Raw genomic sequence first — 72,089 nt, 5'->3', positions numbered from 1 at the left:
ATGAGACATTCAATATTCGCCATACATTTTCTATGGGAAAAAAAAATCCGCCATTTTGATTTTTTTTTTCTAATTATCGAGTAGACCTTCAGATCCTGATCATCTTCTTCCCAGAAACCACACTTCCATCTTTTATACCCTCCGAGCTGGACACCGGCGAAATTTGTATGGCGGCCATCTTTTCTTCGCCATTTTGAAATTTTTTTCAGCTTTTTGGCAATTGGATGATGTCATGAATGACATTTGCTCGAGCACCCCCCACCTATCCTCAATACCTTAAGCGGGCCCTCCACCCGTCTCCGATATCCTCAATCATCAGCTCTCTCCATAATTTTGGCTTACTAAGTTTTTGTTTTCTATACGACACCATCAGTGAAAAAAAAATTTTTCATACAAAATTTTACAGGAGTTTCTTAGTTGAAAATCTCGAAAATCTCCCCAAAAGTGGCAACACCGGTTGCATATCTTCATACTGCCAGCCGAGATACACAATCGATTCATACATTCTGACTTTCCAAAATGTTGCCAACTGCCTCAAAAACGTGATCAAAATTTCGAAAAGTAAAGAAAAATACAAAATGGCCGCCAACTCGTTTCACAGAAAGATTTTACACGGTTTCATAATTTTCCTATTAACTACAGGATATACCGCTTCCGATGACGTTTCAATCTTTCCTCTCGCTCGCACCCACGCGAAAGGGGATACCGTGAAAAAGACAGTGTCGAAAATCACATTTACTTTGATAAATTCCAGTGTTGCCAGTCTCCGGCGACAAAAATACCCAAATGTCATTTGTACGAGCAAAACACATAATCGCTCATACTCGTATTTTGCGAAAAGTCCGTATTTCGATTTTTTACAATTTCCCGAAAATCTTGAAATTTCCCTAAAAATGGGGTAATTTTTTCCCACCGATCTATACCCCGAGCCTACACGTACAATCGCTTCATAGAAGCCGAATCACTCCGATGTTGCCAACTTTGAGATATTTAACTTTTAAAATTGCGTTTTTTCGTACCTCTAACATAATGGCCGCCACGACAGCCGCCATCTTGAATTTTTAAAAATCACTCCCATTTTGTCAAAATAGAGGATAATCGTCGGCGAAACCAAAAAAAAAATATTATCCTCGATTACCCCGTCTCGGATCTGTGGCGCCGCGGTTCGGGGTCGAAAAATCAAAATTTTCAAAACGCTGCGGCTCGGCCGCCATCTTGTTTTTCCAATTTTTTCTACATTTTCTATTAACCGTTTACTACTTTCTTTAAAGATTGCAAAACTCAACGAAATCGGTTGGAAAACAACGGAGCTGCAAAAATCACCTCGGCCGCCATCTTGTTTTTCTGAAATGTCATAATTTTTCCCCAGAGGGTTCCCCAAACCGAACACAATTCCCCTACATCATTATATCATTTTCCGTCTCTTTCTAGGAGAACAATTATGTCAATGAGTCAGTCAGTGAGTCAGTGGTAATCGAGCTATATATAGTATAACTAGTGTTTTTCTCGGTGCGCGAGCTGCTAAAGCAGCTCGCGTGACGTGGTTAGGTTGATAAGTATTAAAACGAATTTATTTATTAAGATACAAAATTCACCCCAAAAACACCATAAAAGGACACCCATATCGAATTTTTTCTTAAAAAATGCATGTCCGCCATCTTGGATTTCAAAATAAATGTCGTTATCATAATCAGCACCCTGGAAAACCCTGAAAACGACATCCATATCATTTTTTGTAAAAACGGGGTAGTTGAGGTTAATAAAGTAGGGTGCGTGGGTGCGCGGACCACTAAAGTGGTCCGCGAGCATGCAGAGTTTGTTCCACCGAGTAGACCTTCGGACCCTGATCATCTTTTGCCAAGAAACCACTCTTCCATCTTTTATAGCCTCCGAGATAGACACCGACGAAATTTGTACGGCGGCCATCTTGTTTTTCCAAAATTTTCCACTTTTTCTATTAATCATTTACTACATTCTTTAAAGATTGCGAGTTTCAATGAAATCGGTTGGAAAACAAAAGAGTTGCAAAAATCATATAGGCCGCCATTTTGTTTTTCTGAAATGTCATAATTTTTCCCTACTCATATCGCGCACCAAAACATATCTCCCATACATCAATGTATCGTTTTCTGTCTCTTTCTAGGAGAATGAGACATTCAATATTCGCCATACAAAATGTATGTAAAAATAAATTCCGCCATTTTGAATTTTTTTTCTATTCATCGAGTAGACCTTCGGACCCTGATCATCTCTTGCCAAGAAACCACACTTCCATCTTTTATACCCTCCGAGCTGGACACCGGCGAAATTTGTATGGCGGCCATCTTTTTTTCGCCATTTTGAATTTTTTTTCAGCTTTTTGGCAATTGGATGACGTCATGAATGACATTTGCTCGAGCACCCCCCACCTATCTTCAATACCTTAAGCGGGCCCTCCACCCGTCTCCGAAACCCTCAATCTTCAGCTCTCTCCAAAATTTTGGCTTACTAACTTTTTGTTTTCTATACGACACCATCAGTGAAAAAAAAATTTTTCATACAAAATTTTACAGGAGTTTCTTAGTTGAAAATCTCGAAAATCTCCCCAAAAGTGGCAACACCGGTTGCATATCTCCATGCTGCCAGCCGAGATACACAATCGATTCATACATGTCAACTTTCCAAAATGTTGCCAACTGCCCCAAAAACGTGATCGAAATTTCGAAAAATTAAAAAAAATACAAAATGGCCGCCAACTCGTTTCACAGAAAGATTTTACACGGTTTCATAATTTTCCTATTAACTACAGGATATAACGCTCCCGATGACGTTTCAATATTTCCTCTCGCTTGCACCCACGCGAAAAGGGATACCGTGAAAAAGACCGTGTCGAAAATCACTTTTACTTTGATAAATTCCAGTGTTGCCAGTCTCCGGTGACAAAAATACCCAAATGTCATTTGTACGAGCAAAACACGTAATCGCTCATACTCGGATTTTGCGAAAAGTCCGTATTTCGATTTTTTACAGTTTCCCGAAAATCTTGAAATTTCCCGAAAAATGGGGTAATTTTTTTCCTCCAATCTATACCTCGAGCCTATACGTACAATCGCTACATAGAAGCCGAATCGCTCCGATGTTGCCAACTTTGAGATATTTAACTTTTAAAATTGCGTTTTTTCGTACCTCTAACATAATGGCCGCCACGACAGCCGCCATCTTGAATTTTTAAAAATCACTCCCGTTTTGTCAAAATAGAGGATAATCGTGGGCGAAACCAAAAAAAAATATTATCCTCGATTACCCCGTCTCGGATCTGTGGCGCCGCGGTTCGGGGTCGAAAAATCAAAATTTTCAAAACGCTGCGGCTCGGCCGCCATCTTGTTTTTCCAATTTTTTCTACATTTTCTATTAACCGTTTACTACTTTCTTTAAAGATTGCAAAATTCAACGAAATCGGTTGGAATACAACGGAGCTGCAAAAATCACCTCGGCCGCCATCTTGTTTTTCCAAAATGTCATAATTTTTCCCCAGAGGGTTCCCGAAACCGAACACAATTCCCCTACATCATTATATCATTTTCCGTCTCTTTCTAGGAGAACAATTATGTCAATGAGTCAGTCAGTGAGTCAGTGGTAATCGAGCTATATATAGTATAACTAGTGTTTTGCTCGGTGCGCGAGCTGCTAAAGCAGCTCGCGTGACGTGGTTATGTTATTTTTTTTTTGTATTAAACCGAATTTATTTATTGAGATAGACAATCCACCCCGAAAAACCCATGAAACGACACCCATGTCAATTTATTCTTAAAAAGTGCATGTCCACCATCTTGGATCTAAAAATGAATGTGATTATCAAAATCAGCACCCTAGAAAACCCTGAAAACGACCTTCACATTACTATTTTTAAAAACAGAGTAGTTGAGGATAATAATTTAATAGGGTGCGTGGGTGCGCAGACCACTAAAGTGGTCCGTGAGCATGCAGAGATTGTTTCACAATTAGACCTTCAGATCCTGATCATCTTTTGCCAAGAAACCACTCTTCCATCTTTTATAGCCTCCGAGATAGACAACGACGAAATTTGTACGGCGGCCATCTTGTTTATCCAAAATTTTCCACTTTTTTTATTAATCGCTTACTACTTTCTCCAAAGGTTGCGAGTTTCAACGAAATCGGTTGGAATACAAAAGAGTTGCAAAAATCACGTCGGTCGCCATCTTGTTTTTCTGAAATGTCATAATTTTTCCCTACTCGCCTCCCCCACCCGAACACATCTCCCCTACATTATCGTATCGTTTTCCGTCTCTTTCTAGGAGAATGAGACATTCAATATTCGCCATACAAAATGTATGGGAAAATAAATTCCGCCATTTTGAATTTTTTTTCTATTCATCGATTAGACCTTTGGATCCTGATCCTCTTTTGCCACGAAACCGCACCTCCATCTTTTATACCCTCCGAGCTGGACGCCGGCGAAATTTGTATGGCGGCCATCTTTTCTTCGCCATTTTGAATTTTTTTTCAGCTTTTTGGCAATTGGATGATGTCATGAATGACATTTGGTCGAGTACCCCCCACCTATCTTCAATACCTTGAGCGGACCCTTCACCCGTCTCCGACATCCTCGATCATCAGCTATTTCCAAATTTTTCCTCGATTTTTTTTTTGTTTTCTATACGAAACCATCAGTGAAAAAAAAAAATTTCATACAAAATTTTACAGGAGGAGTTTTTGGGGAAAATCTCGAAAATCCCCCCAAATGTGGCAACACTCTGTACATATTTCGATACTGCTGGTTGAGTCACACAATCGATTGATACATGTCGACTTTCCAAAATGTTGCCAACTGCCTCAAAAACGTGATCAAAATTTCGGAAAATTTGAAGAAAATACAAAATGGCCACCAACTCTTTTTGCAGAAGCAAATTAGATAATTTTACAACTTTCCTATTAACTACAGGATATACCGCTCCCGATGACGTTTCAATCTCTCCTCTCGCTCGCACCCACGCGAAATGATCGTCCCTGAAAAAAGACAATGTCGAAAATCACTTTTTTTTTGATAAATTCCAGTGTTGCCAGTCTCCGGCGACAAAAATACCCAAATTTCATTTGTACGAGCAAAACACATGATTGCTCATACTCGGATTTTGCGAAAAGTCCGTATTTTGATTTTTTACATTTTCGCAAAAATCTTGAAATTTTCCGCAAAATGGGGTAATTTTTCCCCACCAATCTATACCTCAAGTTCATACGTACAATCGCTTCATAGAAGCCGAACCGCTCCGATGTTGCCAACTTTGACATATTCGAATTTTAAAATTGCGTTTTTTCGTACCTCGAACAAAACGACCGCCATGACAGCCGCCATCTTGAATTTTTAAAAACCACTCCCGTTTTGTCAAAATACAGGATAATCGTGGGCGAAACACGAAAAAATAATTATCCTCGACTTCTCCGTCTTGGATCAGTGGCGCCGCGGTTAGGGATCGAAAAATGAAAATTTTGAAAACGCTCCAGCTCGGCCGCCATTTTGTTTTTTCAATTTTTTCTACCTTTTCTATTAACCGTTTACTACTTTCCTAAATAGTTGCGAGTTTAAACAAAATCGGTTGGAAAACAAAAGAGCTGCAAAAATCACGTCAGCCGCCATCTTGTTTTTCCGAAATGTCATAATTTTTCGCCAGTCATCTCCCTCACTCAAACACATCTCCCCTACATCACTATATCATTTTCCTTCTCTTTCTAGGAGAACAATTATGTCAATGAGTCAGTGAGTCAGTCAGTGGTAATCGAGCTATATATAGTATAACTAGTGTTTTGCTCGGTGCGCGAGCTGCTAAAGCAGCTCGCGTGACGTGGTTGGGTTGACAAGTATTAAAACGATAGTATTTATTGAGATACAAAATTAACCGCGGAAACACAATAAAACGACACCCATATCGATTTTTTTCTTAAAAAATGCATGTCCGCCATCTTGGATTTCAAAATAAATGTCGTTATCAAAATCAGCACCCTGGGAAACTCTGAAAACGACATCCATATCATTTTTTATAAAAACGGGGTAGTTGAGGTTAATAAAGTAGGGTGCGTGGGTGCGCGGACCACTAAAGTGGTCCGCGAGCATGCAGAGTTTGTTCCATTGAGTAGACCTCCGGACCCTGATCATCTTTTGCGAAGAAACCACTCTTCCATCTTTTATAGCCTCCGAGATGGACACCGACGAAGTTTGTGTGGCGGCCATCTTGTTTTTCCAAATTTTCCACTATTTCCATTAATCGTATACTACTTTCTTCAAAGATTGTGAGTTTCAACGAAATCGGTTGGAAAACAAAAGAGTTACAAAAATCACTTAGGCCGCCATCTTGTTTTTCTGAAATGTCATAATTTTTCCCTACTCGCCTCCCCCACCCGAACACATCTCCCCTACATTATCGTATCGTTTTCCGTCTTTTTTTTAGGAGAATGAGACATTCAATATTCGCCATACAAAATGTATGGGAAAATAAATTCCGCCATTTTGAATTTTTTTTCTATTCATCGATTAGACCTTTGGATCCTGATCCTCTTTTGCCAAGAAACCGCACCTCCATCTTTTATACCCTCCGAGCTGGACGCCGGCGAAATTTGTATGGCGGCCATCTTTTCTTCGCCATTTTGAATTTTTTTTCAGCTTTTTGGCAATTGGATGATGTCATGAATGACATTTGGTCGAGCACCCCCCACCTATCTTCAATACCTTGAGCGGACCCTTCACCCGTCTCCGACATCCTCGATCATCAGCTATTTCCAAATTTTTCCTCGATTTTTTTTTTGTTTCCTATACGAAACCATCAGTGAAAAAAAAAAATTTCATACAAAATTTTACAGGAGGAGTTTTTGGGGAAAATCTCGAAAATCTCCCCAAATGTGGCAACACTGTGTACATATTTCGATACTGCTGGTTGAGTCACACAATCGATTGATACATGTTGACTTTCCAAAATGTTGCCAACTGCCTCAAAAACGTGGTCAAAATTTCGAAAAATAAAAAAAAATACAAAATGGCCGCCAACTCGTTTCACAGAAAGATTTTACACGGTTTCATAATTTTCCTATTAACTACAGGATATACCGCTCCCGATGACGTTTCAATCTCTCCTCTCGCTCGCACCCACGCGAAAGGGGATACCGTGAAAAAGACCGTGTCGAAAATCACTTTTACTTTGATAAATTCCAGTGTTGCCAGTCTCCGGCGACAAAAATACCCAAATGTCATTTGTACGAGCAAAACACATAATCGCTCATACTCGGATTTTGCGAAAAGTCCGTATTTCGATTTTTTACATTTTCCCCAAAATCTTGAAATTTCCCGAAAAATGGGGTAATTTTTCCCCACCAATCTATACCTCAAGTTCATACGTACAATCGCTTCATAGAAGCTGAACCGCTCCGATGTTGCCAACTTTGAGATATTTAACTTTTAAAATTGCGTTTTTTCATACCTCTAACATAACGGCCACCATGACAGCCGCCATCTTGAATTTTTAAAAATCACTCCCGTTCTGTCAAAATACAGGATAATCGTGGGCGAAACACGAAAAAATAATTATCCTCGACTGCCCCGTCTCGGATCTGTGGCGCCGCGGTTCCGGGTCGAAAAATGAAAATTTTGAAAACGCTCCATCTCGGCCGCCATCTTGTTTTTCCAATTTTTTCCACATTTTCTGTTAATCGTTTACTACTTTCTTCAAAGTTTGCAAAATTCAACAAAATCGTTTGGAAAACAACGGAGCTGCAAAAATCACGTCGGCCGCCATCTTGTTTTTCTAAAATGTCATAATTTTTCCCCAGAGGGTTCCCGAATCCGAACACATCTCCCCTACATCATTATATCATTTTCTGTCTCCTTCTAGGAGAACAATTATGTCAATGAGTCAGTGAGTCAGTGAGTGGTAATCGAGCTATATATAGTATAACTAGTGTTTTGCTCGGTGCGCGAGCTGCTAAAGCAGCTCGCGTGACGTGGTTAGGTTTATGAGTTGTATTAAACCGATTTTTTTATATACGATACACAAATTACCCCGAAAACCCCATAAAAGACACCTATATCAATTTTTTTCTTAAAAAGTGCACGCCCGCCATTTTGGATTTCAAAATAAATGTCGTTATCAAAATCAGCACCCTGGAAAACTCTGAAAACGACATCCATATCAATTTTTGTAAAAACGGGGTAGTTGAGGTTAATTAAGTAGGGTGCGTGGGTGCGCGGACCACTAAAGTGGTCCGCGAGCATGCAGAGTTTGTTCCACCGAGTAGACCTTCGGACCCTGATCATCTTTTGCCAAGAAACCACTCTTCCATCTTTTATAGCCTCCGAGATAGACACCGACGAAATTTGTACGGCGGCCATTTTGTTTTTCCAAAATTTTCCACTTTTTCTATTAATCGCTTACTACATTCTTCAAAGATTGCGAGTTTCAACGAAATCGGTTGGAAAACAAAAGAGTTGCAAAAATCACGTCGGCCGCCATCTTGTTTTTCTGAAATGTCATAATTTTTCCCTACTCGCCACCCCCACCCAAACACATCTCCCCTACATTATTGCATCGTTTTCTGTCTCTTTCTAGGAGAATGAGACATTCAATATTCGCCATACAAAATGTATGGGAAAATAAATTCCGCCATTTTGAATTTTTTTTCTATTCATCGAGTAGACCTTTGGATCCTGATCACCTTTTGCCAAGAAACCACACTTTCATCTTTTATACCCTCCGAGCTGGACACCGGCGAAATTTGTATGGCGGCCATCTTTTCTTCGCCATTTTGAAATTTTTTTCAGCTTTTTGGCAATTGGATGACGTCATGAATGACATTTGCTCGAGCACCCCACACCTATCTTCAATACCTTAAGCGGGCCTTCCACCCGTCTCCGAAACCCTCAATCATCAGCCCTCTCCATAATTTTGGCTTACTAACTTTTTGTTTTCTATACGACACCATCAGTGAAAAAAAAATTTTTCATACAAAATTTTACAGGAGTTTCTTAGTTGAAAATCTCGAAAATCTCCCCAAATGTGGCAACACCGGTTGCATATCTCCATACTGCAAGCCGAGATACACAATCGATTCATTCATACTGACTTTCCAAAATGTTGCCAACTGCCTCAAAAACGTGGTCAAAATTTCAAAAAAAAAAAAAAAAATGCAAAATGGCCGCCAACTCGTTTCACAGAAAGATTTTACACGGTTTCATAATTTTCCTATTAACTACAGGATATACCGCGCCCGATGACGTTTCAATCTTTCCTCTCGCTCGCACCCACACGAAAGGGGATACCGTGAAAAAGATCATGTCGAAAATCACTTTTTCTTTGATAAATTCCAGTGTTGCCAGTTTCCGGTGACAAAAATACCCAAATGTCATTTGTACGAGCAAAACACGTAATCGCTCATACTCGGATTTTGCTAAAAGTGCGTATTTCGATTTTTTACAATTTCCCGAAAATCTTGAAATTTCCCCAAAAAATGGGGTAATTTTTTTCCTCCAATCTATACCTCGAATCAATACGTACAACCGCTTCATAGAAGCCGAATCGCTCCGATGTTGCCAACTTTGAGATATTTAACTTTTAAAATTGCGTTTTTTCGTACCTCGAACAAAACGGCCGCCATGACAGCCGCCATCTTGAAATTTTTAAAACCACTCCCGTTCTGTCAAAATACAGGATAATCGTGGGCGAAACCAGAAAAAATAATAATCCTCGATTACCCCGTTCCGGATCTGTGGCGCCGCGGTTCGGGGTCGAAAAATGAAAATTTTGAAAACGCTACGGCTCGGCCGCCATCTTGTTTTTCCAATTTTTTCCACATTTTCTGTTAATCATTTACTACTTTCTACAAAGTTTGCAAAATTCAACAAAATCGATTGGAAAACAACGGAGCTGCAAAAATCACCTCGGCCGCCATCTTGTTTTTCCGAAATGTCATAATTTTTCCCCAGAGGGTTCCCGAAACCGAACACAACTCCCCTACATCACTATATCATTTTCCTTCTCTTTCTAGGAGAACAATTATGTCAATGAGTGAGTGAGTCAGTGAGTGGTAATCGAGCTATATATAGTATAATAACTAGTATTTTGCTCGGTGCGCGAGCTGCTAAAGCAGCTCACGTGACGTGGTAAGGTTAACTTTATTATATAAAACCAAATTGATTTATTAAGATACATAATTCACCCCGAAAAACCCCATAAAAACAGGCATTTCTATTTTTTGTAGAAAATGTAAGTCCGCCATCTTGGATTTGAAAATAAATGTCATTATCAAAATCAGCACCCTGGAAACCCTGAAAACGATATCCATATTATTTTTTAAAAATTAGGATAATAATTTAGTAGGGTGCGTGGGTGCGCGGACCACTAAAGTGGTCCGCGAGCATGCAGAGTTTGTTCCACCGAGTAGACCTCCGAAGGTCCGAACCCTGATCATCTTTTGCCACGAAACCACTCTTCCATCTTTTATAGCCTCCGAGATAGACACCGACGAAATTTGTACGGCGGCCATCTTGTTTTTCCAAAATTTTCCACTTTTTCTATTAATCGTTTAGTACATTCTTTAAAGATTGCGAGTTTCAACGAAATCGGTTGGAAAACAAAAGAGTTGCAAAAATCACGTCGGTCGCCATCTTGTTTTTCTGAAATTTCATAATTTTCCCCTACTCATATCGCGCATCCGAACATATCTCCCATACATCAATGTATCGTTTTCCGTCTCTTTCTAGGAGAATGAGACCTTCATAATCGCCATACAAAATGTATGGAAAAATAAATTCCGCCATTTTGAATTTTTTTTCTATTCATCGAGTAGACCTTTCGATCCTGATCATCTTTTGCCAAGAAACCACTCTTCCATCTTTTATAGCCTCCGAGATAGACACCGACGAAATATGTACGGCGGCCATCTTGTTTTTCCAAAATTTTCCACTTTTTCTATTAATCGTTTTTTACATTCTTCAAAGATTGCGAGTTTCAACGAAATCGGTTGGAAAACAAAAGAGTTACAAAAATCATATAGGCCGCCATCTTGTTTTTCAAAAATGTCATAATTTTTCCCGACTCCTATCCCGCACCCGAACATTTCGCCCAAACATCAATGTATCGTTTTCTGTCTCTTTCTAGGAGAATGAGACATTCAATATTCGCCATACAAAATGTATGGGAAAATAAATTCCGCCATTTTGAATTTTTTTTCTATTCTTCGGATCCTGATCACCTTTTGCCAAGAAACCACACTTTCATCTTTTATACCCTCCGAGCTGGACACCGGCGAAATTTGTATGGCGGCCATCTTTTCCTCGCCATTTTGAATTTTTTTTCAGCTTTTTGGCAATTGGATGACGTCATGAATGACATTTGGTCGAGCACCCCCCACCTATCTTCAATACCTTAAGCGGACCCTTCACCCGTCTCCGACATCCTCGATCATCAGCTATTTCCAAATTTTTCCTCGATTTTTTTTTTGTTTTCTATACGAAACCATCAGTGGAAAAAAAAAATTTCATACAAAATTTTACAGGAGGAGTTTTTGGGGAGAATCTCGAAAATCTCCCCAAATGTGGCAACACTGTTTACATATTTCGATACTGCTGGTTGAGTCACACAATCGATTGATACATGTCGACTTTCCAAAATGTTGCCAACTGCCTCAAAAACGTGATCAAAATTTCGGAAAATTTGAAGAAAATACAAAATGGCCACCAACTTTTTTTGCAGAAGCAAATTAGATAATTTTACAACTTTCCCATTAACTACAGGATATACCGCTCCCGATGACGTTTTAATCTCTCATCTCGCTCGCACCCACGCGAAACGATCGCCCCTGGAAAAAAGACCATGTCGAAAATAACTTTTTCTTTGATAAATTCCAGTGTTGCCAGTCTCCGGCGACAAAAATACCCAAATGTCATTGTTACGAGCAAAACACATAATCGCTCATACTCGGATTTTGCACAAAGTCCTTATTTCGTTTTTTTACAATTTCCCGAAAATCTTGAAATTTCCCCAAAAAGTGGGGTAATTTTTTTCCTCAAATCTATACCTCGAGCCTATACGTACAATCGCTTCATAGAAGCCGAATCGCTCCGATGTTGCCAACTTTGGGATATTTAACTTTTAAAATTGCGTTTTTTCGTACCTCCAACATAACGGCCGCCATGACAGCCGCCATCTTGAATTTTTAAAAACCACTCCCATTCTGTCAAAATACAGGATAATCCTGGGCGAAACCAGAAAAAATAATTATCCTCGATTACCCCGTCTTGGATCTGTGGCGCCGCGGTTCGGGGTCGAAAAATCAAAATTTTGAAAACGCTACGGTTCGGCCGCCATCTTGTTTTTCCAATTTTTTTCACATTTTCTATTAACCGTTTACTACTTTCTTTAAAGATTGTAAAATTCAATGAAATCGGTTGGAAAACAACGGAGCTGCAAAAATCACGTCGGCCGCCATCTTGTTTTTCTGAAATGTCATAATTTTTCCCCAGAGGGTTCCCGAAACCGAACACAACTCCCCCACATCACTATATCATTTTCCTTCTCTTTCTAGGAGAACAATTATGTCAATGAGTGAGTCAGTGAGTGGTAATGGAGCTATATATAGTATAATAACTAGTGTTTTGCTCGGTGCGCGAGCTGCTAAAGCAGCTCGCGTGACGTGGTTGGGTTAACTTTATTATACTAAACCAAATTTATTTATTAAGATACGCAATTCACTCCGCAATACCTAAAAAACGACACCCATATCAGATTTTTTCCTTAAAAGTGCATGTCCGCCATCTTGGATTTCAAAATAAATGTCGTTATCATAATCAGCACCCTGGAAAACCCTGAAAACGACATCCATATCATTTTTTGTAAAAACGGGGTAGTTGAGGTTAATAAAGTAGGGTGCGTGGGTGCGCAGACCACTAAAGTGGTCCGCGAGCATGCAGAGTTTGTTCCACCGAGTAGACCTTCGGACCCTGATCATCTTTTGCGAAGAAACCACTCTTCCATCTTTTATATCCTCCGAGATGGACATCGACGAAATTTGTATGGCAGCCATCTTGTTTTTCAAAAATTTTCCACTTTTTCTATTAATCGTTTACTATTTTCTTCAAAGATTATGAGTTTCAACGAAATCGGTTGGAAAACAAAAGAGTTGCAATAATCACGTCAGCCGCCATCTTGTTTTTCTGAAATGTCATAATTTTTCCCTACTCATATCGTGCATTCAAACATATCTCCCGAACATCATTGTATCGTTTTCTGTCTCTTTCTAGGAGAATGAGACATTCAATATTCGCCATACAAAATGTATGGGAAAATAAATTCCGCCATTTTGAATTTTTTTTCTATTCATCGATTAGACCTTTGGATCCTGATCCTCTTTTGCCAAGAAACCGCACCTCCATCTTTTATACCCTCCGAGCTGGACGCCGGCGAAATTTGTATGGCGGCCATCTTTTCTTCGCCATTTTGAATTTTTTTTCAGCTTTTTGGTAATTGGATGATGTCATGAATGACATTTGGTCGAGCACCCCCCACCTATCTTCAATACCTTGAGCGGACCCTTCACCCGTCTCCGACATCCTCGATCATCAGCTATTTCCAAATTTTTCCTCGATTTTTTTTTTGTTTTCTATACGAAACCATCAGTGAAAAAAAAAAATTTCATACAAAATTTTACAGGAGGAGTTTTTGGGGAAAATCTCGAAAATCTCCCCAAATGTGGCAACACTGTTTACATATTTCGATACTGCTGGTTGAGTCACACAATCGATTGATACATGTCGACTTTCCAAAATGTTGCCAACTGCCTCAAAAACGTGATCAAAATTTCGGAAAATTTGAAGAAAATACAAAATGGCCGCCAACTCGTTTCACAGAAAGATTTTACACGGTTTCATAATTTTCCTATTACTTACAGGATATACCGCTCCCGATGACGTTTCAATCTTTCCTCTCGCTCGCACCCACGCGAAAGGGGATACCATGAAAAAGACCATGCCAAAAATCACTTTTTCTTTGATAAATTCCAGTGTTGCCAGTCTTCGGTGACAAAAATACCCAAATGTCATTTGTACGAGCAAAACACATAATCGCTCATACTCGGATTTTGCTAAAAGTGCGTATTTCGATTTTTTACATTTTCGCAAAAATCTTGAAATTTCCCGAAAAATGGGGTAATTTTTCCCCACCAATCTATACCTCAAGTTCATACGTACAATCGCTTCATAGAAGTCGAACCGCTCCAATGTTGCCAACTTTGACATATTCGAATTTTAAAATTGCGTTTTTTCGTACCTCGAACAAAACGACCGCCATGACAGCCGCCATCTTGAATTTTTAAAAACCACTCCCGTTTTGTCAAAATACAGGATAATCGTGGGCGAAACACGAAAAAATAATTATCCTCGACTTCTCCGTCTCGGATCAGTGGCGCCGCGGTTAGGGATCGAAAAATGAAAATTTTGAAAACGCTCCAGATCGGCCGCCATTTTGTTTTTCCAATTTTTTCTACCTTTTCTATTAACCGTTTACTACTTTCCTAAATAGTTGCGAGTTTAAACAAAATCGGTTGGAAAACAACGGAGCTGCAAAAATCACCTCGGCCGCCATCTTGTTTTTCTGAAATGTCCTAATTTTTCCCCAGAGGGTTCCCGAATCCAAACACATCTCCCCTACATTATTATATCATTTTCCGTCTCTTTCTAGGAGAACAATTATGTCAATGAGTCAGTCAGTGAGTGGTAATCGAGCTATATATAGTATAATATAATAATAGTTTTTGCTCGGTGCGCGAGCTGCTAAAGCAGCTCACGTGACGTGGTAAGGTAAACTTTATTATATAAAACCAAATTGATTTATTAAAATACATAATTCACCTCGAAAAACCCCATAAAATGACAGGCATTTCTATTTTTTGTAGAAAATGTAAGTCCGCCATCTTGGATTTGAAAATAAATGTCGTTATCAAAATCAGCACCCAGAAAAACCCTGAAAACGATATCCATATTATTTTTTGTAAATTAGGATAATAATTTAGTAGGGTGCGTGGGTGCGCGGACCACTAAAGTGGTCCGCGAGCATGCAGAGTTTGTTCCACCGAGTAGACCTTCGGACCCTGATCATCTTTTGCCAAGAAACCACTCTTCCATCTTTTATAGCCTCCGAGATAGACACCGACGAAATTTGTACGGCGGCCATCTTGTTTTTCCAAAATTTTCCACTTTTTCTATTAATCATACTACATTCTTCAAAGATTGCGAGTTTCAACGAAATCGGTTGGAAAACAAAAGAGTTGCAAAAATCATATAGGCCGCCATCTTGTTTTTCTGAAATGTCATAATTTTTCCCTACTCATATCGCGCTTCAAAACATATCTCCCCTACATTATCGTATCGTTTCTTGTCTCTTTCTAGGAGAATGAGGCATTCAATATTCGCCATACAAAATGTATGGAAAATATAATTCCGCCATTTTGATTTTTTTTTATATTCATCGAGTAAACCTTTGGATCCTGATCCTCTTTTGCCAAGAAACCGCACCTCCATCTTTTATACCCTCCGAGCTGGACGCCAGCGAAATTTGTATGGCGGCCATCTTTTTTTCGCCATTTTGAAATTTTTTTCAGCTTTTTGGCAATTGGATGACGTCATGAATGACATTTGCTCGAGCACCCCCCACCTATCTTCAATACCTTAAGCGGACCCTACACCCGTCTCTGAAATCCTCAATCATCAGCTGTCTCCATAATTTTGGCTTACTAAGTTTTTGTTTTCTATACGATACCATCAGTGAAAAAAAAATTTTTCATACAAAATTTTACAGGAGTTTCTTAGTCTCGAATCTCGAAAATCTCCCCAAAAGTGGCAACACCGGTTGCATATCTCCATACTGCCAGCCGAGATACACAATCGATTCATACATATTGACTTTCCAAAATGTTGCCAACTGCCTCAAAAACGTGATCAAAATTTCGAAAAATTAAAAAAAATACAAAATGGCCGCCAACTCGTTTTGCAGAAATAAATTACATCGTTGTACAACTTTTCCAATAACTACAGGATATACCGCTCCCGATGACGTTTCAATCTCTCCTCTCGCTCGCACCCACGCGAAACGATCGCCCCTAAAAAAAGACCACGTCGAAAATCACTTTTTCTTTGATAAATTCCAGTGTTGCCAGTCTCCGGCGACAAAAATACTCAAATGTCATTTGTATGATCAAAACACATAATCGCTCATACTCGGATTTTGCGAAAAGTCCGTATTTCGATTTTTTACAGTTTCCCGAAAATCTTGAAAATTCCCGAAAAATGGGGTAATTTTTTTCCTCCAATCTATACCTCGAGCCCATACGTACAATCGCTACATAGAAGCCGAATCGCTCCGATGTTGCCAACTTTCAGATATTTAACTTTTAAAATTGCGTTTTTTCGTACCTCTAACATAATGGCCGCCACGACAGCCGCCATCTTGAATTTTTAAAAATCACTCCCGTTCTGTCAAAATACAGGATAATCGTAGACGAAACCAGAAAAAAATAATTATTATCGATTTCCCGTTTCGGATCTGTGGCGCCGCGGTTCGGGGTCGAAAAATCAAAATTTTGAAAACGCTACGGTTCGGCCGCCATCTTGTTTTTTCAATTTTTTCGACATTTCCCATTAATCGTTTACTATTTTCTTCAAATATTGCAAAATTCAACGAAATCGGTTGGAAAACAACGGAGCTGCAAAAATCACGTCGGCCGCCATCTTGTTTTTCCGAAAAGTCATAATTTTTCCCCAGAGGGTTCCCGAATCCGAACACATCTCCCCTACATCACTATATCATTTTCCTTCTCTTTCTAGGAGAACAATTATGTCAATGAGTGAGTCAGTCAGTGGTAATTGAGCTATATATAGTATAATAATAATAATAATGAATATGAACAAGAAAATGTTTTAGAAGACATACAAAATTTATTTGTATTAAGTGATACTCATGTTTCACCCTACAAACTGGAATTACTAATAAATGCAAGAAAGGTAATCTTTGAAATAGATACCGGAGCGGCTATTAGTGTTATAAGTAAAAACATGAAAGACAAATATTTTAATGACTGTGAATTGTATAAGTGTAACCTTAAACTCAGATCATATGTAAATGACTTAATAACTCCTTTAGGTTTTATAAGTGTGGATATTGTATATGATAAAAAGCAGATTAAAGCTAAATTGTATGTTGTTGAGAACGGGGGACCTTCTCTCATTGGACGTGACCTTTTGAAAAAATTAAATATTAAAACATTAAACATAAATTCATTAAGTTGTGAGAATATTAAAGATACATTGGTCAGTAAATTTCCTGAAGTTTTTAGTGATGAGTTAGGCACGTACAAAGGAGAGCAGGTCAACGTCGTACTAAAAGAGAAAGTATCACCCAAATACTTTAAAGCTAGACCCTTACCCTTCAGTATGAAAGAATTGGTTGCAGAGGAAATAAATAGGCTGGTAAGTCAAGGTGTGTTGACCCCGGTAAAAAGTAGTGAATGGGCCACACCCATAGTACCAGTGTTAAAAGGAAATGGAAAGTTAAGAGTGTGTGGTGATTTTAAGGTCACAATCAACCAATATTTGGAGGAGGACAAGTATCCTTTACCAAAAATTGAGGATTTATTCGTTAATTTAAATAAGGGTGAAAAATATTCCAGAGTTGACTTAGCACATGCTTATCAACAATTGATGTTGACAGAGGATGCGAAGAAGTTAGTTTGCATCAATACACATCTTGGATTATTCCAATATAACAGGTTACCTTTTGGTGTTAAAGTAGCTCCGAATATTTTTCAACATATTATGGATCAGCTATTAGCAGGAAGGCCAGGTATAGCTGTATTTATGGATGATGTGGTTATAACAGGGAAAAATGATCAAGAACATTATGAAAATTTGTTGTTTGTTTTTAGCCAATTGAAGGAAATGGGTCTCACTGTCAGTGCAGATAAATGTGTATTTTTTGCAGATAGTATACATTATTTGGGTTATATTTTGTCCAAGGACGGGTTACAACCTGATCCTAAGAAAGTGGAGGCAATAACTAAGGCTCCAGATCCCACAAATGTCACAGAATTAAAAGCATTTCTTGGTTTAATAAACTATTACATGAAGTTCTTACCAAATGTGTCAACAGTGTTAGCACCACTGTATAGTCTATTAAAAAAAGATACTAAGTATAAGTGGAACCAAAAATGTAAACATACTTTTGAAAGTATCAAGAAAATGATGGTATCAACTCACATTTTATCTCACTACGATCCATCGCAAGAGTTATATTTGGCATGTGATGCTAGTGCATATGGGGTAGGTGCTGTTTTATCTCAGAAAAGGAATGGTATTGAAAAACCCAATTGCTTTTATGTCTAGGACGTTAAATGAGGCAGAAAAGAAATATAGCCAAATTGACAAAGAGGCTTTAGCATTGATATTTGGTGTTACTAAGTTCAATCAATACTTGTGGGGTCGAAAGTTTACCCTGATAACAGATTCTAAGCCTTTAGTGAGCATCTTTGGTCCTAAGAAGGGTATACCTACCATAGCAGCTAGTAGACTTCAGCGTTATGCATTATTGTTGTCTGGCTACAATTATAACATTATATATGTCAAGTCAGAGAATAATAATGCAGATGCATTGTCAAGGTTACCATTAGAGAGGGTTGAAGGTAAAAACACATCAGAATATTCATATTTAAATTTTTTGAAGGATAATGTAAGCTTGCCTATTGATTATAAATTAATTAAAAAAGAAACTTTATTAGATCCAGTGCTAAAAAGTGTGTTGAATTTTATACATGAAGGTTGGCCAAAGCATACTAGTGATGATAATTTAAAACCTTACTTTCTTAAGAGAGAGCAATTGTCGGTGGAGCAAGGAATCATTATGTATGGCTATAGAGTTGTAATACCTAACAAGTTAATTGCAAATATGTTACAGGAACTCCACTCAACACATTTAGGTATTGTCAAAATGAAATCAATAGCTAGAAGTTATTTCTGGTGGCCTTCTGTAGATAATGATATACAATTAATGTCAAACAGTTGTACTACTTGTTTATTGGAAAGGCCAAATCCACATAAAGTAAATTTACATGTGTGGGATTATCCTAAAAACCCATGGTCACGATTACATGTAGATTACTTGGGTCCTATACATGGAAAGTATTATTTTGTAGTGGAGTGTGCTTATACAAAGTGGATTGAAGTGGAGGAAGTTACTTCAACAACAGCAAGTCAAGTTATTAAAATTTTAAGCAAGTTGTGGACTACTTTTGGTTTTCCAGATTTGGTCCAGAGTGACAACGGTCCTCCGTTTCATTCCATGGAATTTACATCATTTCTTAAAAATTTGGGAATCAAACAATCATTTTCACCACCATATAATCCCCAAACGAATGGTTTAGCAGAGAGTGCTGTTAAAATAATAAAAAAATGAATTAAAAAAGCAGTTTATGAAAAGAAAAATGTAAATGATTGTATTAATTCATTTTTGATAATGTATAGAAATTGTAAACATATGACTACAGGAGAAAGTCCAGCGTATTTAATGTTTAAGAGAAACTTAAAAACTAAATTTGATTTATTAAGACCTAATGTAGAAAAAAATGTTCAGTATAAGCAGGAGTTGCAAAAGAAGTATGCAGGGGGTAGTAGAGTTAGGGAATTGGAAATAGGGGAATGTGTGTTAGCTCGAGATTATAGAAGTAATGGTAATAAGTGGATGGAAGGAATAGTATGTAAAAACTTGGTCCAGTTACATATTTAATTAAGCTGCAGAATACAAATATAATTTGGAAAAGACATATTAATCAGATTCTTAATAATGTAAACAGTAATTTGGAGGAAGATACCTATGAGTCAGTACCATTAGTGGACACTCAGTTTAAGCAAATAGATGGTTCAAGTGTGACTGGGTCAAGTGTACCAAATTCAAGTGTGCCAGTACCATTGGTGGAGCCTCCGTTTGAGCAAAAAGATAATTTAAGTGTGCAAGTACCAGTGATGGAGCCTCAGTGTGAACAAATAGTTGGTTCTCCACAGAAGGCAGAATCTCCACCAATAGTATTGAAAAGATCAAGTAGAATAAGGAAAAAACCCGATAGGTTGAATTTGTAGCGGGAGAGATGTAATGTCTGACGGGTTTATTACTCTGTAAAATGTCTCTATGTATCTGTACCTACTCTGTGAGTAGTCTTGAAAATGGCTTCGAATAAAGATATGTAACATTATGCAATACCAATAAAAAAGTTTCACTTTGCGGCAGTCCTTGAGACACAATTTTTTCAAAATCTTGCGACGTAACTATATACGACGTAGGTATAATGTTTTTCCATAAAACGAACTTATTCATCTGATTTTAATATTTATTTGCTTCCTCTTTCTCTAGGTTTTCAGTTCGGCCCACACTGCTTATTTTATCACCCACTTATAAAATAACCGATGTTTTCCTTTTTCGCATACTTCATAATATTTGCGAAGATAGTAGACTCCATATTCTTTCCTTTGAGTAATATCAACTTGTATCTATTCTCTGAGAACGTTTGTCGGCGAAATCTCGCGTGTGTAAATATTAATAGAAGCTATGTTTGTGTTAGCTCCAATCGCTACAACATGGACGCTACAATTTTGAATTGTATGAAGAGTTACAGAGATAAATGTTTTTTTTCAAGATTTTGTTCTATTTTTGGAGTAGAACTTTGTTTATAATTCATTTGTACCAACGGCGAGTAAGCTTTGGTAAGCTTGGATCCTTTTTGGAGAACACTTTATTGGCTAGAACGGAATCATTGGTCTTTCATTCAAGAAGTGGTTGTTTCATATTAGGAATAAGATATTATAGTAAGTAAGTTCCTACCAGATCTTTACGAATTTTCAAAAGATCTTCTGCAGAAACTCATGATGATGTCAAACACAAACGAAACGTTTTTGGTTAATCGATTCAATACAGTTTAAGGGTTAAATTTTTTTAAAGGGTTGCTCTAATACAAAATTTACGCATTTGAAATCGTTACAATCATCAAATCAAAAGGATAACGATAATTTTTATCACCTATCAAATTCCTTGGAAACAAAGTTTTTCAGTAATAATTTGGTACCATCTTGAAAATATCAGCGCGTGACTGGCAATGAAATTGAATTTAATAACTCGTTCAGGAACTTGATAATATTCTGAGGCGGATTCCGGCAGAGCTCTGAAATTGTCTATTTCTGCTGGAATTGATTTCCCCCTCAAACATTCACATAAATCAGGAGTAGGTTTGAGTCGTAACAATTATAAATCTTTATGGTGCAATTTCGTTATTGGAAAATGTATCATATCACATCGAAAATTATTATTAATTTTGCAGGAATTCATCATAATAATTCTAATCACACTAATATTATAAAGGAGAAAGTTTGTGTGTGTGTGTGTGTGTGTGTGTGTGTGTGTGCGTGTGTGTGCGTGTGTGTGCGTGTGTGCGTGTGTGTGTGTGTGTGTGTGTGTGTGTGTGTGTGTGTGTGTGTGTGTGTGTGTTTGTTACTCCTTCACGCAAAAACTACTGGACGGATTGGGCTGAAATTTAGAATGGAGATAGATTATACCCTGGATTAGCACATAGGCTACTTTTTATCCCGGAAAATCAAAGAGTTCCCACGGGAATTTTAAAAACCTACATCCACGTGAACGAAGTCGCGGGTATCAGCTAGTAAATTATTATAAAACCGTTTTGGTTTGTATGTTTTTAATAGAGACAGATTGGACTGTATAGTAATTAAATGATGTGATGTTTTGTGTAGCGGTAATTTATGGGGCTAGAATTCATTATTAAAGAGAACATAATTAATAGGACTTCGTAAGCCATCGAGTTTAGGACAACTTTTTTGTTTTAAGTTTTTGAAAAACACCATGCTCATAAAATATTTACATGCATATTCCATGAATGTTTCACTGGAAATAATAATATGAGTATATATTGTGTAATATATCTTACAAAAGAGTCAAGGCGAATACTCCAAGCTTTCAAGTGACTGCACGGGTGTGGGGAATTGGGAGCTGAGACGTACTTAAATTTGAGTTTGTTGTCGTATTATAATAGCACGTCTTCCAAGCATTAATATTGTAGTGTAGGATAAGTGCGGGTGTATGAATAAAGCAGTTAGCTACCTACCGCGGTGTTTGATTGACGTATGCAATATTGGCGACGAGTCGGGAGTTAAAACGTGTGAAGTAATAACGTGGTAAAATGCCGTTCGGTAAAATTGAACCGTTTGATCTTTTCGGGGGAAAGTGGTCATTATATGTTCGAAGAGTAGAACAATTTATATTTTTAAATGAAATCAAAAGTACGCATAAAGTGGCTACGTTGGTGACGTTGGTAGGTGAACGCACCTATAATTTAATGTGTGACTTATGTGCACCAAACAAACCGGAAGAGAAAACATTTGAAGAATTAGTAACAATAGTAAAAAACCATTTAGAACCTCAACGTTCAATATACGTGGAGCGGGAAGTGTTTCGACAGCGAAAACAAAAAGCTGGGGAATCCATACTAGAATTTTTGCAGCAGTTAAAGCATTTAGCAACGGAATGTAAGTTTGGGCAAAATCTAGAAGAAAATCTATGTGAACAGTTCCTTACTGGATTACGAAGCACGGATATTAAAGCTAGATTGCTGGTCGAGACTAATTTAACATACAAGAAGGCGGTGGAGCTAGCTCTAGGATTAGAAGCTGCGGAGAAGCATGTGGACAGAGTGAGCGGCCGCAATAGTTTGGGCGGTGCATATTCTGGGGACTTCGGCAGCAATATAGGTGCAGGCGCAGGCAGCGCGGCCGGCTCAGGCGGCGCGGCCGGCTCGAGCGCGGCCGGTGGCAGCGGCGAGGCGGGCGGCGAGGCGCTGCACGCGCTGCGTGGCGGACCAGCAGGCCGGGCCAGGCCGGCGGCCTCTTCGGCGCTTTGCTGGCGCTGTGGGAAGCCTCATCGGGCAGATAAGTGTCGTTATAAGCAGTATAATTGTGATTTGTGTTTACGTAGAGGGCATTTGAAGGTGATGTGTAAAGCGGCCAACAAAACGGCCGAAAAACGCCATAATTTTATGAGTGATGACTCGGAAAGTGAAATGTACAATATACGGGCGGTTGCAAGCGGAGACAAGCCGTTTTTTATTAATGTTAAAATAGGGAATAAAATACTAAAATGTGAGTTAGATACCGGTAGCAAAATCTCGGCTATTAGTGAAAGATGTTACAATAGTATGTTTTCGAATTATACGATTTTGAAAGATGAAATTAAATTATGCTCATACTCGGGCTCGCGAATTGAACCGATCGGGTTTATATTAGTAGATGCATGTATCGAGGACAATCATCAACAAAACTTACAATTGTACATAATAAAAAATGGGAGTCGTCCCTTGTTAGGTAGGAGTTGGATTCAAAAATTTAAAATAAATGAATTATGCATTAATAACATTTTACAAGATGATAGTGATAATGAGTATCGCGATCGGTTCATAAACGAGTTAAAGACAGAATATTCTTCGGTATTTACGGACAAGTTGGGCGAATGTAAGAAACAAATTCGTTTACAGCTCACAGATAACAAACCGGTTTTCGTTCGCGCCCGGCCGGTACCTTTAGCATTGCGAAGCGCAGTGGAGAGAGAAATTAAGCGTTTAGAAAAGGAAGGATCGATCTATCCGGTTGAACATTCGGACTATGGTACACCAATAGTTCCAGTTATTAAGCCATCGGGGGATATTAGGTTATGCGGGGACTACAAATCGACTATTAACCCAAAATTAAAAATGGATCATTATCCGCTGCCGCGCATCGAAGAATTATTTGCAGCCTTGAGCGGTGGTCAGGAATATTCTAAAATTGATCTGACGACCGCGTACCTACATGCAAGTACCTCTCCACCCCGAGTCGCAAGCGTGTACTGCGATTTCAACGCACATAGGTACCTACGCTTTCAAACGTACACCTTATGGGTTGAACTGTGTCCCTCAAAAATTCCAAAAAATTATGGAAGAGACTCTTAGAGGTCTACCAAACACGGTTGTCTTTTTAGATGATATTTGTATAACGGGAAAAGATCGCGAAACACATAAAAATAATCTGAGAGCTGTAATCGAAAGATTGGCGACTATGGGCCTAACTGTAAAAATAAATAAATGTAAATTCTTACAAAAAAGTGTGTCATACCTAGGATTTATTATTGATAAACATGGTTTGCATCCGGACATGACAAAAGTGGAGGCTATTGTGAAAGCTCCAACACCGGGAAACGTGACTCAATTGAAAGCTTTTCTAGGCCTAATAAATTACTATGGCAAGTTTGTTCCTAAACTAGCGGCACGCTATGATGGCCGGTTTGACGTTTGTCCGCTCATGAAGTTCCGTATTAATTGATAACGACTTTGAAGGAAATAATTGTATTACTTTATTGACGATAGTGATGTGCAGAGATTCATAAATTTTATCGAATGTAGTTTTAGGTTTAGGACTCAAAATTTATTTATTAAATTGATTTCTTAAATGTATACAAGTGTAGAAAAATCAGTTTGCACCATTTAAGGGGTGAATGTACTTGTGAATATGAACAATTTTCACTATGTGGACAAACCTCTGAAATCGCAAAAAAATATCAATAAATTTTTAAAAATGGAATCTAATACGATCGTCACATAGGATCGCTGGCTAGCACAACTACTACCTCCGGCAAACTCGCGTCAATGCTCAATGCAAAACAAAGCAGTTTCGAATTGACGTTGCTTCGAAAAGTATAAACTGTCAGTGCAATGCGATTGTGATATAGTTTTGACCTGGCTTTGGATTTCAAATATTGATACTGCATTACTGTTGACCCTTGCTCGTTAATTTGGACTCTGTTCAAGCCCTTTGTTGTGGATTTCGTCGATATGACCGAACGTACGCAGAGAACTGTTCTAAATAGTCAGACACGTGAGTTCGTAATACGCCTTCGTAACTATTTCGATCGTGAAGCTCAAAATGGAGGGCCAATTTTACCTATAACGTCAGTGGTTGAACGCGTAGCTGATGCGCTTAATATTGGACAACGAACTGTTAGACGGATAACTAAAAAAAAATATGGCGAGACTGGCACAGAAGAAAATAAACTTCACACACCAAAAAAGAGAAAACGAGCAAAACCAGTCGTAGGCATCGATAGCTTTGATGCCGATGCTATCCGAAGACATGTTTACGGCTACTATTTACAGAAGGAGTATCCAACAAGAAAAAAGTTGGTGCATTCACTGAAGGAAGCTGGATTATTCTTCGGTGGGGAAAGTTCTTTAGCGAAGATTTTGAAGACCATTGGATTTCGATACAAAAAATGTAACAAACGCAAAATATTGATGGAAAGATTTGATATAGCGATGGCAAGGTATACTTTTTTACGGCAAGTGAAAGAAATCAAAAATTGGCAAAATGTTGTGTTCTTGGATGAAACATGGCTTAATGCTAACCATACTGTAGGCCGTTCTTGGAACGATGACACAGCAGCATCTACTTCCAAAGTTCCTGTAGGAAAAGGATCGCGACTTATAATTTGTCACGCCGGAACCATCAACGGGTTTGTCGAAGGTTCTCTCATGGCTTTTGCGTCAAAAACCACTGGAGACTATCATGAAGACATGAATGGAGAAAAGTTTACTGAATGGTTTACCTCAATGTTGTGTAGCCTCCCTGAACCATCTATTATAATTATGGACAACGCCCCATACCACTCGATGCAAATTGACAAGCCACCTGCCCAATCCCAAAAGAAAGCTGATATCGTCGCATGGCTTCGTAAAAATGGCGTAGATGCAAACATGAATATGTTAAAAGCGGAATTAATACGTCTTTTAAAAGAAAACAAACCAACCAAGATCCGATACGTCATTGACGAAATAGCATTAGAACATGGGCACAGAGTTATACGGTTACCGCCTTACCATTGTGAGTATAATGCGATTGAGTTGGTGTGGGCTCAAATTAAGGGATATGCTGCAAGACACAATACAGAACCCCCATTTACCACAAAAAAAATGCTAAAATTATTAGAAGAAGCTTGTGAACATGTGACTAAAGGAGACTGGGAAAAGGTTGTGAATAGAACTGTTAAATTAATAAAGGAAGATTATGAAAGAGATGTGAAAATAGATAATATTATAGAAAACGAACATATAATTATTAATGTATGTGATGATAGCAGTGACGACAGTGAAAATAGTAGTATGGACGAATCTGATTAATTATGGCCTTTTGTGGCACCTTTTTTGGTATCTTTTGTATTCATATGTTTCTTGTGTGCATATAAAGTATGTATATTCATTTTCGTTCAAATATTCAGTTCGTTCAAATAAATTAAATAAACATATACATTTTTGTTTTATTAAACCTATTTAATCAGGTACAAAAACAAAACTTAATTGTTTTTTGTTCGAGAATAAATTGACATTCCACATCACTATTGTAATGTGTCAAACCGGCCATCATAGCGTGCCGCTAGTGTAACTTAAGTTCATTGCTACATCCATTATATTCTCTTTTAAAGAAAAATCAGCCGTGGAACTGGGATATAAATTGCGAAGACGCATTTATAAACATAAAGAATATTTTAGCAAGCGACAGAGTGTTATGTCATTACGATCCAGCGCTTCCGTTAGTTTTATCAGTAGATAGTAGCTCGTATGGTATAGGGGCAGTTCTGGCGCACGTATTTGCCGACGGAACGGAACGGCCGATCAGCTGCGCGTCTAGAACGCTCGGGGATACAGAGAAGAACTACAGTCAACTAGATAAAGAAGCATTGGCGATAATGTACGGGGTACAAAAACATCACCAATACCTCTTTGGTAGAAAATTTATTTTAAAAACGGACCATAAACCTCTGGTGTATATTTTTGGGCCAAAAGGGGGCATTCCACAAACGGCAGCAAGTCGACTACAACGTTGGGCGGCTAAATTGGCAGCGTATGATTTTGACATCAATTACGTGAAATCAAAATGTAACGGCAATGCGGACGCGTTATCTCGTCTACCATTAGAGGGAAAAAAACACGACAGTCCAGTCAAATCCGAAAATCATTATTTACTATATATGAATGAAACGTTACCGGTAAGTTATAAAGAGATTGCAGTAGAAATAAAAAAAGATAATTTATTGAGTCGAATTTATGGATATATTATGTTCGGATGGCCAGAGAAGTGTAAAGAGGATGAGCAGGCATTTTTTGTGAGGCGCGCAGAGCTGTATATTGATCATGGGTGTATTTTATACAAATACTGATTAATAATTCCTCAAAGTTTACAGGAACGAGTCTTATTTGAAATACATTCAGGACATTTAGGAATTGTAAAAATGAAGTCTATTGCCAGAAATTATGTATATTGGCCTTCTATAGATAAAGATATCGAGTCGGTGGGACAGAAGTATGAAGCATGTCGAAATGTACGGGACGCTCCTCCTAAAACCACTTTACATCCATGGGAATTTCCGGCGGGACCTTGGAAACGACTACATGCGGACTTTGCTCAATTCCATGGTAAATATTATATCGTCGTAGTCGATGCTTATAGTAAGTGGTTAGAAGTGGAACAAATACGTAGTACCGCGGCGTACGATACCATTAAATTTTTTCGTAGTTTATTTTCTAGATTTGGGCTAATTGACCAACTGGTGACCGACAATGGCCCGCCGTTCCAAAGTGCAGAGTTTAAGGAGTTCTGCAGTAAAAATATAATCAGGCATGTTACATCTTCACCGTATAGACCGCAAGGAAACGGAGCAGCCGAGAATGCGGTTAAAACCGTGAAGAAAACTATTAAAAAGGCGGTGTTAGAAGGGGAAGACATACACGCTAGCTTATGTCGATTTTTATTACAATATAGAAACTGTCCACATGCAACCACAGGAGTAGAACCGGCAGTAGCTCTGTTAGGGAGGCGCCTGCGGAATAGACTAGACGCGATGCGCCCGAGTACATCGAAGATAGTTGCGGATGCACAAAGCAAGCAAATAGAAAGCTCGGGCGGAGTCGTTCGAAAATTCGATATCGGAGATAAAATATTAACACGAAATTACTCCACAAAGGACAATAAATGGATCGAAGGGGATATAATAGAAAAAACGGGGCCAGTATCGTACAAAATATTGCTAAACAAAGGAAATATTTGTCGCAGACACACAGATCAAATATTACCACTGAGGAATAGTCGTTTCTCATGGAACGTCGGACCCGGATCAGAACCAGAAAGTACGGAGATAAGTATTACGGATCAATATGTAAACACAAGACCGCGGAGACGAAACCAAAATGCCAAGGAGTCGTATTCACCCGAGAAGGATGTCGAGGAGTCCACAACTCAGTTGGAGTCGCAGGAGTGCGGGGAGCAAACGTCGACCTCGACGCCGCCGCCGCGACCTGGGTGGGTACTATCCCCGACGTCCGAGCTAGACGACGACGGGGGACGGTCGCCATGTCTAGAATCCCCAGTTGAAATTATGGAAAGACCTAAGAGTGCGTGCCGGCTACGTAAAAAAGAGTGAGAAGTAATTATTAAGAAAAACACTTAACTAAGGATGTACATAAAAATATTATACATGCATTAAAAAAAAAAAAAATTAAGGAATAGAAAGCTTCAATTGAGGCAGGTTGATTAATTAGATAAGTGGTACATTTTAGCATTTTTTTAAAATAAGTATTACCTAATATAACTTCTTAGTTACGAGAGATAAGTTAAAAAGTTTGTTTTTGATAAATTTGGTTATATTACAAAATGTACTTAAAAGACTTCATCAATTAGTTCTTAGCAGATAAAATAGAATAGGTTTATTTTTTAACGATTTAAGTTTTTAGTTAGGGGGGAAGGAAAAGCAGATAATTATGGTATACTTAATTAGTAGATAGGTAAGTGTTAAGATGAATTACCTAAGTGTTCCCTATGTAAACCTAGTAAATAAGACTTTTTATAGGAAAGAGATGTGTAGTGTAGGATAAGTGCGGGTGTATGAATAAAGCAGTTAGCTACCTACCGCGGTGTTTGATTGACGTATGCAATAAATATAAGTACATATTTTGAAATATAGAATTATTTCTTAACGATACAGTGTCGTTAAATTAAGTAATATAACTTAAATTACGTAAATTCTGGATCCGGTTGGAAATAAAATGAATACTTATTGGATTTTAATATCTTTGTAACGATCATATATAAGCCTCAATAGCTCAACGGTTATAGGAGCGGTCTGAAAACCGAAAGGATGGCGGTTCAATCCCCACCCGTTGCACTATTGTCGTACCTACTCCTAGCACAAGCTTTACGCTTAGTTTGAGGGGAAAGGGGAATGTTAGTCATAATTAAAATGGCTAATATTCTTTAAAAAAAAAAAAGAAAAAAATAAGATATCGTATCGTATCTTTAACAAGTGTAAATTAAAAATTTATAACACCCCCGACGATCCAAAGTATTTGAGTTTTCCAAAACATCATTTTCAAATAAATAATTATGTATTTAGGCAACGTCCATCTTGACAGCTTGACATTTGTCAATTGACATAATATTAAGAACCTAACGGTTATCTAACCTTCTTTTCTACAAGAAAACTAGAAAAGAGCTGATAACTCTTAAACGGCTGAACCAATTTTTTTGGATTATAGCTAAGAACACTCTCGATCAAGCCACCTTTCAAACAAAAAAAACTAAATTAAAATCGGTTCATTCGCTTAGGCGCTACGATGCCACAGACAGATACACAGATACACAGATACACAGATACACAGATACACAGATACACAGACACACAGATACACACGTCAAACTTATAACACCCCTCTTTTTGGGTCGGGGGTTAAAAAATAAGGACTCAGTTGTCATGCTCGTGCCTCGTGCTTGGATAATTATTTCATCCAAGTCTTCGAGCCAATATCTCTGATTAACAAAATAAATTATTCAGATGTCAACGTCGACATATTTCAAACTGAAATTTATTTAGGTACGTAAAACTCGAATTCACTGATGTAACAATTATCTCCCGTCCCTTCAACTTCCCTAAACAAACTATTGAACTCGGTTTATTGAACTAGGCTTTTACAAAGCTCCTTTCAATCGTCAAATATTGAGTCAGTTTAGAACAATCTACCACCTGTTTGAGCATTTGAGCATCTAACAAGAATAATGGGCAGGAAACTTTGGGCAAGTTTGCGTTCCATCATTATAAACATTCGGTCGCCGTAACACGGTTTGTGAAACTCACAATCACAAATTCAAATTGCGGTAATCCCAAACGTTGTTAGAGGTTGATTGGTGGTTTTGGTGCACAAATGAATTCTTTAGCCATGCAACAATAAAAAATAGCGATCTACTGTCAAAATCAGCCAATTAGGTAAGTGATTGCGATGATCACACCGTGAAAATTCTGGAGAGTAAGTATATATATATATATATATAGTATATATAATTTATCTATACTAATATTATAAAGAGGAAACCTTTGTATTTTTGTATTTTTGTATGTTTGTATTGAATAGGCTCAAAAACTACTGGACCGATTTCAAAATTTCTTTTACCATTACTTAGAGGGATTCTTCCGAATCCGTATAGGTTATATTTTATCCCGGAAAATAGATAGGATTTTTCGTGGTAGTGAAAATTGTGGAGTCAGGCGTCAAAAAAACTGCCGTACGTTAACGATTCTCGCGAACGCTGCCTAAATGGTTAGAGATGTATGGTTGACTTCTATAGAAAAGTTGTAGAACTCAATAATGCCTACAAAAAAGTCCGCGATAGTATAAACCAAACATTTATATTTTAGCCATTATAACCACTTTTCCATAGAATAAAAGTAAATGTCCACCCGTGCGAAGCCGGGGCGGGTCGCTAGTAGTATATATAAGTATAGTAAAAGAAATGTAGTAGGTAAGTAAAGAATTTCTTGAGACTTAATTAAATTGAACAAATTGTTTAGCGCAGTTAACTTTCTTGCTCGTAAGCGGTGAGTAAACTAAGTAAGTACCATTTCCCGCCAGCACAGAAACCTTATAGACCAATAACTTACCAAACCGGCTAAGTGGTAAAATATCGTAAGGTGCAGTTCGTGTTTTAACTGTTCAGTCCCGAAAATCCGTAACATTACTACTTCGCTCACGTACTCTTACCTAATAGTGATTGACGTGGCAACACTAGGGCTGACACAACTTTCAGAGTATCATCCACCACAATGGAAACCTGTTTTCAAGCTGATCAATTACTTATTATGATGTAGAAATAGAAATAAAGTTGGCAAAGTTAAAGACAAACGGGAAAACGTTGTTTATCTCAGAAAAATAGTTACGGATCCAATTCATTCAACAAAGAAAATCCTGAAAGATGAACCTAATATGGGGAAATGCGTTACATCACAAATGTTTGTCCGGTTTGTTAGTTTACAACTTTTTCAGTTTATAACACTGTCCGTTTTAGTTGAAAAAAGTGGTAGTGCTACGTTTGTCTTGTTCTTCTCAGTTGGAAGGCATAGTTATTTCAAAATTATTGTGTGATCTCTGTTTTTTTGTATCTTTTCTTAGGCTACGGGGCCAAACACGTTCTAGGTAGTCAACCCTAGCTGAACTCGGTGTCAATCGAAGTTTCTCGATTAAGCTAGCGGTAATAAATGGTGTATAGGGACACACCTTCGTCGTTCCGCAAGACATAATAGTGTCCATCCCTTCGGTTCATAAATTTTATTGTTTGTTTATACGCTGACGATTTAACGGATCATCCGTTTTGTATCTTATTCAACTTGTGTGTTCTTTAAATTGTTTTAGAAATTTTGGCAGTTTTTAGGGTATCTTACCTCAAAAGGAAAAACGGAACCTTTATAGGATCACTTTATTGTCTTTCTGTCTCTCTGTCCGTCCGTCCGTCCGTCGTGTCTGTCAAGAAAACCTATAAGGTTCTTCCCGTTGACCTAGAATCATGAAATTTGCCATGTAGGAGGTCTTATAGCACAAGTAAAGGAAAAAATCCGGAAACCGTGAAGTTGTAGTTAAATATCACCTAAGTCCTATATTGTATGATGGTACGAAATCCTTTGAAATCGGAGTCGCACTTGACCGGTTTTCTTCAATAACGCGAATGCCCCATACAAACGAACTTCTATTCTCATTAATAAGCAGTCAAACTCAATGGAATTTTAAAGGCATACTCTATAACCTAATATCTGTCTATGGTTTGTCAGATTTCCGTAAAAATATATAGTTTCATAGAAAGTTACACGACTTAGTGAAATTCTCTAAGCTCGAAGAAAACTCCTCTTCCGGTTATACTTACCTACTTACCTAAAGATACAAATCCTCTCCTTGCTTACCAAAAATTATTTCTTCAGAAATATTTTATACTTACTTTTTGTTGTAAGTTTTATGAGTTTCTAGTTCTAAAAATATTTTTATGATATAAAAAGTTTATATTTATAAATTTAATGTTTATTAATCTCAAAAGCAAGAAAATGGTTTCAATGTGCATTTTTTCTTTACGTCACTAAAATTTTAATATTTTTAATGGTGAAACTTATTATTTATCGAAAAATATCATGAGAAAAATCGTTAGTTACGTGAAAAAACTGAAGATTTTACCAAGAATTATTATTTAAACTATATTGGTATAACTATATAGGTTTAATGAGAAGCATATTTATAACTTATTAACTTTCTAGCTCAATATTTCATGATATCAAAGCTAAAGGTACTTTTTACACAGCATTTATTATTTCTTTATGTCAATATAATGGATATTTCTTTTTAATACCGTAACTCATTATAGAAAGATATCGACGGAAAATCGTAAAAGCCATGAAAAAAAACAACGACTCCAACAAGAATTTCAGAGCTAATGGATTTGCTCAAATAGACGTGTAGGTAAATGGTTGAGTGAATATTGAAGTGGCTTAATAGAAAATTTTATTTTATTTCAAATGCCTTATTTCGTTTTAGTCTTATTGCATCTAGTCGATCATACTTATTTCGGAGTATAATGGAAAATTTTATTTGAACTTTTCAATTAATTTTTCAGTTTTTTAGTATTTTCGTTTAATTTAAAAATAATTGAGAGATAGGTAGGTAGTCGATTTACGATGTTTTTTTGGAGGAAAGCCGATTATTATAGATCATTTTAAAATTATTTTTAAATAGGTATATAGGAAAGTTCCCTAGGTCGAAGTCATAATGATCCACAGAGCAGACTGAAATTCAAAAGGTGAACTAATTTCAGCCGGACTATTGTTGTACATACTTACCTACTCTCAAGCTTAAATACGCTTAGTTAGAGAAGAAAAGTTGATATTAGTTATGTTGAACTTGCCTAAGTTCTACAGTAAGAAAAACCTTTATACTTAAAAACCTTTTACATACCATTCTAACGATAAAGACTTAGGACTATGGGGCTTTTTGAACTGCCGTAGCGTTTCCGCTAGTCCGAGCACAGACAACTGAGTGTGACAAAAAAATCTTGGTTTTTAATCGTCAAAATATTGCACAAGCCGCGAGAGAGGTGTCGCACCGATTGTGCTCGGGCTGCAGGTTAGCCTTCTATCATGATACATGAGGCAGCTTGATAATCTAATGACTGTCAAGAGTTAGTTTGATATCGAATAAAAAACAGTGTAACTACATAGTTCGTTTGAGACGGGATGTTGCATTTTACGTTCCAAACTATGATATAATATTTACCTTTATACATGCTTTATACCTACAGGCTACATACGATAGATATGTTACGTTCATATTGCCTGGTATATAAAATCCGCTATCACTGGTATCCGGTATTTTATAACCGTCTTACTTAGTCATAGTAAGACAGTTATAAAATGCACGAGATTAAAAGAGATAGCTGTCTACAAGGTAGAGTCAAAGTCTTCACTATAAACGCATGCTACTTCTTTTAAATGACTACCATAAGTTATTCCAGCAAGATCCTGGGTACTATCTCCTATACTTACGTCAATTCCTTTTTGATGTTGAAGCTCATTATGTGGTGACATATTACAAAGAAGAGGAAAAGCGTGAAAGCCACGGAAAAAACAAAGCAGAGCGTAGGAATTACCCGCCAAATGGATCTGCCTCAACGTATAACTGGATAAGCGAATAAAATCAGGCGTAGCTTTTTTTATTCCCATATCAAACCCTTGACTGCGATCTTAGCTGGTGTTTTTTTTAATAACTAAATGGGCTTATGCTTGTCTGTAATCACAACAAATGGGAGACGATGCAGCCTAAGATGGAAAGCGCCTATCCATAAGCTAGCAAGCTACGAGTAACTTAAAAGGATATGATAGTTTGATTCCTTATCAGTTTCTACACGGCATCGTACCAGAACGCTAAAATCGCTTGGCAGTACGGCTTTACCAAACCAAAGATCAAACCAGAGACAATTCAGAAATTATAAATTCTCGAATTGCCCCTCCCGAGAATCAAACTCGGGACCTCCTGCTTAGAAGAGAGCGTTCTTCACTGCGTCAGAGAGGTCTCATAGAACCCAACCAGGGGTACGAGTTTAATGAAACTACCATACCCCTTTTAAGTAAGCCTGCTTCCATCTTAGACTGTATCATCACTTACCATAAGGTGAGATCGCAGTCAAGGGCTAACTTGTATCGGAATAAAAAATTAAAAAAGTTTGAGCAAAATTAGGCGGCTTCATCTACTATCTCAAAGTTGAATAAGTAACTGAAAGAATTACATTTCACTTTTCAGCAAAATATATATAGCCTTTGTACGAAACTGGAGTAAGACAGATAGTTACCTAAGACTAAGGACTAGCTACTTCCGTTCGTAAAAAGCACTTAAGATGAACGCACGCTAATCTGCACACTAATAGCGTTTAATTTGATAACACTTCGTTTGCCGTTAGCTGTCAGAGTTGTTAAGATAATTGGCTGAAAAAAACTACTAGCCTGATCAGCACACTCTACCTATCTTCAAACGCATTAGATAAGTGCCAATTAACTACCAGTACCTAGCACTAAATTAAGAAATCTGAAACCAATTTTTTTTTTCTTAAAAATCATACGCCCATAACATAATATACAAAGTTTAAAAAAAACTAAATATACTGACCCTGTGATGTTCACCGAACAAATCCATACAAGCAATCACGACACTACAAAACACTTATATTTTAATTAAACAAAAAATCCGCACATCATACAAAAGCTAATGGAAAACGCCCGATTTTCAAATTGAAATTCGCGCGGTTAAAAGCTCAGTGCGTTGCGATAACGTCCATACAATGATAAATCGCGTCACTCACTGGTCGCTCGCCGGCTACGCGCAGCTTTCGTTCACACCTATGTATCCTGTCGTATAATATTTTCTGAAACGCTGTGCTCGTCGTTGAGTTCGACGACGAAACATATTTCATGAAAATATATTGTTTGTTGTTGTTAAGTGTTTTCGTTTAGCAAAAGAAAGTCAATAGGAAAACCACTTAATACACATTAATAGGATAGAAGTTAAATTATATTATAATCATTGAAAAAGATTAAATATTTGCCCTCCGAAAAATAAACTAAATCCATTCTAAATTATCTGTTCTTGCTGTGACACAAAAATGCAATAGTTGATCATGAGGGAAACACTTGTCTTCCTTTTGCCCTGTTGGTAAAGCAAGATGGACAAGATAAAAACAAAAAAAAAATCTAGTCTTGTTAACAGTATACGAGTATAAGCAGCCTACAAGCCAAATGTAGCCTTAGTAGACCATCCGACCCAGGTTCAATTATTTAAGTACAAAGCCGACGAAGGCTACTTGAATACGATCTACTGAAACTGCGACCCGGCCGTCGGTTTTGTACATATCATTAAGATTCTACGCCTGTTACACAGCCTTATAGCCAGCGCTACTGAGTTAAATACTCGTGTTTTATTTCGTAGATGCGACACTGTTGAAGTAAGGCTTTTCACTTAGAGAATAGCCCTGTAGGATGGTAGAAACTGTTGCTTCCAATAACAAAATATCAAATTGAAATAAATTATATTTTGTCCCGCGGCCTACTTATAAATATTGCTTTTATTTCATTATCGCGTCCCTTTTTTCACTTTAGCTGTATTTGACTCGACATTTCAGGTTACGAGAAATTGTTTACTTTTTCAGGATTGTCACCAGAGCACAGTAATTAAGACTGGGCAGAGTCTGTTAAGGATTTCGTCTGTATAAAGAGGAATAGCAGATGTCCGGGTAGATGTTGAGACTATAATGAAGAGGAGAGAAGATAGGGAATAGAAAGGAAGGAGGAAACGAGAGATACCTACTCGTAACACCCAGAGGAGAAATCTCTCACGAGAGTTTAAACACTAGAACACCCAGAGCAGAGAACTGGCACGAAAGTTGTCTCGTTTTCAAAGAAACTTTTTTCAGATCTTTTTTGCGAACTTTCTGATATATTATAATATTATTATCTTTCACTTTGTTTCTTTTTCAATTGTGTGAATACTGTATAATCCTGACTGAATATTTGTATGATTTACCTGAACGGAGCCTATCTGGTTCTGGAGACGGGAATTTGTTATAGTCCGAGCGAATTGTAAGAATACTGCCAGCAGCGAGAATTCTTCTGGGACAGGGTCGAAGATCAAAGAAAAAAGAATTAAATTAAATTAAATTCAATTTATTTATTTGCTGATACTGTAATTATACAAATACTGGTCCAGCTGTATCACGCCAAGCTGGCATGCAAATACATTAATTTGTGTTAAACATAGTAAATAGAAAAATTAAAATAAAAGTAAAATTTGTCATAACTTTTCAAATTGACTCTCCCAAACCTGGGACTTTTGTTCTTCCAATGTATTAAAGAAAGGCTTCTTGTACCAGAGAAGACATCTAGATAATACAGTTACAAGGCACTATACCACTAAATGGCTTCTACGTTACATCTAAGCTAAGTCGCTTATCGGTCCAGCTTTACCGGTAGAGTGGCTATTAGCTAAGCTGAAATCCCTAACTTATGGAACGATTTGTAAAAGATTGAATTAGAAGATTTATTAGGATTAGGATTAAAATAAATGTCTCTCTGTGATTTCAAAGTCCACTATGGTCTATGGTTAATTACGGTAAAAAATAACTTGTTTTTAAATATTTGATGCAACGTCAGGATGACCATTAAGATAATTTTATTGAAATTAATAAACTGCTATCCCACTTCAATAAGATGATTAAGATTAAAGAGATGAACTAATTCAACTAAACATGGATAATGTTAAACCGGATACGTCAGGATTACAACCTTTAGATTAACCGAGCCTCCGTGGGCGAACTAACAATACCTACTCTCGCTTTAAGAGATAACATGGACTACAACCCTCACTTATAAGTCATGAAAAGTGTCTCCAATGAATTTAAACAACGCTTATTAACCCTAAGTACCTAAGTCACCCCTTATACCGACTCTCGGACTGACCATCTAGATTAGATGGTTTATAGGAATCTAAAGGAAAAACTCAATAGGTAGGTACCTACAAGTAAAAGGATGGTTTAGGATAAGATACTACATCATGTTCATTATCGTGTGGACATCCACAGTACGATATAGAGCTTTCCTAATGTACGCTAATACACTCGGTAGTCTTCAGTTTCATCCGCATCCAACCATTCCCCTCTACAATCGTCGCTTCGTCGGTTCATCTTGCGCTGTGTAGGGTGGAGAGCGCCTCACGCTACACTTTGTCAGGTTAGCTAGCTTACATAGTTAAATTAGATAGCTTAGTTTAGCTTCGTAGTTCGCGATGAGAACCGAAGTATGAAAAGAAGCCGCAGCTATGAGAACTAAGCTAAACAAAGTTAGCAAACCGCATTGTGGCCTGTGCTTTACTCGTATATGTTACGTGAGATATTATAACGTCTACATACGTAATAATTAAATATATATGTATACATAGATTACTTTGTTCAAAAATTAGCAAGATCCATGACTTTCAACATATACGGTACTAGGTACTTGTAAATAAGCAACAAAAACGAACTCCTACCTGAACCTCAGTTCACAAGTTAAATAGTTCCTTCTCAGACGTTAATCTCAGAGTTACTTACTACGAGTACCTACCTATGTGGCACAGTCTTTGAGCTCGTTCCGCGTAACTTGTCACAGAGCTAATCTAAATAACACACACCCACTAACACAGAAACTGCTTGGGGAAATATTCCACTTAACTTGGAAGTATTTTTTTAATTTATGTGTAGATAAGCGCTTGGCTGCAATCAGACCAGCTGGCAAGTGATGATACAGCCTACGAAGCGCGCTTGTCTAGAAGAAAAAAAGGATAATGCCTATATTTGTCCTGCCCTACAAAATCCTACCACAAGTACCTACCTATCGCTAGAGATGTCGCAGGACATTAAGACGTTCTTTTCAATCTTTTCAAAATTGTTTTTTTCGCTTGTTTCACGATTTTTTTAGTAATTTCACGAGAGTTTCTATGCGCCGTAACAGTGCACTTACGTGCTTCAAGAAGCCACTTTGAAAAATACGTGCCTACTGATATGAAACGTCTAGTCTAAACATATAAAAAGAAAAGGTGACTAACTGACTGATGCACCAACGTACTGATTGACAAGAGTCGGGCTGTTATGTCGGAGATAGCTATTATGTCGTAGACATCAGCAAAGTAAGGATTTTAAAAACTTCAACGCTTAAGAGGGTAAAATAGGGGTTTGAAATTTGTGTAAGTAGTCTACGCTGATGAAGTCGTGGGCACAAGCTAGTCACACTAATATTATAAAGGAGAAAGTTTGTATGTGTGTGTGTGTGTGTGTGTGTGTGTGTGTGTGTGTGTGTGTGTGTGTGTGTGTGTGTGTGTGTGTGTTTGTTACTCCTTCACGCAAAAACTACTGGACGGATTGGGCTGAAATTTAGAATGGAGTTAGATTATACCCTGGATTAGCACATAGGCTACTTTTTATCCCGGAAAATCAAAGAGTTCCCACGGGAATTTTAAAAAACCTACATCCACGCGAACGAAGTCGCGGGTATCAGCTAGTCACAAATAAAAATAAAAGGTCCCGCAAAATACCGTTATTCAAATAGCGATCTTGCCTAGCAAAGACGTGCAAAAGGAAATAAATCCAAACTTATTATAAAAGAAACGTGAAGCATCGAACGCCGCGTAACTTGTTCCTAGGGTTTTTATTCGAGATACTTTTTCAGAGAGTTGCCAAGTACTAGAGGGGGTATGCTAGAGGTGGTTTTCCGCAAACGCCCTTAGCCCTTTTTGATTTTATATTGGATATGCGGCTTTTTTAACCGACTTCAAAAAGGAGGAGGTTCAATTTCTCAAAGATTTTAATGGGCATCAGTATTTTTAACATAACTGCACAATACCTAATGGTAATAATATATCGTACTGTCTTCTGCCCGTTACAATATACCTACATATAGTTAAAATTATCTTATGTGAACTATGGGATACCGCGAGGTCTCAGTTCGGGGTGAACCACTAGTAATATTAATATAGTAAAGCGTGCCCTTTTCTTACTTTTTCGAGTTGTATGCTTATGGAGTTGGAGTTTTCCTTTTACCAGCCACTCAGGCAAATAAAAAGCCCTCTGACGTCTTACCATTCTGACGTCTTATTTAAAAAAAAATGTATCTCTATGGTCTATAACTCAATGCTAAAAAGCGGTGGAAAAATCCTCCGCCCTGTGTCTCCTTATATTTCTATTTTAAATGCAAGAGCCCGCAACTTCCAATACTTGAATACTTCTTTGGCGTTTTGTTTGCTTGCCCACAAACGAGGTCGTTTATTCAATTAAGTTTTTATGCTTACAATTTGTCTGTTTTTTTATGTTAATATCCCTGTGTTAAGGCGTAAATTCAGCACCAACAGCTCTTTCTATACTTAGGTACCTACTACCTTGTGCATAAGCGTACTTTATAAATATACTATTTTAGTATAGCTAGTTTACGTACTTACCTAATTAAATTTTATCATGATTATCTTACAAATTCAACAAAAGACAATCAAACAAGAACTAATGAAAGGAACCTCCCGTGTCCAGTGGTACTTAAGCACCGTGGTCTTATTAGCGGGAGTAAAAGAGAGAAGGAGAAGAAGTAAAAGTAGGTACCTACGTAGTACGTACCTACCCATAGATAAAGATATTCCAAAATATCCTGCCACGCTAACAAAGTCGCAGGAATTTCTAGTAATTATATGGAGCTATTCATTTTCGCGAGATAACGAAGCATCCTGGAAAGCCTCTTGTCGCCGGTAAGAACTTAATTAACCGGCGATGAAGCCAAGTATGCACAAGTTAAAACATTCTTTTCTTACATCATCACTACATTAGTAAGTTAATGCGTTTTATTTATGACTTTAATAGGGCTCCTATGGGTACTCTAGGTAGTTAACTGAGTAGATTTTGGATTTCGGGTAGGCCAAAGTATGAACCTAATATGCCATTGCCATTACGGTACAACCTTGAATGGGGGCAGGGTGGTATCACAGCCAAAGCCTCCCATCAGACCAAATAAATTATTGCCAAAAATTTTACGGGCTATAGGGTAGGTAGGTACCTACTAATTAAACACATTTTTTTTATAAATGTAAAGCATAGTGTTTTTCACCTTTTCACCTCTGCTATAATTGTCGTATTTATCTATTTTTAAGCTTGTAAGTACGATAATTATTATTGACGCTAGTAGATCAGTGGGTTTAGAGATTGTGTAGGAACACAATTTCTAAACTACTGATTTTTAATTTAATTGACAGGTCTCAATTTATTGCTACCCCTTCCATAATACTCGTACTTCCTGTGGAAAAGAATGGCACTAGATTTAGAATTCAGAACAGAACCAGACAAAATAATGCAAGGGATAAGTTTGAAGCTACAACGGAACCTTTAGAACTTAAGTTCGCCCCACACGCGCCAATTAGCGACCCGCGCCGGCTTCGCACGGTAGCTTATCGTACTGTATCCATAATTTTTGAAAATAAAATAAAGCCTAAGTCACTCAGCATAATGTGGCTTTCTACTTGTCAAAAAAAATATCTAAATCGCTTCAATAGTTCCAGAGATTACCCCCTACAAACAAACTTACAAACTTTACATTTTTGTAATATGAGTAGATATCACACTAATATTATAAAGGCGAAAGTTTGTGTGTGCGTGTGTGTGTGTGTGTGTGTGTGTGTGTGTGTGTGTGTGTGTGTGTGCGTGTGTGTGCGTGTGTGTGTGTGTGTGTGTGTGTGTGTGTGTGTGTGTGCGTGTGTGTGTGTGTGTGTGTGTGTGTGTGTGTGTGTGTGTGTGTGTTTGTTACTCCTTCACGCAAAAACTACTGGACGGATTGGGCTGAAATTTAGAATGGAGTTAGATTATACCCTGGATTAGCACATAGGCTACTTTTTATCCCGGAAAATCAAAGAGTTCCCACGGGAATTTTAAAAAACCTACATCCACGCGAACGAAGTCGCGGGTATCAGCTAGTCACAAATAAAAATAAAAGGTCCCGCAAAATACCGTTATTCAAATAGCGATCTTGCCTAGCAAAGACGTGCAAAAGGAAATAAATCCAAACTTATTATAAAAGAAACGTGAAGCATCGAACGCCGCGTAACTTGTTCCTAGGGTTTTTATTCGAGATACTTTTTCAGAGAGTTGCCAAGTACTAGAGGGGGTATGCTAGAGGTGGTTTTCCGCAAACGCCCTTAGCCCTTTTTGATTTTATATTGGATATGCGGCTTTTTTAACCGACTTCAAAAAGGAGGAGGTTCAATTTCTCAAAGATTTTAATGGGCATCAGTATTTTTAACATAACTGCACAATACCTAATGGTAATAATATATCGTACTGTCTTCTGCCCGTTACAATATACCTACATATAGTTAAAATTATCTTATGTGAACTATGGGATACCGCGAGGTCTCAGTTCGGGGTGAACCACTAGTAATATTAATATAGTAAAGCGTGCCCTTTTCTTACTTTTTCGAGTTGTATGCTTATGGAGTTGGAGTTTTCCTTTTACCAGCCACTCAGGCAAATAAAAAGCCCTCTGACGTCTTACCATTCTGACGTCTTATTTAAAAAAAAATGTATCTCTATGGTCTATAACTCAATGCTAAAAAGCGGTGGAAAAATCCTCCGCCCTGTGTCTCCTTATATTTCTATTTTAAATGCAAGAGCCCGCAACTTCCAATACTTGAATACTTCTTTGGCGTTTTGTTTGCTTGCCCACAAACGAGGTCGTTTATTCAATTAAGTTTTTATGCTTACAATTTGTCTGTTTTTTTATGTTAATATCCCTGTGTTAAGGCGTAAATTCAGCACCAACAGCTCTTTCTATACTTAGGTACCTACTACCTTGTGCATAAGCGTAGGTACTTTATAAATATACTATTTTAGTATAGCTAGTTTACGTACTTACCTAATTAAATTTTATCATGATTATCTTACAAATTCAACAAAAGACAATCAAACAAGAACTAATGAAAGGAACCTCCCGTGTCCAGTGGTACTTAAGCACCGTGGTCTTATTAGCGGGAGTAAAAGAGAGAAGGAGAAGAAGTAAAAGTAGGTACCTACGTAGTACGTACCTACCCATAGATAAAGATATTCCAAAATATCCTGCCACGCTAACAAAGTCGCAGGAATTTCTAGTAATTATATGGAGCTATTCATTTTCGCGAGATAACGAAGCATCCTGGAAAGCCTCTTGTCGCCGGTAAGAACTTAATTAACCGGCGATGAAGCCAAGTATGCACAAGTTAAAACATTCTTTTCTTACATCATCACTACATTAGTAAGTTAATGCGTTTTATTTATGACTTTAATAGGGCTCCTATGGGTACTCTAGGTAGTTAACTGAGTAGATTTTGGATTTCGGGTAGGCCAAAGTATGAACCTAATATGCCATTGCCATTACGGTACAACCTTGAATGGGGGCAGGGTGGTATCACAGCCAAAGCCTCCCATCAGACCAAATAAATTATTGCCAAAAATTTTACGGGCTATAGGGTAGGTAGGTACCTACTAATTAAACACATTTTTTTTATAAATGTAAAGCATAGTGTTTTTCACCTTTTCACCTCTGCTATAATTGTCGTATTTATCTATTTTTAAGCTTGTAAGTACGATAATTATTATTGACGCTAGTAGATCAGTGGGTTTAGAGATTGTGTAGGAACACAATTTCTAAACTACTGATTTTTAATTTAATTGACAGGTCTCAATTTATTGCTACCCCTTCCATAATACTCGTACTTCCTGTGGAAAAGAATGGCACTAGATTTAGAATTCAGAACAGAACCAGACAAAATAATGCAAGGGATAAGTTTGAAGCTACAACGGAACCTTTAGAACTTAAGTTCGCCCCACACGCGCCAATTAGCGACCCGCGCCGGCTTCGCACGGTAGCTTATCGTACTGTATCCATAATTTTTGAAAATAAAATAAAGCCTAAGTCACTCAGCATAATGTGGCTTTCTACTTGTCAAAAAAAATATCTAAATCGCTTCAATAGTTCCAGAGATTACCCCCTACAAACAAACTTACAAACTTTACATTTTTGTAATATGAGTAGATATCACACTAATATTATACTCGCGCCTCGTCCTCGAGATTAGCAGGTCTTGATGTTATAACACAGGTAGTTACGCCTAGATGTCACCACTCTGCACTTAGTTGAGAAAAAAGTATTAATTAAATTTTTATTTTTCTTGTTGTGGGTAGGTATCGTCCATTTGCATTCTCGGTCGATTGTCGTCCATCATTCGCGTTCTAGTGCTCAACCACTCAACATCTTTTAAGCGTTTTCGCACTGTTCGGTATAAAAATGTCCAAATGTAAAGGATCTAGGACCATTATTATAAGAATAAAATACGAAAGTTAGAACTTAAAATTCGTAAACGGAAGATAAGTGTTTCGGAGAGTGTATTGCTGTGTAATGTGTATAAATGTGTATCGTGTAACTTGCAAGCTATTGCTGTAGTAGAAGACGAATTTGGAGCAGGTATTTACATATTTTTGTTTTAAAGTGATATATAATATCATCTCTTTTGCTCGCACGTGTTTACGTACTGAATATTTAAATGCAACCTGAACAGTCATTGGGGCTGCTTCGACGCATTAAATTATGATCTCTCGGGCCTGTACGTATTTACGTACTAAATATTTAAATGCAACCTAAACAGTCATTGAGGCTGCTTCGACGCATTATAATAATATGATCTCTCTGGCCTGTACGTGTTTACGTACTGAATATTTAAATGCAACCTGAACAGTCATTGGGGCTGCTTCGACGCATTAAAACATGATTTCTCTGGCCTTTACGTGTTCACGTACTAAATATTTAAATGCACCTGAACAGTCATTGGGGCTGCTTCGACGCATTGAAATATGATCTCTCTGGCCTATACGTATTTACGTACTGAATAATTAAATGCAACCTGAACAGTCATTGGGGCTGTTTCAAAGCATTAGAATACGAATGGCATTCCTTCCGCTGGGGATTTTAACCTTGCCTAATAAAACTGACAAATTTATAAGGTACCCTGACTTATTAATAATAATTAATATACTATAAACGTATATTTTCTGTTTAAAGAATAATAAATTGCGAAAATTTGTCAGGGACTTCTTAAGGTCCACATTATAAATAAGCTATTTAGCTTATAAACTTTGAAATGATTAATATCATATCTATGATAAATTTCTTATACGCTCGCAATGCGACCAGATGACTTGCTAATTCTTTGTTTAAAGAATAATAAATTATGAAAATTTGTCAGGGGCCTCTTGAGGGTCCACCTTATAGGTAAATTATTTAGCTTACAAACCTTGAAAATATCATATCTATGATAAATTTCTTATACGCCCGGAATGCAATCATATGACTTGCTAATTCTTTGTTTAAAGAATAATAAATTACGAAAATTTGTCAGGGGCCTCTTGAGGGTCCACCTTATAGTTAAATTATTTAGCTTACAGATGACTTGCTAATTCTTTGTTTAAAGAATAATAAATTATGAAAATTTCTCAGGGGCCTCCTAAGGGTCCACCTTATAAGTAAATTAATTAGCTTACAAATTTTTAAAAAATATCTATGATAAATTTCGGATACGCTTGAAATGTGAATAGAAGATTTACTACTAGAATGACAAACTGAAGACAACACAGCTCAGATTTTTAACAACAACTTTGTGCCTCCACCAGGCCCTAGCAATGACACAGATCTTCCCCCGAAGACCCTTTTTGCTCATGATACAAATGTCTTGATCTGGACATGGAGATTTTAGAGATATTATTAAGTACATATTGTCCAGTAGAAATGTTTCACCTTACATAATCAGGCATGTAAAATTTGTACAAAGTCATTCATATTTAAGTTACAAAGTCATTCATATTAAAGATTAATATTTAAACTATTCTTTGAATTTCAAAAATTTATCCATTGTGTAGAAACACCTTTCTATTAGCCACCGTTTAAACCTTAATTGAAATAAGTTTAATGTAAGTTTTCTAAACGCCTTTGGTATTTGATTGAAAACTATGATTGATTTACTGCGCAGTGATGATCCTACCTGTAACTAATAATAAATACGCAACGAATTTGCAAATCGTTTATTACATGTTGTAAGAGACGGTCCTAATAAGGAAGACCGTAAGAACTTAATTAAACTAAAATGGGTATTTCGTACCTATTGCCAAATTGTACTCAACTAGACGAATTATGAAGGACTGACATCGAGAAATTTAAAATGCAAGGCCAGTAGGCCGCCAGCGGGGCCACCAAGGAACCGTGAGCTTGCCGCGCCGCACGCTTCATACCACCCCGCCGCCGCCGCCGCGCCACCCGGCGAATTACCCACCGCCGCACAGTGGGACGGATCGTGCGCCGCCGCCGCGCCGCACGCGCACTCATCAAAGACGTCGTCGCGGGGCTACCAGGCAACGGATTCCCGTCGCCACTATTACATGCAGCTAAGTATGCAAGACTTTAATCTAAATTTTATCAACTGTGGGCTCGCTACAACGATAATAGTACTATACTGACTATTGGTACTATCCTGGTTAAAAGGTTATAAAATGCCATTTATATCACCTGTTGTACAACAGATACTTCCTGCTAGCGGCTAGCCCAACTTACTCGGCTATTGAAAGACCTCATTACTAGCTACTCAATTTTGGAGCCATATCAAAATGTTTCTTCATTTTAGAGTGTTTCTCAATTTGTCTCCATGGACTTAAGTATATATATATAATACATAATGTAAATATAATACTTTTTTTTTCTCAAGTATTTTCCTGGTACCAGAATCTTGTGGCAAGATGCGATTTATTTTGAATCTAAGAAATCTTAATAAAATTGTTAAAACGGATCATTTTGAACTAGAGGATTTAAGAACAACATTAAAAATTATAACATAATATGTTTGTCAAATGGCGTCAATTTACTTAAAAGACGAGTATTTTTTTAGTTAAAATACATGAAGAATCATGAAAATATTTAAGATTCTTTTTTGAGAGTAAATTATTCGATTTAAGGTCTTGCTATTTGGGCTAAGCACGGCCGCATACGTATTTACTAAAATATGTAAACCTAAAGCTGAATTATTGCGCTCCGCGGGTCTTCTTTCTACCGTCTATTTAGACGATTGACTGACAGTATTGTTGGGTTCTTCCCGTTCAGAATGTTTAACTAACATAGATCTAACCAAAAGACTATTAGTGTCATTTGGTTTCATTACCAATGAAGTAAAGAGTCTTTCTTTTTGACCAAATGTAAATTTTTAGATATGATCATAGATTCAGACAGTTTTCAAATTGGCTTACCAACAGAATAAAAGATTGCGAATAAAAGCGCATCTTTAAATTTTCTAAAAATTTAAGTGTTGCAAAATTAGAACTTTTGCTCAGCTATTAGGCTTATTAGTTTCTCCTTGTCCGACCATCGAATACGGATGGTTGCACACTAAAGAAATGGAAAAATATAAACTTCTCAACTTGAAAGGTCATGATGATTACAACAATTTAATGAATTTACCCTTCAACATGTTTTCGACTGGATATAAAAAAAAAAAAAAAAAAACGAAAGTTCTGTTCATCGAATTAGTATTGATGTCTACCTACCAAGTTGAGATATTTTCTGACGCCTCAACGATGGGGTGGAGGGCCGCATGTGAAGGTAGGTCTGCAAGTGGATCGTGGTCGAATAATGAACGACAACAACATAAGAATTATTTAGAGCTGCTTGCTGCAATTATTGCTTTAATTATTTTCGCAAAAAACCTTTTTTAACTGCCAAATATTGCTACATGTTGACAATTCAAGGGCAGAGAATACATAAATAAAATGAGTGGTATACGGTACCCTCATCTCACAATAATTACTCGTGATGGATGGGAGTAGTGCCTTCTCGTTTTCGCATCTTACATTAAATCTAATGACAATACAATTGCAGACTATGAATCACGTAGAACTCACCCAGTCATAGAATGGGAGCTGTCTGATTGGGAGTTTTGACGCAGACATTCGCTATAGACTCATTTACAGTTTCATGGTCAGATTATAGTTATACGCGTTTCCGCTTATGTCAGTGATACTTAAGACGCTTAGAAAAATAATTACAGACAAAGCACGCGGTATCATGGTTGTACTCCTTTTGGCCTACACAGCCATGGTACCCCTTGTTAAGATACCTCTTATTTCGGATACTGTGACTTTTTTCCTTAAAAGCCATGCCTTATAATTCTCTCATTGTAGCTCCTGCCGAATGCACGGCTCTATTACCCTGGTGGCATTATCCGGGTATTATCCGAGATGCATTTTCAAGAAAAAACATATCAGAATTATCTCTTGAAATAATGTTGACATCATTAGCACCTAACTTCGTGAAACATTACCATGTTTACTTGGAGAAATTGTGGTATTTCTGTCAAACTAACTTGGTATATATTTATGATGCATCTATACCCACGGTAATTTGTTTTTTAACCCAACGTTTTAATGATTGTTACCAATACGGCACACTCAATTCGTTTCGCGGATACTAAGCCAAGAAATAGTTAATAATGATAGCATAAAAAAAAAAGATGTAACCTGAGATGCCAACCTAGTATTAAATAAACTGAGCTCATGGCACCCCAATGTGCAATTAACCGTAGATAATCTTACAAATAAAACCATTACCTTACTAGCTCTGTCGACCGCACAAAGAGTCCAAACTCTCTCGAAGATAAAAGATAGTAATATTCAAAACTTCTCTCATCGTATCACAATTAAAATTCCCGACATAATAAAGACTTCTAGACTTGGCTTTCAACAACCCATTATTCGTTTACCCTTCTTTATACAGAGAACAGCCATAATATGTCCAGCCACTACAGTGTTATGTTATACATATAGAACGCACCTCATCGTTAAGAACATCCTCATAAACCAGTAGCGGTATTGTTAATAATGATGATACTACTTTAGCAGAATCAATCACTAATCAATCTTTATCATATTTTTGATCAGTCAATTATATCTAGTGTAATCACTCGCAACTTGCAAAATCATAATACGGTACTTACATTGTACCTAATACATATAATTGTTTACAACTAGTTAGGATAGCTAGTATAAGGTTAATAGTTAATTAATTTTCACTTAATCAGTATGATTACGGAAAAAAAAAAAAACTTATGTTTATTGATTGTACTAAAGGATATAATAATAATAATTATACTCTATTTAGATACAATCTTTTATTTTTCATTGATGATATTTCCGCAATACTCTCAAAGTCTACCTGTGTTATAACATCAAGACCTGCTAATCTCGAGGACGAGGCGCGAGTATAATTAATGATTAAACGAACTTACCTGTACGTGAAGTTCTATCATAATTATACGAGCGCCGAGTCCGAAGAGATTAGCAATCCCGCCCGCCCAGTGCGCACACCCCAATTAGTGTCTCGGAAATACATCAATGAATATCAGAATCTCTTGCTCTAAACTAAATGATGGACGACAATCGACCGAGAATGCAAATGGACGATACCTACCCACAACAAGAAAAATAAAAATTTAATTAATACTTTTTTCTCAACTAAGTGCAGAGTGGTGACATCTAGGCGTAACTACCTGTGTTATAACATCAAGACCTGCTAATCTCTTCGGACTCGGCGCTCGTATAATTATGATAGAACTTCACGTACAGGTAAGTTCGTTTAATCATTAATTATAAAGGCGAAACTTTGTGTGTGCGTGTGTGTGTGTGTGTGTGTGTGTGTGTGTGTGTGCGTGTGTGTGCGTGTGTGTGTGTGTGTGTGTGTGTGTGTGTGTGTGTGTGTGTGTGTGTGTATGTTTGTTACTCCTTCACGCAAAAACTACTGGACGGATTGGGCTGAAATTTAGAATGGAGATAGATTATACTCTGGATTAGCACATAGGCTACTTTTTATCCCGGAAAATCAAAGAGTTCCCACGGGATTTTTAAAAAACTACATCCACGCGAACGAAGTCGCGGGCATCAGCTAGTAGATTATAAATCCATATTGAGGCTATAGCTTTTCTACTTGCATTTGCTTATTAAACAGCATAAAGCGTTTATCTAGCAGCACTTACTGATTGTAGCGCTTTGCTAAGTGCCCCCCTTTCTACACTTAAGCTGTAAATCTACCATTCCATTTGTGTTGTGACCATAAAGCAAATGTTTATGAGCCTTTCTCATTTATGGCTAGTACCTACTACATGAACTTACCTAAAATAAAAATAACGATATTTTGGCACCCAGATTCCAGAAACAGGATTTTAAGCCACAGTCACTGCTGTGACGGATAACCTATCATCAATATACTTAGGTGTACTCTCTCTGCGCTTCGTCTTTCTCATTGCTGAGGGTCGTACCTCTTATCATTAATCACATAGGGGAATGAGTTTACTTGGAGATTTTGGTTGTTATTGTATCAGATTTTAGTGAAACCAACGTACTTAATACGAGTTGAAATGCCTAGGCGTAAATACAGCCTTTAATCATGTTTAGGCTTTAATTTGTTAAAGGCCGCTTAATATACTTTTTTAATATAGGTAGGTGGCTCTTTAATTTTTCTAAATCAAAGTAAGCTTTGACTACATCCATTAAAGAAAATTCCTCGAGGTTCAACGCACACCTGCAGAAAGGAGTGAACACGTCATGTATGTGAACTTTAATGCAAGTTATATTCAATTGCTTAAACACACATAACTCCGAAAAATTAGAGGTGGGTGCTCGGGATCGAACCCCCGACCAGCCCAGTAGGAGGCCGGCGTCTTAACCACTAGGCTATCACCGCTTCTACTACTCTCTCTACATAGTATAAAACAAAGGCGATTCACGCCGTCTTCTGTCCTTATGTAGGTAGGTAGGTACGCTTTACGCTTACCTAGTTCTTTTAAACTACGCAACAGATTTTAATGCGGTTTTCATTAATAAATGGAATAATTCAAGAGGAAGATTTGTACGGATAGTTTAATATTGTTTTGTGTTCATTTGTTCAAATGTGACGATAATTGTTTAAGATGTCGGAAGAAATCAAACCGATTAAAGCTTTCATTGAAAATGCTATCTTATTCTTTTGAAATATACTTAACAAACCACACATACGTTAGTACCTATCTATCTACATTGCATCCGTGCGAAGCCGGGGCGGGTCGCTAGCAAGTAAATAAAAAATCTAACTAAACCCACGAGACCTCCAGTCAATTACCTACATTATAACTTAGGTGTAGGTATCAAGCGGATATAAGGCGTTCGTCTAATATCCCCGGGGCACGCTGACCTAATTTTTCTCGTTTAGTTTCAGTAATAACGCCCTGTATAAAATTATGGCCGACACATTTCTCAATACCCCGCGGCTTTTATGTGTTTTCGTACATTAAGGCTCTTTACGCATTGCATCCGATCTTAATCCGAGAGTAAATTCTCGATCCAAAGTACCTAACCGTAGCAGTAGCCTAACTCTATCCGCGGAATGAAATTAGTATAGCGCTCTTTCTTTTACGTAATCCCATACAAATGATAGAGACAAAAATCTCAGTAGGCGTTAACCATTTTGAGTCGCTAACCGATCACAAACACGTTTTCAAAGACATTCTAAATTCAATTAGTGATTGGTTGGTTACTCACGATAGTTATAAGCGTCCACTGAGATTTTTGTATGTATGCGCTATAATAACTCCTATCCGCGGATATATTTAGTACTTACAAATAATAAAACTCATCTCTGGCCGGAGGTCTACTAAAATATTTCTATGAGGTTGAGATATGATTTATAGTACGCACTTGCTTTCGTTGTCGTAAAATGCGAATTTTGAAATTTATAAATCTACTGCGCAACCAGTTTCGTTTTCGTAAAATTCGGATAGTACTCGTATTTAGTGCGCAACCCGTTTGTTTAGTTTTCATAAAATCAGTCTTTCAAAATTCAGTTTTAGTGCGCACCTACCCCTCATACAAATAATACTTGTTACTTTGGATATAGAATTCTCATATTCGGGTGGAATGCAGTGCGTAAGAGACGTCGACCTCTTATAAGGGGCGTCGGGGGTCCGAACCTCTAACTTTTCAGAGTTATGTGCGTTTCAATTAATTGAATATATCACTTGCTTTAACGGTGAAGGAAAACGTAAGGAAACCTGCATGCCTGAAAGTTCCCCATAAAGTTCTCAAAGGTGTGTAAAGTCTGCCAATCCATTCTTGGCTTGCATGGTGAACCACGGCCAAAACCCAAGGTTTCTCACTCTGAGGTGCTCAGTTGATGATGATGATGACACACAGACAAACGCGGCTGCATCTTCATGCTGTATAATAAGAGTTTATTCTATATCATTTTGATTGGGTAAATAAAATACTCTTTAGGAATGTACAAGAAAACAACAATAATAACTACTAAATTTTTAATTGCATCCAACAAGTTATTCTTAAGCTTTTTTAATTCTTTAGGATCCTTATAACTTAATATAAACTAAAAACAAAAAGGCAACACACTTTCTCCACCTTTCATTTGCACGCCAGTTACAAAAATATCTAAGGGCCATAACAGACCCGATGCTTTCAGCATCAGCGATCGGCGATTCACTTGCTTTTCGCAGTTTGCTCAACTCCGCGCACATACAATCTCCAGTCGCAGCGATCAAGTCGATTTCATTTATACAGCGATCGAAAGCAGAAAATCATCAAAACGCGATGCAGCATCGAAACAATCGCTGAATCGCGCGATTTTAATGCAGCGATTGAACCCAGAAAGTCGTCATGAAGTCATGAAATCGCCGTTGCTAAAAGCATCGCGTCTGCTATGGCCCTAATATAGTAATAACAAAGAAAGGAAAAAATCACACATTCAAAGGTTGATTGATTAAGTGTATCTTTAGATATGAAATAACATTTCGTCTGACTGTCTGTTACACTAAGTAAACCTTAAGTAAAACTATGTATTCACAAAGCCAAAGGCCAAGGCTCTCAATATGGAGCCAATTTTTTTTTTTTTTTGTAAAACGCTGTCTGTGCGTGTGTTTCCTGGAACAAAGGAAAATAATATACTTAAATGTATTCTTTTCATTTTTTTTCGTAAAGTAAAAATTTAGAAACACCTTGCCAATGAATACAGGTCAACTAACAATGTACAAATTAAAATGTAAGGTAAAACTGCTTTAAAAATTATTTAAAGTTAATTCATACAATCGCGTATCATTGAGTAACACCCCTAGAAGGCGACTTAGCACTTCCTTCCCATACAACCATTGATCTATATTACTATAGATGACAGGTCACAAATAAAATGTTGTCGCTCAAGTGACCACATTTACACACATCTGTACAAGGTGTATCTGTGAAATAGCTCTTTTTAATTTTCATGGTGACCATTTTTAATTTTTTATTATTTGTTCTTACACCGGCAATACACGTTATGAGAAAATTTCAACGCTCTACTTATTACGGTTCACGAGATACAGCCTACTGACCGACGGACGGACTGACAACGCAGGCTTAGTAATAGTAGTGACCTAAATCCACGCGGACAACGTCGCGGGCAACAGCTAGTAACAGATAAATATACAAACCTACCAATCAGTATTACGTGTCACTCTTCCAGAGCTTTATGGTCTTGTCGTTTTCGAGCGCCGCGGACGCGATGATGTTCTCGGTGGGGTGGCACGCCGTGCACAGCACTGTGTCGGTGTGGCCGGACAGCCGCTGTACTATCTCTTTCGACTGCAGGTTCCATATGTACACCAGGTTGTCCTCTGAGCCCGATACTATCCACTGTTGAATAAAGTACAATTTGTATCACATGAAAATATATAGCTGGATATTAAAGTAAATGGAGCTCAAGAAATCAGAAGACAAATCACAAAGGAAAATTATATCTTTGTGATGCGGCACGTTATTTTAAGGTAAACGCTCAGCTGTATACCTCAATTATGACTTGATTGTGGGTTGGAACATTTTTCGTAAAATATTTATGTGAAATTAACACACAAAAATTGTGACCAACTGGAGTACTTTGGAAGTGGGTAAATATGGCAACTTCCAATAAAGGGGACTTACTCAATGGAATGTATTATGCATACAATCTGAGACAGGACTCGCCATGTATTTTGCTTTATGTGCCAACTATCATATCAATAGACGCGTAATATCAGTTTAAAATTATATTAAAATATTGTTATAGACTACAGGCCCATGTTCAAAAATGGATGGGTCATATGACCCACCAGGTGACGTATACAGGACGATATAAGAGCATAAAATAATAAGATTCAGCACTATGCCGTCACTTGTAAGCTGTCCAACAGAATGCTGGTGAGAATTCAAAAGTGCAGGTAGAGTGAGTACATTTTGGTCATATTTTTTTGTACGGCATTTTTACCATCGATAGATCCATGAAAAATAATAAGAAAGCGCGCAGTGGCGTAAAAAAATGGTGCGCCACAAAGTCAGTAAATTTTTTGATTTTCTGATAATTTCCAGGATAAATTTGGTCATTTAATTCTGTACGGCATTAGTTTCATACTGTTTCAATACAGCCTCTAATCCATTATTCCGCAACGCCGTACAAAAATCATGCGACAAGGGGAAAAAATTGAGGGTAGCAACCCCCTCTCTTTCCGTGGTCCAGGGGGTGATTTGAAAAAGTACGGCTTTGGTTCCAAAACATTATCTAGCACTCAAAAGTACTATTAAAAATAATGCCGTCAAAAAATTAGTGTTCATTTGAATGTGTATCAATAATTATCTTAATTTCATGGTATACTTGATTTTTAAAGCTGTAAAATCATTTGACTCTGTACGGCAACTTTTTTTTTAACATGATAGTGTAAAATACTATTGTTATATAGTATTGCCGTTCAAAAGAAACTGTTCTAAAAAAATTATAGAGAAATACAAAAACTGAAATTTTTCAAATTATTGCAAAAGTTTAAATATTCATAAATTTATAAAATATAGCAATTATCTACGCTTTTCCCTTGTTTTAAATAGTATTAAGATAAATAAATTAGAAAAAAATTATGCCGTACATTTTAATGCAGACCATATCTTTTAGGCTGATGAAAATGACGCTACCATTTTAAGGGTGTAGTACTTTATGGCCATCTGATACTGTACGGCATTAACATATTTTTGAAGAGAACAATTGATAATATAATAAAATCACTATGCCGTCTAACTGAAGTGAACGGGTGTGTATATAATATTCACATCCCCTACAAACCTTTGGACCTACGAAAATGTACGGCATGTAAAAAAATATTATCTATGCATAAAACACTTTCAAAATAAATTAATTTTATGTTGTTTCAAATCATCCCCCGGACCACGGAAAGAGAGGGGGTTGCTACCCTCAATTTTTTCCCCTTGTCGCATGATTTTTGTACGGCGTTGCGGAATAATGGATTAGAGGCTGTATTGAAACAGTATGAAACTAATGCCGTACAGAATTAAATGACCAAATTTATCCTGGAAATTATCAGAAAATCAAAAAATTTACTGACTTTGTGGCGCACCATTTTTTTACGGCACTGCGCGCTTTCTTATTATTTTTCATGGATCTATCGATGGTAAAAATGCCGTACAAAAATATATGACCAAAATGTACTCACTCTACCTGCACTTTTGAATTCTCACCAGCACTCTGTTGGACAGCTTACAAGTGACGGCATAGTGCTGAATCTTATTATTTTATGCTCTTATATCGTCCTGTATACGTCACCTGGTGGTTCATATGACCCATCCATTTTTGAACATGGGCCTGTAGTCTATTAGGTTTTGTAATGACGATTCACAATACAGGTCACTCAACTATAGCATCAAAAAGTGAAGATAGTAATTATGTTAGAAAATGTATAAAAATAAAAATTATTATAAGTGTTATTCTCAGCTTGCAGCTAACCACTTATGGTAAATGGGCTCTTAGGTCGAGATCTATAGAGCGCACTTTGACTTTGTTCAGAATTAAGACACAGTTAAAACCGCGCCATGCCGCTGGTATAAATCTGTCTCGTTTTAACTGAAACTTAAGTCTACGCAAAGTCAAAGTGTGCTCTATAGATTTCAACCTTAGAGTAAGTCTGCACTGCGAATTTTCACTGCGCGATTTTTCCCGCCGAATTATGTGAAATACTTGTATGAACCGTATTCGAAAGAATTCTGCGGGAAAATCGCACTGTGAATTTTCGTAGTGCAGGCTTACCTTTAATCTCATAAGAAATTAAATACTTTTGATAATATTACCTTTCCACCAGTGACGCTGAAGTTGGCGAAAATGCAATACTTTTCGTTCTTATGCCCTGTGTACGTCTTGAGACATTTGCCTCTACTGTAGTCCCAGAGCTTCAACGTGTTGTCCAGAGTAGCAGCGAGGATGTACTTGCCATTGGGAGAGAACTTTACAAAGGACACCGGTGGGTTGTCGTCGTCTATGAGTGTTTTTAGGCACTGTCCGGAGGCTGTGTCCCAGATTCGACTAAAATAGACACAAGTGTAAATTAAAAATTTATAATACCCCTGAGAAGTGAAGGTTACAGTAACTAGAAAAGAGCTGATAACTTTCAAACTTCTGAACCGATCTTCTTGGATTATAGCTAAGAACACTCTCGATCAAGCCACCTTTCAAACAAAAAAAAAACTAAATTAAAATCGGTTCATTAGTTTAGGAGCTACGATGCCACAGACAGATACACAGATACACACGTCAAACTTATAAGACCCCTCTTTTTGGGTCAGGGGTTAAAAACAAAAATATTTGAAGTTATTCATCTATGTGGCCAATCAAAAGAATTACTGAGATAATTATGTAGCATCAAATTTGGCAATCAGGAAAAATAGATGTAATTCAAATGCCATTCATCTGTCCATTCATTTATTTTACTTTTGGCTGCACAAGCTACTGCTTGGTTAAGCTAAGTTTGCACCTCGCGTCGATTACGTCACACTGACGTTCAGGTACGGTGTGCGAACCGTACCGACGCGATAAGACGACCGCGGGGAGGTGAATGGGTAAGTGGGGAAGGCGCCGCATTCCGGCGAGGTGCAAACTTAGCGCGACCGAGTTGTAGCGATGACCTAATGCGTTTCCGATTTAATTTCTTCAAAGAATCAACTTAACTATATAATTTAAATAATTGGCAGTCAGTGGGAATTGCTGACAGGAGTGTTAACTGAAATTAATTTTAGGTTCGAAAATTTAAATTTCATAATTTGTAAACTACACCAACTAACAGTTTAGATTTCGCGTCTATCGGCACTTCGAGGGCTATTAACATAAGCATGTGTGTGACGCGACCCCAAAGTTTTTACCCATCCCAAAACTACCCAATGCACCTAAAGAAATTTTCACTTCAATAAAAAAAAACAATTTATTAATGGTTTAACAACTCACCATAGACCATCATAACTTGAGGATACAATGAGGCTTCCGTCTCTGTTGAAATGCACCGCTGATACTGGATCTGAGTGTGCTGGTAACGTTTTCAAACATTTACCTGCAACCAATACATTTGAAACTTAGTTTTGATCTACCTGTTTGGGATGAATTATCAAAAAAAAAAAATGAAACTGATGATAGTTAAGGCCTCAATTTCTCATAAAATGATGACACAGGTCACAAGTCACAGGCAAAATGTGTAACCATAACCAACTCCCTTAGGCAATATTCCCACTAAATTTTAATGGGGGTTTCAAGGGGTGGATCAACAAACTCCTGTAAGACCGACAATGCATCCACAGTTCCTCTGTTGTTGCAATTGCTCATGGTCGGCGGTAATTTCTTGACATCAGGTGACCTGCCTGCTTGATTGCCCACTATTTTTATCACAAAAAGGTATTAATATGGGGCTTAGAGCCTCCATAGCTCAACGGTTGAGGAGCGGACTGAATTCCGAAAGGTCGGCGTTTCAAACCCCATCTGTTGCACTATTGTCGTACCCATCCTGGCACAAGCTTTACGCTAATTGGATCGGAAAGGGGAGTATTAGTCATGATTAGCATGGTTAATATTCTTTTTTTTTCAAAAAAGAAAAAGAAAGAATATGCATTGTGTGCTTTGGGTACCACTCTACAAAACTGGCAATATTAACGGCGTAGAAGTACAAACTGAAAGCATGAATGCATAAGTGCAGATAAAAAATGCTTTGTTTCAATGCCATTTTTCATTTTTTAATATTAGTATATTTAAGATATTATTTACCTGTTCGTACATCCCATATTCGAACGCTTTCATCAAAACTTCCAGATACTATAAGATTACTCTGTGGGTTGAAATTGCAACAAAACACATAGTTACTGTGACCTTTCAGCGTCTTCAAACATTTGCCAGAACTTAACTCCCAGACCTAGAAATAAAAGTTTTTTTTAATGCAACATTGACTTGCGCTTGATGACAATTATGGCTAATGAAAGCAATGATGAGGTCTAAATTGGAGCCTAGAAGATGCCTATTCACTCTGCCTTAAAGTTACCTAAGTTATTACGTGGCAGCAAACACGGACACTTGTTCCAGACCTTAGTGGTTTGTATCAGAAATGTTGAACAATTCGTGAAAATATGTACATGGAATAATAAACCTCTTTTTTTTATTCAATGACTAGCTGACGCCCGCGAATTTGTCCGCGTGGATTTAGGTTTTTCGAAATCCTGTGGGAACTCTTTGGTTTTCCGGGATAAAAAGTAGCCTATGTGCTAATCCAGGATATTATCCATCTCCATTCCGAATTTCAGCCAAATCCGTCCAGTGGTTTTTGCGTGAAGGAGTAACAAACATACACACACACACACACACATACAAACTTTCGCCTTTATAATATTAGTGTGATATGTTAGCCCTTGATTGCTAACTTAGCTAGTAGCTATAGCCACAGAACAGATTTTATTTTAACCAACAATTACAGTACAAAATATTGACATCAATATTTGATTGTTAGTAATGTTTAGGCTCGCAGGAGGTGGATGGAAGAAAACTAGTCGGCGATAATATCCTTATAATAATTATATTCAAAGTTACATTTAAATGAAAAGACTAAAAACTAGTGCTTATCTCTAAGGATGAGAATATTCTAACTTAATATTACGATTCCCACATCGCGCGGGTTCTGGTATTACGCCGCGTCAGCTATACGGGTCGTATTCGTACGAGGGAATGGGAATGCATGTTGCGCTGGCTCACTATGTATCAGCCGCTGGCTTCGCCTGCGTAACACCTCCCCCATCAGATCGGCGCTTATGGAACACCTTGGCTGTGAATTGCGCCGGGAGGTCATCGGATGAAGAACTCTGAATTTCGGCTGTGCTTCTTATCTGCAATGTCTTCGTGCGCTGTATTTTACGATAAACTATGATGATTATACTCAGTCCGCAGGTTCCAACCAATATGGTGTATATGGGTATGGTTGTGTGGTAAATACTTCCGTGGTCCGAACTCGGAGGTAAAGTGATAGGTGTTTGAGATGAAACCTTTGCACTTGCATGATGTAGGTGATCCAGTTTTGTGGACTTCAATTCATAATGCGGAGATGGTCTTGAGTCATAGGGTTCTTCTTTAGGTAAATCCATAACTTGAATTGCTTGGCCTTTTATGCGATCGTTTCTATTGAGAATCATAAACTCTGGCGTTTTCAAAAAGCAATTTTGTGGAATTACTGCTAAGTAGCTGCCTCGAAGTGTCCGGTACAGGTCGTGGCCACACGATAGGTGAACTTTCGTGGGCAGCGGAAAACTCATTGTATAGTGACGTTCGTCAAGTTGCTCGAACGCTGGTTTTTCCAAAGTTACTTTCACTGGATGGCAAAACCTGCTTCTATTTTGGGCGGTTATAAGTTGTTGGATACAATCTGGTTGATTTGAAGGTTCACGCTGTAAGCTTCTAATATCGGCACATAGATAACCCTTGCTGGTCTTCGGGCATTCAGCCTCTATGTACCTGTACTCGTTCAAGCTTATTGCCAGGAATGGATGATAAGGAATTAGGATCTCATGATTCTTGTTGGGTACAATGGATAATTTATACATATCATATACTTGGGTTAGAATTATAGGAAATTTATAAACTATGAATATTTCGTTTCTTACATAATACGAACCTAATCCTATTATATCATAATACTCTCTATCATCTAAAGATATAATTTTACCAGTACCATAAAGACTGGTTAACCTACTAACTAAATATTTAATTGTACTTAAGCTTATAACTGAATGATGTGCAACCGAAACCTTGATAAAACCTAATACATTTTGTAATTTCACAACTTCTTGAGAAATTGAATCTACATTGTCACTAAGAATGAGAAGAACTTGTGCTAAATGTGCATATTTTATTAAATCAGAATCTCTTTCTGAATTGCTCTGACTTATTCGACTTACTAAGGCTGTTAATCGATTTTGATTTTCTACAATACTATCTACGACCTTTGCATACTGCGTCATCCAGTCTTTGGATATACTAACATGACTATTATATTCGGCCACTAATTTATTGTCATTTTCTTCCAATGATTTTATAATGCTATCATAATGTAAGGCATCAGTATAATCGAGGTTACCAGTAATACTTTTAACGACAGATCCGAGACCATCTATGAGTCCTCTTTTTACTCGAGTTGTTTCGAAACTCTGAAGCTGCTCAAGCACACTCAGGAGTTTTTTCTTTAAATAGTTTAAATGAGATTCAAATAAGTTCTTTGTTTTATTATTTAAATCAGGAGTGACGCTATCTAGTTTGAATATATACAGGCAATCCTAAACTGTTTAGAAGAAAAACAGTACGGTGTCGGACTGCTCCTAGATATGACTAAAGCATACGACAAAGTTTCACACAAACTACTATTAAAAAAAATATACGACTCAGGTATACGGGGAAATGCTCACCGATGGCTGGAATCCTACTTGAAAGACAGACAACAATTTGTACAAGTGCAATATCGCGATGAACGGACTAACATATTAAGCGACTTTGAATCGAACGTACGCGTTACGAACTGGTCTATACCACAAGGAAGTGTCCTCGGATGTATTCTTTTTTTGGTATACATCAACGACCTACCTAACATAATAAACCCACACTCGCGATGCATTATGTTTGCGGATGACGTGTCAGTCCTATCCATGTGCGCGAATGTGACAGATTGTGAAAATTTCATCTTGGAAAACCTAGCAAACATTCAAAATTACTTATCACACAATAATCTCGAAATAAATCTAAATAAAACTAAACTCATACAATTTAAACCGCACCAGAAATATCCACTAAACCTCAAATTACTTGCAAATAACATTAAAATTCAAGAAGTTAGTGACTTTACTCTTCTCGGCCTCACTATTGATACTCACCTGGACTGGAAGTGCCATGTTCACAACCTAAGCGTAAAGCTTTCGCGATTTGTGTATGCTCTCAGCGTACTGAAAGCAAATACAAATTACGAAACTGCACTTTCCGCCTACTACGCATACGCATATTCGTGGATCCGATATGGTATAATCCTCTGGGGGGAAAGCACCAATGCAGAGGATATCTTCATCCTGCAAAAAAAATGTATCCGCATCCTTGTCAACATAAAACCACGCGATAGCTGTAGACCGCACTTTCTAAACAAAAAAATCCTGACAGTACCTTCAATCTATATAATGGAGGCGGCTTTATTTGTTAGGAAGCATTACAATTTATACAAAACTGTGGAGAACACAAAGAAACACGAAAGAAGTGCACGTTTGCAAAACAAACTAGCATACCCTACTTACAAGCTTAAAATCTCCTGCCGCGGCCCACTATACAGAACTACTAACATTTATAATAAAATCCCAAAATACATAACAGATGAAAATAACGATACGACCTTTAGGCGAAAACTCAAACAATGGCTCACACTAAATTGTTTTTATGACATAAATGAACTTTCCTCGTAACTAACTGCACCTACTTTTACGCATATGACCTCAATTCCACGATAAATTATGTACTCCAATGAATATTGTTACGATAGATGTATTCTGAGCAATGGATAAGAACATTTATTTATACGTGACAAAAAAAATACAATTTTTTTAATTATTGTATTTTTTAATTATTGTATTTTTTTTGTGACATTGTATTTTTTAATTAATTACCTACCATTAAATTAACTCAAAATTGTTATTTACATTTCATAATTTTCATAATTGTTAACAATAGAATTGTAATTGTTTTATTCACCAATGTTATACTTTGCAGCGCCCTGACGGGGCTTCATGTTGTAATAATATTTTTTATTATGAAGACATGAATGCAAATAAAGAAAGAATAATAATAATAATAAAGAATAATAGTTGGACATTTATGGAGCTGATTTTCTCTTGCAATTCCGAAAGATTAATACATTGTACAAATGAATGGTAATGGGAAATAATAAAGGTACTTCCTAATTTAAAAGGTAGCAAGCCGGGTCCATCGCTGAGATTTTCAAGTTGGATCTCCTGCATTACCACTGGCTGCAGAAGTAGATTGATTATAAGGAGGATCCTGCAACAATTGGGCAGTGTTAGGAACTCTCTTTAGTCTTGACTTCGCGATTGGGCCTCGTTTTTTTCTAGTGTAAATGTGGATTGGGAGATTTGCCACAACTACATCCTGAGTATAGCGGGGAGCTGCCTTTTGACGAGGGGCAACAGGGTTTCTAACAAAAACTTGTTGCTCTGGGGAATAATTTGCTTCGGGCTCTCTAGTTCTATTACGACTATTAGTTAAATCTCTGCGTAGACTACTACACGATTCGTGGATAAGGTTATATGTAATTTTCATTCTATTTTTATGATCCTGTATGTATTGCTGTAAGACATGTGTCGTGAGGTCTATGTCGAGTGGGTCGCGTGGGTCAAAATGTCCAGTTACTATTTCGATTGGTCTGCATTTTGTGAAACTATGAATACTGCTATTGTAAGCTAGAAGAGCATAAGGTATCAGGTTCCTTACTGATTCATCCTTTTGACTGATTCTAAAGATACGAAGGTGTTCTAAGAGTGTCAAGTGAAATCTTTCAACGATACCATTTTCGTTAGGAGTATGTGGTGCGACCTTATGATGCTGGATTTTATGAAGATTGAAGAACTCAGATATAACTTGATTGTTAAATTCCGGACCGTTGTCAGTAACTACAGTTAAAGGATTTCCATGATGCGTACTAAATTTAAGTAATGCTTGAACTACACTGACTGCCGTGCTGTCTCCTAAGAAATATGCTTGAGCATATTTGGAGAAAGAGTCGACTATTGTCAGAAACTTACAGCTTTCGACACTTAAGAGGTCTAAGTGCACAAGCTCAAAAGGTTTACTGGGTGGTGGAACTACTTGAAATTGCTGTCGGATTGGATTACGGTCATACTTAGCCTGTCCGCATACTTCACAGTCGTTGATAAATTTTGAAATATGCTCTCGCATTTTTGGCCAGTAAAATTTTCGAGATAAAGCAAGAAAGCATTCATTGATACCGCGGTGGTTTGTCTTGCCATCATGGTACTTATCTATAATTTGTTGCTGCCTTAAATATTCTCGAACATTTTCTACTTCTGTTTTAGCTAAATTGAGTATCATTGACGAATTTTTAAAGGTTTTCTGTATTATTGGAATTATCTTATACATAGCCAATGGTGGATTGATTAATAAACCAGTTTTAATTTTAGGTTGAACAAATTCTTTAATAGCATTGATGACATCTATTTCTAAATTTGATTCAGATAATTGAACAGTCGTACGCTTATGGTTTTCAAAGGGGTTTGTAGTGACTGGTTTGGTTTTAATATCACCTACAACGTTAAAAACGATTTGCCTAGTAAATTTATTCAACGGATGTTCTGTAATCGGGATTTCCAAGATGGGGCTTTCGTCATCAGTATGGACAGTTGCTGTTCTAGAACCATCTTCAGCCTCCGGAGCTGAAAGAGTTCCAGAGTCATCTAAAGAGGGAGCTCCGTCCGATAGATTCACAGCAACCGAACTTAGCTCTTCCACATGAACTTCAATGCGCGATAACGCGTCCGCGTTGGTATTAGACTTTCCTTGCTTATACAACACCGTAAAATCGAACTCGCTGAGTTTTAAACGCCATCTTGTAAGTCTCGAATTAGGTTCCTTAAGACTCATTACCCATTGCAGGGGCTTATGATCTGTAATAATTTTAAATTTACGTCCAAAAAGGTAAGGCCTGAAATACTTGGTGGCCCAGACGATTGCTAAGAGTTCTTTTTCTATCGTACTATAGTTCAATTCGCTAGAATTAAGAGTTCTAGATGCATATGCGATCGGTTTATCAGACCCCACTAGGCCCTGTGATAAAACGGCACCTACTGCGACATTAGAAGCATCAGTTGTTAGCAAAAATTCTTTAGTAAAATCCGGATACTGTAAAATGGGATCATTGGTAAGCAGTTGCTTACAGTGCTCGAAACACCTTATGTATTCATCATCGATTATTATTTTAGAATTTTTCTTCAGGCATTGAGTAAGGGGCTTTGTTAGACGTGCAAAATCAGGGATGAATTATCTGTAATATCCTAGCAATCCGAGAAAACGTTTGATCTGTGTCGTAGTCTTTGGTAATGGGTATTTACTTATGGCTGCTATTTTATTGGGGTTCGGTTTTACACCATCTTTAGAAATTATGTGACCTAAAAATTCGGTTTCCAGCTTCAAGAATTCAGACTTATCCATCTGTATCTTGAAGTTTGACTCACGCAATCTCTGAAATATCTTTTCCAAATTAACTATGTGCTCTTGAAGACTTGTGCTAAAGCAAATTATGTCATCAAGATATACTAGACAAACTTTGTTCTGTAGATCTTTGAGAACATTATCCATGACTCGCTGAAAAGTCGATGGAGCATTTTTCAACCCCATGGGCATCCTTAAAAACTCATAGTGCCCATTCTCTACATTAAATGCAGTCTTGTGAATATCAGCGGGGTCCATTTCAACCTGGTAAAAGCCACTAGCTAAATCTAGGATAGTGAAGTAATGACACTTCCCTAATTTGTCTAGAACATCGGTGATGTTGGGAATAGGGTACTTATCATCAATCGTTTTCTCGTTTACTTTTCTGAAGTCCACGACAAGACGCCATTTACGACGACCAGAAGCATCTGCCTTTTTGGGAACCACCCAAATAGGAGAGCTCCAGGCGGAGTCAGAAGGTCTTATAATATTTTGTTCAAGCATTTTACTGATCTGATCTCTGATTTCTTGTCGGTGGACATAAGGATATCTGTAACTTTTTGTATGTACAGGAATTTCATCGCTGGTCTTAATTTTATGTTTAATCTTATTATTGAACGTTAAAGGTTCACCTTCAAGATAGAACACGTCGGCATACTTTGCACACAGTGCTTTCAAATTAGCTGCTTTTTCTGGATTTAAATGTCCAATGCGAAGACGAGAAAAAAGTTCTTTAGCACGATTCGAAGAGACATTGGTTTGCTCACATTCAAAATTATAAAGTTCTGCTGATATGGGTTTGTCTATGAAAAAAACTATATCATTCGGGGAATCATTAGTAATTTCAACATATCCTTTCTTATTTTTAACGCGTGTTATACAATCGGAAATAATACAGTTGCATATAGTTTGAGATGGAATCAAGACATCACCGTCCTGCGAATTAATAGGCAATGCAAATAGCTTTGAAGAATGAGCAGGAATAATGTCTTCGAACAAATTAACGTTACGCGAATCATACATTTTTATTGGAATCTCAGCGTTACGCGTTACTAATTTTCTGTCTTTAAGATTAATAGTGGACTCCAACTTTTCAAGTAAATCTAGGCCTAAAAGACCGTCAAAGTATTCGTGAAAATGATATACGTAAAAAGTAATATCACCATCTTCGTTAAATTCGGAAAACCAAGGTAATGTAATGGAATAGTCATTTTTAGTTGTTGCGTGCACGTTGGTTACTTCAAAGGGTTCATAGTTAAGTGGCATATTACTAAAATACATTTGTACTGCTTCAGGACTGATAAAAGATTGATTCGCCCCGGTATCGATAAGAAATCTGAGAGGTGGATTACTAATCTGTACATAACCAAGTTGCCGCTGGACATAAAAATTAACATCTATCTTGGTTTTTCGGATTCGCTGACTATTTGAAAATTTTCTTTCTTAGAACTGACTTCCTGTTTCTGATCAACTTCTTCTATTATTGGACTTGGTTCAACGTTCGAGGAGCTTTCCTCATAGTAATTATAGCATTCATCCGTAAATTGTTCGTAATTGTCATAGTCATAATCGTAGTCATAGTCATAATCATAATCATAGTCATAGTTAAGTTCATTAAAATTGACGTCGCGTGATTTCATATAGTTAGTTGGTGGTGGATTACCAAATTTACGCCAATCATGTCCCGATGGTGGTAAATGTCTAGGGGTGAAATGACTCACACCGCTCATGGGACGTGGGAAATTAGAATTGTTAGGCGATTGGTGTCGATTTGGTAATTTGAAAACGTTGCTCTTCGGGTTATAATTCGGTGGAGGAGCGCGAAACATTAATTGGGTACGACTAGGACCACGCGGATGCATTTGAGGGTTAGGTTTCCAACCAGGTCTAAAATGCATAGGTGGCTGACTCTGAGGTGGTCTAAAATGTATAGGCTGCTGCCAAGATGGCCCAGGCATAGCGAAACCTTGTGACCTTGAAGGACCTGTGTAATTTGACACGGAAAATTTATGTCCAAAATTTCCTTCATTTCGCTGTTGTATATATAGGGTGTTAAGTTCCTCTTGTACAAATTCGAGGGCTTTTTCCATTGACACTGGCCGCATGCACCGTATCCTTGAGCCTAGCGGGTCTTTTAGACCACGTAAATAACACTGCAGGGTTAACTTTTGGTAAAGTTGCCGTTTAGCCTCTATTGTGGTAGGTACGGATTCATGTAGGGAAATGTAGGTCATAATTGTGCTAAACAGGTTTTGGCACTTTTCGTAAAATTCTTGCGGGGTGCTAGAGCCTTGTGTCTGTAGAGACAAATCATTGTATAAAGCGGTCTCATCGCGATGGTCTGCAAAATTATTAATAAGGGCATTTCGTATGCCATTCCAACTATCTGGGATACCGTTTGCATTAATTAACCTAGCCGCGGAACCTGTCACTTTATTTAATATTCCACTAATTAATGCCGAATTTTGTAACTCATGTCCCGGACTAATGTCAAAATGGGCAATCACTAATTGGTCACACAAATTTGTAAACCGTGTTAACACATGAGGATTTCCGTCAAATTCGGGTAAAAATCTAATAGATTTATAGATAGTATCTAAATCATTTGATGCCATGTCTTCTAAGTTCCTAGATTCGTCTACGGCTCTTGACCTATTAACCGACCCTACGAAACTACGTCCTGACCTTGGATGAAAAATCTTGACGAATAAAAATTAAACTAACACACACAAAAAATACACTCAAAAAACTTTTATAAAAAAGCACTCAATAAAAAAATTACTTCCCTAAAGTTCACGTAAAATTATATTAAATAGGTCTATAGATTTTGTATAAACCTAGATTATAAAATTTTAGGAATAAGGACGATATATATAAATGAGGATACAATAAACGTACGATTAAAAAAAAATCAATAAAAAATTAAACACAATACCTCTTTTTCTTGTTAGTTGGAAAAGGATAGGTAAAAGGAACTTGAACGATTCAAGTACTTACCGCATCGCCGATCTATTTCTTTCCACGAATCGAAGTTTAGATTCTCCACTACACTGCGGCCTCCGAATGGTAGGTTCTCAGGATAAGTTGTTCTCCGTCACAGTTGTCCGATACAGCTACAGGTACAGCTTATCCTACCCCGTCACTGCGCCAGTAATGTTTAGGCTCGCAGGAGGTGGATGGAAGAAAACTAGTCGGCGATAATATCCTTATAATAATTATATTCAAAGTTACATTTAAATGAAAAGACTAAAAACTAGTGCTTATCTCTAAGGATGAGAATATTCTAACTTAATATTACGATTCCCACATCGCGCGGGTTCTGGTATTACGCCGCGTCAGCTATACGGGTCGTATTCGTACGTGGGAATGGGAATGCATGTTGCGCTGGCTCACTATGTATCAGCCGCTGGCTTCGCCTGCGTAACATGTTTTCAGCTTAACTACATAAAAAGCTTAACGCTTATTATATATTGAAAATTTACATATTTCTGGCCTTATCTAGTAAGGTGTTAATATATCAAGTAGGATGTTATCGTTAGACGCTTATCAGTTGCCCTAGATGTAAACATCCTAATCAGAGCACACTGAATTATCTTATATGTATAGAGATAATAGAGTTCAATTGCCGTGAGAAATAACTCAAGATATTTTTGACCTGACCCATTAACCAGTATACTAAGATGCATGCTATCAGTACTGTAACTAAAGGCATACTTATTTAAACTAGCACTATGTATAGATTTTTCACTAGATTGTTGTAATGATCATCAAAGAATGGTATTTATAAGAATCGGTCAAGTGCGAGTCGGACTCGCACACGAAGTGTTCTGTACCATCCAGTGATATACTAATTCTATATCAATGGTAATGATATGGTGCCACTGTTCAAAAAATATCATGTTATTTTTTTCATGATGGAAATTTTTATTGTTTGTTGTTGTAGTGGCAACAGAAATAGACATTCTATAAAAATTTCAACTCTCTACCCATTACGGTTCACAAGATACAGCCCACTGACAGACAGATGGATGGACAAACGGACGGACAGGGGAGGCATAGTAATAGGCATAATCCAATCCAAAAAAACCAAAGGGTGTCACCCTTTGGTTCCATCCTTTTTACAAGAACCCTAAAAAGTGACTGAAGGCATGTTGGTTTCTTCAAGGATATCTTATCACTTTTTATGCAAATCGGTCAGTTTTTGTATCGATAAGTAATTAAGAATAGTTTATATTTACACATTTAGGAAACAGGCCATTGTTCTTCTACACTAAAGTTTGAATGTAGGAGGTAATTCCGAAACTACTCATTCAATTTCAAAAATTCTTTTGATAGTGAGATTCACATTATACCCAGTGCTATTATTAGACCGTAAATTATATCACACGAACAAAGTTTCAGGCAAATGCTAGTGAAGGTTAGTTACAAAATTACACCTTTATAAAACAGGCCTTTGTTCTTTTCAAATCATTTTTATAATATATACTATTTTCTATTTTAGTAATTTACTTTAACTATTATTATATCTCATTAAAATACCCTTAACATAACCAAAACATAACTTATCAAGGTTAATAAAACGTAACTAAGACTGCGTAGAAAATTCACATTTTATGATAATGTTATGCAAACCTTTAAAAACCCTCAAGCCTGTCAAATATTGTTTTAAAAGACTTAGATTAAATAAAGGAAACATGCTAGGAAATGAAAAAATAAGCTAATTACCTACTAGTACAAATCAGTGTCGAAAAATGCAAAAGTCACACTTTTTCAGTACTGAAAATATGATGTCAACAGCTTACATAAGCCACAGCGTTAAATAAAATAAGCAGATAACAGACAGCACAGTTCGCATTAATTAGGGAACTCCTAACAAAACATCCCTGGCAGGCGTCAAACGTTTGTAATCTATATAGTAGGTAGGTATTTGTGAGTCAATTTTATGCTTTATTTTACGATAGCAATAATAATAATTAATTAGGCTGTAAGCTGTAACTTGTAGTAGCTTAGTGGTAGAAGTAGTAATTTTTTTTTTTTTTTTTTCTTCGGGGGAGGAAAAAATCCCTACGGACTTCTGCCTGCTGGCAGGGTGTGTCCGACTTGCACGGACTAAAATAACCTCCCCATGTCTGCCAAGGTGAGCACGGAACTGCGTCGCATTACATCATGCTGACCTCCTAGATCTCTATCCTCTTCTTTTCTTCTTTTTCTTTCTCTTCCCTTCGCATCATGGTAGCTCTCAGCATTTGGCTATTTCTTAGCCAGGCGTCTTCGCTCGACAGCATGCGCGCCATAAGATTTTGGGCATTCACGTCCTCCGCGTCTGTCGATCGAAGCGCTTTTGCCCTTAGGTCGGCACTACCTGGGCATTCGAAGATTGCGTGTCTCGGGGTGTCTTCCTCTCCGCAAAAGTAGCAGCCTTCGCTTGGTGCTTTCCCGATTGTGAAGAGGTAGGTGTTGAACACCCCGTGACCGCTGAGCGCTTGTGTCAGCCAGCGATCTACTTCCCCATGCTTCCTAGTGTGCCATTTTTTCAGGTCGGTGATGAGTTCTCTGGTCCAGCTCCCTTTTCCTGCTCTCGACCATTCGTTTGCCCACTCCTTCAAGGTGTCCTCTAGCACTTCTAAAAGTGTTTGCTCCTTGCTATCGAACAGCTTAGCGCGTTCGCTTACCAGTTTCGCTATAGGGATAAGCCCAGCTATCACCAGCACGGCTTCAGTGGAGACTGTTCGATATGCTCCACAAATACCTATAGCTAGTCGTCTTTGGACTCCTTCTAATTTCTTCTTATACAGTTCCACCTTCATAGCTTCCCTGAATATTGGTGCCCCGTAAAGAATTATGGAGTGGGCTACTGATGCCAAAGCCCTCCTCTTGCTCGCTCGAGGCCCTCCTTTTGTAGGCATAAGTCTGTACAGTGCCTCTGTCAGCTTCTGGGCTTTATTGGCTACCTCCTCTATGTGTTTCTTGAAGTTGAGGCTTTTGTCGAGCCATACTCCCAGATACTTCACGTGGTCCTTCGGAGTTACAATCGCACCTTGAATTTTGAATTGTATAGGGTCTAGCCTCCGCCTTCCACTGAATACAATCGCCTCCGTTTTCTCTGGTGCAAGCTCCAAGTGCCTTCTTTGCATCCAGCTACGTATTCGCTAGAAGTAGTAATAAGAGCTTTATAGCTGTATGAATTTGTCAAGCTATATCGGGGTTTACGTGCAGTAAACCCCGAAATATAGCTTGACAATATTTCGGGGTTTACTGAACAGATTTTGATGAGGTTAGAACGATATTTAGCTTGTGATGTGCTGGAAAATATTGTGCTTCGGCTTAGAAAGTATGAGAGTTTTGTTTCCACCAGTTGTGTGAATTTTGCGTGACCAAATTCTTTTGTAGCGTTTTCCATACTTATGTTTTAATAGTTTTTCCACTATCTAAACAAAGTCATGTTTACAATGATTTTAAACCATAATCTTATCGAGCAAATAAAACATCGTGTTGACTTGATATTGCCTCATGAGTCATGACAAGGCACGCATGACAAAACCGTATTATAATTGCAATTATAAGCTACATTATAACCGTATTTATTACAATTTTCTAGTTAAAAAACATAAATATATCGGAGACTAACATTAAAGTGGCCATTATTTAAAGCACCATCTGTTATGAAATGGTTGTACTATACTGAATTGTAGAGCGACATCTGTTTGCGGACTCAGGTTTAGTTGATTCGATCTTGGAATTGTCGGTAAGCCTGGGTGGAGTTGGTGTGGCGGGGAGCAGGTTATCATTCTACGGTTCGTTCAAGCGTTGTCCTAAGGACAACAGGACAGTTCTCATCGAGCCTCCGTAGAGCATAGTCAGTAAACTATCATCACCACGTCGCACCAAACCCATCAGTTCGCAGAGTGGTGTGTGCATTGTGCGCCTAGTTATTACAATGGGTTTGAAAAGGGACAAAAGTGTTAACCGTGTCAATAACTGTGCGTTAGTGACTCTACAGAGTGTATTTGTGTGTGCGATAAATCTCGTAATCAGTTTCTCGCGATTGTATGTTCGCCTACCCACAACTAAGTAATAAAAAAAGTGAAAAATATGCCCACGATAACCTGATAACACCCTCGGCCTCCGTTATCAGAAGTGGGATGCCCTAGGGCTCCAGAGAAGTCTGATGATTAATTTAGTGAGTCACTAGTTTTAGAAAGCTAAAAGAATTCAATCAAGGTAATTAAAAGTACCCTCTGCATTGAAAATAATAATGAGAAGACAGCGGTGTGTCTTACGTGCTTGTTTATTTTAAAATGATTTGGTTATCGCTTTCAAAAACTGGCTCTTACTACCGATATTACCTCGCGGAACATGTTGCAGCAGGAATTGAAGGTGTTTTTCTATTTTGAAACCTAAACAAAGCAATATCGAACCACCGTCGTTTTGTGGGAATAACCGATTTAATTCTACAACGTTGAAAGTTTTTCGACCTAATTTAGACGAGAGTTTTCAATCAAGTAAATCAGTGACTCTGTTTTGTGATGTGATGTGATTGTGATGTGTTAATGCGAAATATTGCATGTCGAGTCAGTGTTCGTCATCGATTGGCGGTGTAGTGCGGGCAATGGTAGCGACAGCGCGTATGGCAAAAGCGCGCATGGTAACAATGCGCATGGCAACTGCGCGCATGGTAAACGCGCACATGGCTGCCGCGCTATGGTGCCGCGGGTCGCGACAGCGGTGTCGGAGCGTCAGAGCGGCGACGCATGGATGTACGTAAGATTCGCCTGGTTACCGGGCGATGAATCAGGTTGGTCGTTTTCATTTTGTTATGATTCTGATACCAAGTGTTCTATTATCAAGAAAGGATTGCAAATGGATTACAATAATGCAAACCTGGCGTTATAATAGTGG

General features: G+C 37.6%; 2 protein-coding genes and 1 long non-coding RNA gene across 3 annotated transcripts; 1 reads left to right on the top strand and 2 right to left on the bottom strand.

The window, feature by feature from the left end:
• Positions 1–22,263: 22,263 nt before the first annotated feature.
• LOC123879829 (uncharacterized protein K02A2.6-like) lies at positions 22,264–23,919 on the top strand (the record flags this gene model as incomplete). Its single annotated transcript, XM_045927723.1, has 1 exon — positions 22,264–23,919. A coding segment is annotated over exon 1 (1,656 nt), but the record flags the coding sequence as incomplete, so codon positions are not given.
• Positions 23,920–32,219: 8,300 nt separating this feature from the next.
• Positions 32,220–51,120, bottom strand: LOC123879772. The gene is made up of 4 exons (XR_006799072.1): positions 50,979–51,120; positions 41,867–41,873; positions 41,812–41,815; positions 32,220–32,231 (listed from the first exon to the last, which is right to left on the bottom strand). It is a non-coding gene; the product is annotated as an uncharacterized LOC123879772 (long non-coding RNA).
• A 781-nt stretch (positions 51,121–51,901) lies between these two features.
• On the bottom strand, positions 51,902–60,859 carry LOC123879828 (protein will die slowly). Its single transcript, XM_045927722.1, has 6 exons — positions 60,842–60,859; positions 57,705–57,849; positions 56,898–57,000; positions 55,751–55,982; positions 53,084–53,281; positions 51,902–52,534 (listed from the first exon to the last, which is right to left on the bottom strand). The coding sequence occupies exons 1-5, from the start codon at positions 60,857–60,859 to the stop codon at positions 53,093–53,095; spliced, it is 687 nt and encodes a 228-aa protein (XP_045783678.1). The 3' UTR covers positions 51,902–52,534; positions 53,084–53,092.
• Positions 60,860–72,089: the final 11,230 nt, after the last annotated feature.

The sequence above is a fragment of the Maniola jurtina genome, chromosome W, assembly GCF_905333055.1.
Source record: "Maniola jurtina chromosome W, ilManJurt1.1, whole genome shotgun sequence".
NCBI classification, from domain to species: Eukaryota; Metazoa; Arthropoda; class Insecta; order Lepidoptera; family Nymphalidae; genus Maniola; species Maniola jurtina.
The sequence above is the reverse complement of the archived record's forward strand: the minus strand, read 5'-3'. Positions and strand labels throughout refer to the sequence as shown.

Bases quoted from the DNA above. Each gene is read 5' to 3' on its own strand.
- LOC123879828 (XM_045927722.1), bottom strand. The intron at 55,983-56,897 runs GTGAGTTGTTAA...TGTCTATTTTAG, and splicing joins TCAAGTTATGATGGTCTATG to TCGAATCTGGGACACAGCCT. The intron at 53,282-55,750 runs GTAATATTATCA...TTTATTCAACAG, and splicing joins TCAGCGTCACTGGTGGAAAG to TGGATAGTATCGGGCTCAGA.